Genomic DNA, 72,089 nt, shown 5'->3' with positions numbered 1-72,089 from the left:
TTTTTTACAAACAAGGGCTAAGATTCAAATCTTCAAATAATCAAAAGTATTTTAAAAACTATTTTGTAAAGGAATCAACAAGTGCAAGTTCTTCCACTACTTGCAACTTTTGTGGAAGAGGACACATTAGTATTACATGCCCTTTAAGAAATGGTTCTCCAAAGAATTCAAATGCAAAAGCTAAAAAAATTTAGGTTGAAAAATCCAAGGTCACTAACCCTCAAGGACCTAAAAAGATATGAGTACCTAAATCAACTTGAGTTATGTGTTTTAGGGTTCAAAGAAAGATAAGCGGTTCTTGGATAGTGGATGCTCAAGACACATGACCAGAGATGAATCCAAGTGTGCTTTTCTTACAAAGAAAATGGAGGATATGTTACTTTTGGAGACAATGCAAAAGGAAAGATCATTGGTCAAGGCAACATTGGTAATGACACATCCTCTCTCATTAAAAGTGTTTTATTAGTAGATGGTTTAAAACATAACCTTTTAAGCACTAGTCAACTTTTTTAAAGTGATTTTTGAAGCATCTCATTGCATTATCAAGAATATTCAAAATGATAAAACCATCTCTATGGGCCATAGATGTGACAATGTTTACACTTAAATATTTCAAAATATGACAACCATGATAGATGCTCTTCAAGCATACATGATCAAAGTTGGTTGTGGCATAAGAGGTTGGGACATACTAACATGGACCTCATTTCCGAACTCAATAAAGATAAACTTGTTAGAAGCTTTCCCAAAATAAATTTTCAAAAAGATAAAGTTTGTGAAGCTTGTTAAGTGGAAAAGCATATCAAAAACTTTTTTTAAAACAAAAACTTCATTTCCACATCTAGGCCACTTGAGTTATTGCATATGGATTTATTTGGTCCCTCTAGGACATCAAGTCTTGGAGAAAAGTCTTATGCGTATGTTATTGTGGAGGACTTCTCCAGATACACATGAGTCTTATTTTTAAGTCAAAAGAATAAAGTCTTTTATGAGTTTTCAAAGTTTTACAATAAGGTTCAAAATGAAAAAGGTTTTGCAATTACTTGTATAAGAAGTGATCATGGGAAAGAATTTGAAAATGTTGATTTTGAAGATTATTACAATGAGCATGGAATTGACCACAATTTTTCAGCTCCTAGAACTCCTCAACAAAATAGGGTAGTTGGAAGGAAAAATATAAACCTTCAAGAGATGGCAAGAACCATGCTAAATGAAAACAACTTATCAAAATATTTTTGGGCTAAAGTGGTTAGCACTTCTTGTTATGTTTTAAATAGAGTTTTATTATGGCCCATACTTAAAAAAAAACTCCCTATGAGCTTTGGAAAAACAGGAAACCTAACATTAGTTATTTCAAAGTCTTTGGATGCAAATGTTTTATATTAAACACTAAAGACAATCTTGGAAAATTTGATTCAAAATTGGATATTGGAATTTTCCTTGGTTACTCAACTTCAAGTGAAGCTTTTAGGGTTTTCAACAAAAGAACCATGGTTGCAGAGGAGTCCATCCATATTATTTGTTATGAATCTAACAATTCTCTCCAAGAAAGAGAGTGTTATGATGATTTAGGTTTGGAAACCTACATGGGAAGATTTCAAATTAAAGATAGAAGACAACAAGAAGAAAATTGAGAGGATCCCAAGGAAAAAGGATCACCATTGGAACCACCCCCTCTTCAACAAGTGCAAGGTAAATCAAGCCAAGACCTTCCTAAATAATGAAAGTTTGTCATCAATCACCCACAAGATCAAATTATAGGTAATCCATCTAATGGGATAAGAACTAGATCCTCTCTTAGAAATATTTGTAATAATCTAGCTTTTATCTATCAAATTGAGCCTAAAAATATAAATAATGCTTTAAATGATGAAAATTAGATAATTGCCATGCAAGAAGAGTTAAATCAATTTGAAGGAAGTGAAGTATGGGAATTAGTACCAAAACATTCAAATCAAAGTGTTATTGAGACTAGATGGATTTTTAGAAATAAAATGGATGAAAATGGTATAATTGTTAGAAACAAAGCAAGGTTAGTAAACCAAGGTTTTAATCAAGAAGAATGGATAGATTATGAAGAAACCTTTGCCCCCATAGCTAGGTTGGAAGCTATTAGGATGCTACTTGCCTTTGCATGTTTTAAACACTTTGTTTTAATCAAATGGATGTGAAAAGAACTTTTTTAAATGGTTTTATAAATGAAGAAGTGTATGTTGAACAACCACTCGGCTTTCAAAGTTTCAACTTTCTTAACCATGTTTTTAAACTTAAAAAAAGGCATTTTATGGTTTGAAACAAGCACCTAGAGCATGGTATGAAAGATTGAGCAAATTGCTTTTGGAAAATGGTTTTAAAATGGGAAAAACTGACACAACTCTTTTCATAAAAACCAAAGAAAAATATGTGCTCTTAGATCAAATATATTTTAATGATATCATTTTTTTGTGCTACTAATGTCTCTCTTTGTGAAGAATTTTCTAAGCCATGCATAATGAGTTTGAAAAGAGCATGATTGGAGAGTTCAACTTCTTTCTTGGACTTCAAATCAAGCAACTGAAGGAAGGACCCTTCATCAATCAAGCAAAGTATATAAGAGACCTTCTCAAAAGGTTCAACATGGAGGAAGCTAAAACAATGAAAACTCCAATGAGCTTATCCATCAAGCTTGATAAGGATGAGAAAGGTAAAACCACTGACTCTATTTATTACTACTCAAAAAGAACATATTTTAGATAATAATTCTCATGAGTTTCACATCTTTTGAGTAATAATTAGGCCTAAAACACTCAGTTAACATGTTGTTTCCCTTGCAAGAGTTACTAACAAGTTTTATGAAGTTTTGGAGTCATTTCAAGGTATGATTTTGATAAATTGACGACAAAAGATATGAATCAAATTGAAGGGAACAAATAAAGTTAATGATGATCTAAATGCATAATGAAAGAAGTAATGCAATTGGTTTGGACCAGGATTTGGAGTTGATTTGGAGAGAGTTGAAGTGGAATCAAGAGAAGGAAATGGAAGAAATGACAAAAAGAAAGCTTAAAAATTAAATATTTCCATTTCACATGACTATGTGAAATGGACCAGAAGGTGGATTTGTGTTGCAAGCCAAAGGGAATTTCAAAGCTAATTTCAAATGATCATGCAAAAATTTCACACAGTCATGCAAAATGCTCTAGGAAGGCGTAAATTATTATTGTTGTTTTTTTTATTTCGCACAATCATGCAAAATTGCTGGATCTCATGCAAAATGGCCATTTTATTACTAAACTTAAGATTTCTTAGTGAAGAAGCCTCCGAAAAACCTCTCAGATGATACCAAGTGTCCACTTGACCTTGGCCTATAAATAGAAACTTGATTTTCTCATGAAAATTTTTTTTGGACATTTCTAATTGTAGAATTTTCCAAATTTTTTCTTTCCATTGAATTTCTTATTTTCCTTCATATTCTCAGTAGCCAAACATGCCTTGTGAAACCAAATCTCCAAGCATGAGTGGCTAAATCTCGTTTTTCTCGAAAGAATGAGGATCTAGAGGCAAAATCTATGGTGAATTAGATAAATGAGCTTGAATTACAAAGGTAATTTGATCCAATTGATTGATTAATTAAATTTTGGGGATTTTTCTCTTCAAATTGTCTTGGATGATAACTATAGTGCAAACTAGGTAGATTCATTAAATCTTAAAGCTAGATTTGATGAGATTGAATAGTTGCATTGCGTGAATCATTAGAAAATAATTTAAGATGAATTGAATATATCATTTGAATTGATCTCTTGGATTAAATAACTTAATTTGAAGAGAAATTAGATCTAAACCTAACGCTAAATCAAAAATCAGTTTAGATGAAAATTTAGGTTTTCAATTTAACTTGATGAAAATTAGATCTCAATATCTATTCACCATGGAAATTGTTTTCTAGAAAATCCTAACTCCAAGAATTTCATTTTCTATTAATTTTCTTCTATTTTGTATTTCATTTTTCTTCTCAATTTAAGACCATTGTTAAATTGATTTTTCACCATAAATTTTCAAATCAATTTCACTCGATCACAATCATTTCTTATCCTCTCATTCAAGCTTTAATTATTAAGAACAATCCATCCTAGTAGACAACACCTAAAAACCATTATATTACAGTAGTTTGTACTAAAAACCACTTTTTGATCGGGTACAAGCTACTCTAGAATAGTGAACTAGGTTATAAATTTTGTTTTGATCCAATAAATGACCAAAAAACAAGCGATCAAAAATGGTGTTGTTGTCGGGAATGGTGCCAAGGTGATTGAGGCTAATTTTTTGGTGAGGATTAGCCCTTGTGATCCACATCACAAGATTAGTGAAGTTCTCTTTATCGATTCTTCATTTTTCTTTTTCTTTTTTTTAAATTCCATTTTTATATTTTATTTCTCTTTTTGTTCTTCTTGGTTTGTTTTTTATTTTCTTGGCTTGGTTTGTAGGCTCTTTATTACATGCTACATTGAGAATAAAATTTGAGGGAGAGATTGCAAAGGACTTACATTGCTAATCAACTTTGGTTTGTGATCTAATTGTTGAGGAAATGGAAAATCAATGGGAAGATCAACAAACTCAACAGGGACCAAGCAATGACAATTCTCACATGTCTATATCAATGAGAGAATGTATGCATCCTCAAAGGATAGGTGTGGGATCATGTATAGTTCTTCCTAATGAGCCTATTGTGATAAAAACTAACTTGGTACCACTTCTACCTCATTTTCATGGAATGGAGAATGAGAATCCTTATACTCATATAAAGGATTTTGAAGAGGTATGACATACTTTTCAAGAAGGGATTGCATCCATAGAGCTTATGAGATTGAAGCTTTTTCCATTCACATTGAAGGATAAGGCTAAGTTGTGGTTCAACTCATTGAGGCTCCAAAGCAGAAGGTCATGGTTAGAACTACAAACAACTTTCTTGAAGAAATTTTTTCCCATACATCGCACAAGTGGCTTGAAAAGGCAAATTACCAACTTTGTGTCATTGGACAATGAAAATTTTATGCTTGTTGGGAACGATATATGGAAGTAGTCAATGCTTGTCCTCGTCATGGTTTAGACACATGAATGTCGGTGAGTTACTTCTATGACGGCATGTTGCCAACTATGAAGCAATTGCTAGAAACCATGTGTAGAGGTGACTTTATGAGTAAAAGTCCTTATGAAGCTTTTGAATTTGTGAATTGTGTGGCTAAAATATCAAGGTTATGGGATGAGCCACATGAAAGGAATTTACACAAGTCCAAGTCTCTAAGCAATTCAAAAGGAGGAATGTATATGTTGAATGAAGATGTTGATCTATAAGCTAAAATGATAGTTTTGACAAAAAGGCTAGAAAAGCTTGAAGCTAAGGGATTTCATGAGGTGAATGCAATATATGATAATCCAATTTACATGGAGCAATGTTCTAGTTGTCAATCTATAGAACATGAAATGAGTGATTGTCCTACAATATCAGCTACGGGGGAAAGACTTGTTGAGAATCATCCAAAAATGTCATGGAATTGTGGACAAGAGCAATTTTCTCCAAGACCATACTCACAAAGCCAACAATTCATGGAAGACCCTCCATAACAAGTTTCTTTGGTTGAGTAAGCTATTGTAAACTTGAGTAAAATTTTGGGAGATTTTATTAGTGATCAAAAGAATATCAATACTCAAGTAAATCAAAAGATAGATCATGTGGAGACATTTTTCAATTAGAAATTTGATAGCTTGTAAACCAACCTCACACAAACGATTGATAATATGCAGCTTGCTATTTCTAAACTCATAAGCATGCATACGGTGCAAGAAAAAGGAAAATTCTCTTCACAACCCCAACAAAATCCTAGTGGAGTCCATGAAATTAGATAGACAAGTGAAAATTCTACTAAGGAGGATGAAGTCAAAGCAATCATTACCTTAAGAGCTGGTAAGCAAGTTGATCAACCTATGCCAAAATCAAAAGGGAATACAGGAGGGGAACAAGAGGAAAATGTGAAAAAACAAGAAAAATGAAAAAAGGTGAATGAAGATGATAGATCAAAGCAAGATGAGATTGTTAATGAAGAGGTTAAGAAGACCATCAAGAAATATGTTTGGCATAGTGAATTATCATTTTTGATTGCTTGATTTTTCATCATTTATTGGATCAAAACAAAATTTATAACCTAATTCACTGTTCTAGAGTAGCTTGTACCCAATCAAAAAGTGGTTTTAGTACAAACTATTGTAGTATAGTGGGTTTTAGGTGTCGTTGACTAGGATGGATTATTCTTGGTAATTAAGGCTTGAATGAGAGGAGAAGAAATGATTGTGATAAAGTGAAATTGATTTGAAAATTCATGGTGAAAACTCAATTTAACAATGGTCTCAAATTGAGAAGATAAATGAAATGTAAAATAAAAGAAAATTAATAGAAAATGAAATTCTTGGAGTTAGGATTTTCTAGAAAACAATCCCATGGTGAATAGATGTTGATATCTAATTTTGATCAAGTTAGATTGAAAATCTAAATTTTCATCTAAATCGGTTTTTTATTTAGCTTTAGGTTTAGATCTAATTTCTCTTCAAATTAGGTCATTTAATTCAAGAGATCAATTCAAATCATATAGTCAATTCATCTTAAATTATCTTCCAATGATTCACATAATGTAACTATTCAATCTCATCAAATCTAGTTTTAAGAATTTAATGAATGTACCTAGTTTGCATTGCAGTAATCATCCAAGACAATTTGAAGAGAAAAATCCCCAAAATTTAATAAATCAATCAATTGAATCCAATTACCTGTGTAATTGAAGCTCATTTCTCTAATTCACCATAGATACTTGCCTCTAGATCCTTATTCCTCCAAGAAAAATGAGATTTAGCTACTCATGCTTGGAGATTTACTCTCACAAGGCATGTTTGGCCAGTGAGAAAAAGATAGAAAATGAGAGAAAATTGAGAATTCTATTAAGAGAGAAAATCTGGAAAATTCTACAATTAGAAATGTCCCAAAAAGTTTTTTCATGAGAAAATCAAGTTTCTATTTATAGGCTAAGGTCAAGTGGACACTTGGCATCATCTAAGAGGTCTTCCGGAGGCTTCTTCACTAAGAAATCTGGAGTTTAGTAATAAAATATCCATCTCGCGTGAGATCCAACAATTTCGCATGATCGTACGAAATAAAAAATGCAACAATAGCAATTTACGCCTTCTTGGATCAGTCCTCATAGTCGTGCGAAATGGAAATATTTAATTTTTCAACTCTTTTTTGTCATTTCTTCCATTTTCTTCTCTTGAATCCACCTCAACCACCTCCAAATCTTGGTCCAAGTGTATTGATTCTTCCTCATCATCCACATTATTTGCTTTCCTCAATTCCATTTCTATTTTTTCACTCAATGCTTCAAAAATCACCATGAAATATCTCCAAAACTTCACAAAAACCATCAGTATCTCTTACAAGGGCAACAATGAATTACTTGAGCATATTAGGCATAATTACTACTCAAAAAGTATGGAATTCATGAGAATTATTATTTAAAATGTGTTGTTTTTTAGTAGTAATTATTCCCCCCAACCAACACATTGCTAGTCCCTTAGCAATGGTATAACAAAAAGAAAGAGAAAAAAATACTCAAAAAGAAAGAGAAAAAAAATACTCAAAAAGAAATTCTTAAACTCATTTGAAAAATGTTTTTGAAAATCTCATAGCACAAATGGTCAATAATGAAACACACCTCACCATCCATAGGTGTCATCAAAATCTCAAACTCATTTACTATCTCCAATAGAAAAGATATCATGCAAATCAAAGTATGAAAGACATCCATTTTTAACCCCCAACATGATATTTCCAAACAATTTCTTGAGTGAAATTGAACTAGCCCCTTGATATACTATTCAAAACTAATCTTCCGCCCAACCATGCCCAATTTTTCTTAAGCAACAAAAACACTCTCTCATAGGTCAAGAACGTACCTATCTTTATTCCTTTATATATATATTAAAGGTCTAATTGTAGGAATGCAATGCCAAAGGTATTTCCAAGTATACAGTCCATGTAGCAGGGATTCATCGATGACTCCCAACCATAAGGTATAGGGCACCAAGTTTATAGGACTAATTCAACCACTAACTCCTCTGACTTCACCCCGGACTCCACAATTTAGGATCTAATACCTTAGCACCTACAATTGAGCTCATACTCCACCCATTCACCCATGTAGCAAGCATTGAGGTCGATGTCTCTTAACCATAATGGCTTAGGACACCAGGTTTTAAAGACCTTTGGGTCATATACCCCTCGAACCTCGCTTAGGTTTCAAGGGAGGCATAACTCAACCTTTTTATTCATTTTTTTTGTTTTTTTTTTTTTTTTTTGTTGAAGGTGGACTCATTGGCCTCTTTTTAAGGTGTCTCAACTCAATTTAAAAGTGATTCAAGTTACTACGACATTGGGTCTAAGTCTTAGGGTTAAACTAGTCTTTCATCTTATATCAAGGGTCTAGAGTGCACAGTGTGTGTCAAGACTTAATTAGAAAATATCCTTAGGAAAATGAAAACTTCAAAGTCAAATCAAATTCCATCAACATAACAAGTTTTCTAAGATCAAGCAAATGAGTTGATATTCCAAATCAACTTGTTTCAAGCTAGGTATGCTCACTCATAAACATAAGTGTTATGATCCTCTCAAAAAATTACCAATTAAGTTTAAAAATAATCTCGCTAATACACAAAAAAAAAAAAAATCTAACAATTCTAAATCAATAAGAAACCTCTTTTTCTTTCTTTCCTATCCTCCCCCTAATGAAGCTAAACATTGCCCTCAATGTTAACCGAGAAAATGCAAAGAAATGAAGAGAAAGGTACCTACAAAGCATTATTTTTTAGCTCCTATAACTGAAACAAAACAATATAAAAGTATAATTGTGGTAGGAAATGAGGAATCAAAAAGGGAAAACTATCATCATAACAAAAAAAACACAAAGGAAGTTAAGAAGTATATGTAATGATAAAGGGACAGTCAAGGAGAAAAGTATAAGGCACTCTCTATCCTCAATCATGAGATGGAGAGGAGGGATGATCTCTAAAGGTGTCACAATAGTGGTAGGCACTGTGGACTCCCTCTCTGAAGAATTAGTCTCTTGTGTAGTTGGGATGCATGGATGAGTAGCATCATGAACCCTAGTTGGCTTCTCAGAAGAAAATTTCCATTGTTGGAAAGTCATAGTAAGTTCATCAACTCTTTGGACAAGTTGTTGCTGAGTGAACTAGATGTTTGCTTGATTTTCTTAAATCATGTCCAAACGAGCTACGAGTTGGTTGAAAGCCTCAGCTGAGATATATACATAGCCATCAGAAAATGAAGGACCTATGTTTGGTGTAGAGGAAAGTCTGGCCAAAATATGTGCGGCTACATCAAGATTTGGAAAAGTAGAAGCAACTTTTGGTGTGGGGGCAACTAATGGTCTTGGCGTGTATCTTCTCCATCACTAAAATCTTCAAGAATCAAATTTGGAGAAGACACATAATGATGTTCACTATCAGTAGTCCATAGTGAACATCATTATGTGATTGTAGACTCGGTTTTGGTCACACTTCCTTGCCATATGGAAACAGTGTAGACTTCCCTACAATGATGTTTCTTTTCTTTTCCAGGTTCAGTAGGGAAACCATAGTACTCCAAGATGGTGCCCAAAATCCGTGGGAAGAATAATGGATATTTCTTAGCTTTTTATAATTTCTTCAAATGCACCTTGTCTTCAAAACAAAATAGGGCAACAATGAATAATTTAGCAAGTGTCCACCATTGCTTAATAACAATTCTGAATAATTCCATTAGTATATGTTCTCAGTTTTGCATCGCGTGTTGGCAAAGATAAACATTGGAGCGTAGGACATGATCTAAAAACCAAAATTTGGAATCTATTTCTCTTTTCAACACTGCATGTGTATTGGTGGATTGGTTTTGAGAGATAATTCAAACCATTTCAGTGGCTTTGGTTTGAGTAATAGGTTGAAACCCAACTGGATTTTGAGGTGCAAGACGAATATCCAATGCTCTTACTACCGTTTTAGTATTCAGCATACCTGTCTCCCATCAATTTCGAAATAAATCACTGAAGAATGGTAGACTTCTCTACTCGTCATGGTTTAGTAAAATTCCCGAATTATGCGAGGATAAAAGAATGGTTTAGGTACCATGAATGGCTCCAAAAAATATCGACAACACAGCTCCATGGAGAATTTAATAAGAGGAGATGCATCAAATGTCTTGAAATCGTAGTAGCATTCTTCATGAAATTTTCTACCTGAGCAGTCTTCTTTGTACCAGTGGCTAGTTTTTTCTTCGGGGCTTTCGTGAATTGTAATTGACTTGGTCAGCTCGATGGAGGTGCAGATTTTGTAACCAGAGTAGGAGCAAGGGCTTCATCAATAGTTAACTAAACTACAGCATGTTGAACTGAAGGAGTAGCAGGGTATGTCGAAAAAGATGAAGGATTTTGAACACTGATGCTTCATGTTCTTTTCACCGGTAATTTTTCAGGAACAACCATCTTTGATTTGCCTTTATCAAGTGAAGATCTTATAACATCCCTCTGGTTTGGATATCTAGAAATGGGAAGTTCAAAAAGGGAGAATCCTGGAGGGAATTTGAGACCAACATCATTGCCATTTCCATCATTAATCACCATGAACTCTTCCTCAATTTCCATTGATTTTTGTTTTTCATTTCCCATCTATAACAAGAAATAACCAAAAATTACAACGAACAATTTGATGAATTGAATGATAACTAGAATAGATGATGTCAATTTGTCTGAAATTCGCAAAAAATCGCAGCAACCTCCCAAAGCAATTCAAACTTTTCAATCCAGATTCATCTTACAATTTCAAAGAGAGATGAATGAAATCCAAATACTTGAAATGCCTGAAATGTTGAGAGTGCTCAAGTAAATCTTCGAAAATCAAAAATGAAAATAATGAGAGTTCTCGATGTTTGATCATGCTTAAGGGCAGGGAAGAGATATGAGAAAGTGTGGATGAAAAGGGAAAATGACTGATGGTCTTCTACCTTTTCATTTTCTCATGTCCGACGAAAACGAAGAGTTTTGGCATGAGGGCTTGTTTTCACTTAATGGTGCAAAATGAAACAAAGGCTTATATTTGCTGCATATTTTTTTTTTTTTTTTTTTTTGTTATTTGGCATAAACATATGAAATTTTCACATATGTGTGTGAAGTGGTCTAGATGGCTCATTTTATTGCAATCCTTAAGATGGCTTTCGCATAGTCATGTGAAATGTTCGCATGATGATGCAAAATGGTCCAAAGGCGTAAAATTTCTACAGCTATCCTTATCAGTTTTGCTCAATCATGCAAAAATTTCGCATGATCATGCGAATTGGGACAGATACTCATTTTTCGCATTTTCAAAGTTATGAAAACTCCCCTATTTTTGGCATGAATTCCCATGTTTTTGCATGAACATGCAAAATAGTGATAGACCATTAAAACTCCTTTTTCCTTACTTCATGCATTCCATCCATCCAGAAAGTCCTTCAAAACACAATTGATATGGTTAAAAAGGGATCATTCATAAAGACAAAAAAATCAAACAACATAAAAGCAAAACAAAAAAAATAAAAATAAAAAAAAGAATTGCAAAATCATTGGGCTAGTTAGTCTTTTAGAAGACTAAACCCACCAAACCTTGAATGCTCAACTTATGGAAGGTTCAAGGAGGTATAGCTCCTCCTTATCTTGCATCATAGGTTCCATATATGGTTTAAGCCGATGTCCATTAACCTTGAAGATGCATCCACTCTTTGGATTAGCAATTTCAACAAATCCATTCAAATACGCCTTATGAACCAAATATGGACCATTCCATCGAGATTTGAGCTTTCCCGAAAAGATGTGCAATTTTGAATCATATAAGAGCACATTTTGTCCCTCTTGAAACTCTTTCCTAAGGACAATTTGATCATGCCATCTCTTGAGTTTGTCCTTAGAAATTTTGAATTCATGTAGGCTTCGTTTCTCATTTTCTCTAACTCATTCAAGTTTAGGAACCTCTTCAACCCAGCTTTTTGCATACCAAAATTCAATTTCTTTATAGCCCATCATGCTTTGTACTCCATTTCCACCGGTAGATGACATGCCTTACCAAAAACTAACCCATATGGTGACATTCCAAGATTTGTTTTGAAGGTCGTTTGGTAAGCCCAAAATGCATCATGAAGTCTTAATGCCCAATCCTTGCAATTTGCATTCACCACTTTCATCAGGATATTCTTGATTTCACAGTTAGCTAACTCCACTTGTCTACTTGTTTGTGGATAGTAAAGTGTGGCTACCTTATGTTTCACTCCATATCTAGCAAGAAGGTTGTTGAATATCTTATTGCAAAAATGAGTACCTCCATCACTAATAATGGCCTTTGGCACCCCAAACCCTGTGAAAATATTTTCCTTAAGAAATTTTACAACCACTTTGTGATCATTATGCTTACAAGCTATTGCTTCCACCCATTTTGATACATAGTCAACTCCTACCAAGATATAGGAGTGTCCAAAAGTGAGTGGAAATGATCCCATGAAATCAATCTCCCATACACCAAATAATTCCACTACCAATATGGGGTTAAGTGACATCATGTGTTGCTTTGTCAATTTCCCAAGCCTTTGACACTAATCACAAAACTTGCAAACTTCATGTGCTTCTTTAAATACAATTGGCCAATAAAAACTTGATTGAAGAACCTTCAAATCTATCTTTTGAGTAGAGAAATGGCCTCTATAAGCATAAGCATGGCATTGCATAAGAATTCCTTGTTGTTCTTCTTTCGGTACACACTTCCTAATAATTTGATCAACACAATACTTGTACAAAAATGGTTCCTCCCAATAGTATGCATGCACCTTGGACAATAAAAATGTTCTCTCTTGAGTAGTCCATTCCTTAGGTAGTTTTCCAGTGACTAGATAATTTGCAATATGAGAATACCATGGATTGGTGTCCACTTTCAAAAGAACTTCATCAAGAAATTTTTCATTGATGAGGGGGCTTTCCGGAATGTGTTCCACAAAAATTCAAGATAGATGGTCAGCTACCACATTCTTTACACCTTTCTTATCTCTTATTTCAAGACTAAATTCTTGAAGAAGCAAAATCCAGCAAATTAGCCTTGCTTTTAAGTCCTTCTTTTTTACTAAGTATTTCAAAACTGAATGATCGGTGAAGATCACTATAGAAGCTCCAACAAGATATGCTCTAAACTTGTCTAATGCAAAGACAATAGCAAGCAACTCTTTTTCAATGGTGGTGTAGTTATTTTGTGCCTCATTAAGAGTTTTGCTTTCATAGTAGATAGCATAAGGTTTCCCTTCATCTCTTTTCCCTAGAATTACTCCCATTGCTTGATCACTTGCATCATACATAACTTCAAAAGGAAGGCCCCAATTTGCTCTCCTCATAATAGGTGCAGTAGTCAATAGTCTCTTCAACTCTTCAAAGCAATGTTAACAATTTTCATCCCATTTGAATTTGGCATCCTTAGCAAGTAAGGCACACATTGGTCTTGCTGTTTAGAAAAATCCTTGATGAAGCGTCTATAAAAACCTACATGACCAATAAATTGTCTAACTCCTTTAACATTTGTTGGTGGTAGTAGATTCAAAATTAGCTCAATCTTTGCTTTATCCACTTCAATGCCTTTCCTTGAGACAACATGACCTAAGACAATGCCTTTTTCTACCATAAAATGGCATTTCTCCAAATTTAGCACTAAATTTTTCTCAATGCACCTTTGAAGTATTGTTTCCAAATTTGAGAGACAATCTCCAAAATACTCACCATAAATGGTAAGGTCATCCATAAAAACATCCATGATTTTCTCTACCATGTCACTAAAGATACTTAGCATGCATCTTTGAAAAGTGTCGGGATTATTGCATAAACCAAATGGCATTCTCCTATTTGCATAAGTACTAAAAGGGTAAGTAAATGTTGTCTTCTCTTGATCTTCCAAGGCAATCTCAATATTAAAATAACCAGAGTAGTCATCAAGAAAATAATAATAAGGATGTTCTGACACCCTCTCCAATACTTGGTCCATGAATGGAAGAGAAAAATAATCATTCCTTATGACAGCATTCAGCTTTCAATAGTTAATGCACACCCTCCATCCCGTAGTCAATCTTTTGGGAATAGATTCTCCCTTTTCATTTTGTATCACGGTCACTCCCGACTTTTTAGGCACAACTTGAGTAGGACTCCCCCAAGTGCTATCCGAAATAGAGTAGATAATTCCAACTTGTAGTAGCTTAAGTACCTCATTTCGAATAACTTCTTACATGTGAGGATTCAATCGCCTTTGAGGTTGACGAATTGGCTTAGCATTTTCCTCCAAATAAATGTAGTGAGTGCATACCAAAGGACTTATCCCCTTAAGATCATAAATGGACCATCCAATAGCTTCTTTGCATTTCCTTAGAACTTCCAACAAGCTAGTTTCTTGTTGGTATGATAATTTTGAAGAGATTACCACCAGATACTTATCTTCCTCAAGATATGCATATTTCAAATCATTTGGAAATGGCTTGAGATTGAGCTTAAGTGATTCTTCCTTTTTTGCTTCTTCATCATTGGTTAGAGGTAAAGGCTTCTCTTTTGCCTTCCATTTCATAGAATGATTAATAAAGGCAATTTCATTAGCTTCCTCAACTTTTTCTTCTAGTTCATTTTCTTCAAATTCTTCATAAGCCTTCTCCAACTCTTCTTTCGTTATTCCTTCCACATGTTCTTCTATAAGAGTATCAATCAAGAAAACCCCTTCTTGTTCATCCTCATCTTAATTTGGATGTCTCTTGCATAGATGCAAAATATTCAGCTCAAAAGTCATATTCCCAAAAGTGAGTTGCATCACCCCATTTTGACAATTTATTAAGGCATTTGTTGTGGCTAAGAAAGTTCTACCAAGAATAATTGGAACTTGATTTGATCCACTTGTTGTTGGCTCTGTATCAAGGACAATAAAATCAACCGGATTCTAAAACTTATCCACATGAACCAATACGTCTTCAATCATTCTTCTTAGAATTTTAATTGACCTATCAGCCAAAGATAACGTGATAGAAGTAGGCTTGAGTTCCCCTAGCCCCAATTTCTTGTACACCGAATAAGGAAGAAGATTTACTCTTGCACCCAAGTCAAGAAGAGCTTTCTTTATATATGTATCTCCAATATTCACTGAAATGGTAGGACACCCTAGATCTTTATATTTGATTGGAGTCTTACATTGTATGATTACTACTCAAAAACAACACATTTTAAATAATAATTCTCATGAATTCCATAATTTTTTAATAGTAATTATGCCTAGTATGCCTAAGTAATACATTGTTGCCCTTGCAAGATATACTAATGGTTTTTGTGAAGTTTTGGAGATATTTCAAGGTGATTTTTGAAGCATTGAGTGACAAAAGAGAAATGGAATTGAGGAGGGCAAATAATATGGATGATGAGGAAGAATCAATGCACTTGGACCAAGATTTGGAACTGATTTGAAGGTGGTTGAGGTGGATTCAAAATAAAGAAATGGAAGAAATGACAAAAAGAAGTTGAAAAATTAAATATTTTCATTTCGAATGATCATGCGAAAATTTTTCTTAACTATGCGAAATGGACTAGAAGGTATTTGTGCTGCAAACAAAAGGGGAATCTCAAAGCTGATTTTGCATAATCATGCAAAAATTTCGCACAGTCATGTGAAATGCTCCAGGAATGCGTAAATTGCTACTATTGCATTTTTTATTTCGCACAATCATGCAAAATTGTTGGATCTCATGTGAAATGGTCATTTTATTACTAAATTCCATATTTCTTAGTGAATAAGCCTTCGGAAGACCTCTTAGATGATGCCAAGTGTCCACTTAACCTTAGCCTATAAATAGAAACTTGATTTTCTCATTAAAAAAACTTTTTAGACATTTCTAATTGTAGAATTTTTCATATTTTTTCTCTCTATAGAATTCTCTACTTTCCTTCATTTTCTCTCATTTTCTTGCTAGCCAAACATGCCTTATGAAACCAAATCTCCAAGCATGAGTGGCTAAATCTCATTTTTCTCAAAGGAATAAGGATCTAGAGGCAAGATATATGTTGAATTAGAGAAATGAGCTTGAATTGCAAAGGTAATTTGATCCAATTGATTGATTAATTAAATTTTGGGGATTTTTCTCTTCATATTGTCTTGGATGGTTACTACTATGCAAACTAGGTATATTCATTAAATTCTTAAAGCCAAATTTGATGAGATTGAATAGTTGCATTGTGTGAATCATTGTAAGAAATTTAAGATGAATTGAATATATGATTTGAATTGATCGATTGGATTAAATGACCTAATTTGAAAAGAAATTAGATTTAGACCTAACGCTAAATCAAAAATCGGTTTAGATGAAAATTTAGGTTTTCAATCTAACTTGATGAAAATTAGATCTCAACATCTATTCACCATGGAAATTGTTTTCTAGAAAATCCTAATTCTGAGAATTTCATTTTCTATTAATTTTCTTCTATTTTACATTTCATTTTTCTTCTCAATTTGAGACCATTGTTAAATTGATTTTCCACCATAAATTTTCAAATCAATTTCACTTGATCACAATCATTTCTTATCCTCTCATTCAAGCCTTAATTACCGAGAACAATCCATCTTGTGGACGGCACCTAAAAACCACTATACTACAATAGTTTGTACTAAAACCACTTTTTGATAGGGTAAAAGCTACTCTAGAATAGTGAATTAGGTTACAAATTTTGTTTTGATCCAATAAACGATGAAAAAAGCAAGCAATCATCTACTATGTATAGAGGCATGATAGGTTCTTTGTTATACTTGACCGCTAGTACACCTAACATTATGTATAATGTATGATTGTATGCTAGATTTCAATCTTGTCCTAAAGAATCTTACTTAAGTGTCATAAAAAGATTCCTCAAATATTTGAAAGGGACAATGGACATAGGCTTATGGGATCCTAAAAGTGATAAGTTTGAATTAATTGGTTTTTCCAATGTTGATTTTGTCGATTGTAAGGTTGAAAGAAAAAACACTAGTGGCACTTTTCATTTCCTAGGACACTCGCTTGTTTCATGGCATAGTAAGAAGCAAAATTTCATAGCTTTGTCAACGACGGATGCCAAATACATAGCAATCGATTTATGTTGTGCACAAATCCTTTGGATGAAACAAACACTTAGTGATTTTGATTTATCTTTTGAGCATGTGCCTATTAAATGTGATAATACTAGTGTCATAAGTATATCAAAAAATCTTGTGCAACACTCTAAGACTAAGCATATGGAGATTAGACATCACTTTCTTAGAAATCATGCAAAAATTGGTGACATAACACTTGAATTTGTAAGCACTAAAGATCAACTTGTTGATATCTTTACAAAATCTCTAAGTGAAGAACAATTCGTTGATGTTAGAAGATAATTAGAGGTGATTTCATTATGATCTAATGTTTGCTTAATGAATTCTTGATTAATATACCTTCTGATTGTATAAATTTCATATCATATGCATCATATAGACATCTACTTAGAAAATGGTCAATTCTTGATGAAAAATCAAATTCCCTTAGCTTTGAGCATCAAAAATTTGGGAATTCAGCTGAAAAAGGCAGGAGATGATCAAAAAATTGGAAAGTCAAAAATTGTTGATCGCGTTGACTAAGCGATTGACCGTCTGAGGACTAGTCGACTGGTTCGTCAAGGCTGGGAATTTTAAGAGGCTCCCGTGCTCCTTTTTTTACACTGTTTTCCTCCATTCTTCAAGGGGTTTCACTGGTTTTGGCTTCTAGAGACTGATTTTAGTGCATTTCGAACCGATTGACCTAATTTTAGGAGAGATTTGAGGGCTTTGAAGGGTAAGGTTTTTGTTTTGGGTCATCTTATCTTTCTTCAGTGCATCACAGCCAACTCCAGCACAGATCCCTCTCCATTTCCAATCATCAAGGTTTCAAGTGTGAGCCTCATTGCTTTTTTCCTATTTTTCTTATACTTCCATGGCTCCTAAAAGAAAGTCAATTGCAGCTAGGGCATAGGGTAAGCGCCCAGTTGAGCCATCTTAGCTCGAGGCAAGCTGGAAGGCGCAGTTTGACATCACCTTGTTTAGTACTATGAAGGACTACCAGCAGTATAAGCAGCATTTTTCTCAAAGACGAGTAGTCCCCAGGAGAAACATCAATTTTCCCCAGTTTCAGTACTTTAGATTTGAGGGATTGTTCAGGAGGATGGCCTAGTTGTCAGTTGTTACTATTTTTTAGCCAGTTTTTCTAATATTAGTACTAGCATTCTACTCGAGAACGACTAATGGCATGGGTGGCTTGATCACATCTACTATTAAAGGAATTGAGATTCGTCTAGACTCGAAGGGCATTTGTCGTATCTTTGATATTGCTCTGATTGGACTCAAAGTATACGAGTCTAAGATGTGGCCCAATGTGTTAGGTTTTAAGCCTAGAAAGGCTATTCAAAGGATTTGTGGACTTCCAGATGCCCACAAGATGGGCAAACCCTCAGCATACAACTTAACAGTCATCAATAGAGTGCTACATCATATGTTGTGTTTTATTTTTCTACATGAGGTGGACACCAAAATGAGGTCTCCTATTACGAGGCATTCCTTATAGATTCCATTATGACTAGGAAATGGATCCATTTAGGATATTTGATGATGATGCACATGATTGCATGTTGCAAGAGCACGACTTGTGTACTCCCCTATGGCCGCTTCCTTACTAGAGTATTCAAGGATGCTAGTGTTGACCTGAGTAAAGAGACGGATTTTGAGGCCCCTAATACATATGATACACATGATGATCAATCCATTGGGAGGATGAAATTTGAGAAGGCCCCAGATGGTTCTTGGGTGAGAAAAACAAAAAAAGCACTAACACAGGCCTAGGGACAGGGAAAGTCACATCTTGGAGTTGAGGAGGAGGCAAAGATTCAAGATATGGAGAGTGGAGTAGGCCCTCAAAGAGGCCATTAGTAGAAAGAACTCGAGCTTGACATTCCCCCACTCTAGATAGAGACTCTCTCACTGACCGAGGGTGTTCAGTTTAAGACTACCTTCTCTAAGCTGTCATATAATAAGCCTTCCTTCTCTGAACTTGAATTCATCGAGCCTACCCATACTAAGATACCACCTCCTTAGGCACCTCCCGTTCCTAACTATGCTCCATGGATAGACTTATCCACTTAGATCAACTTTCCTAGTACTCACATGGAGGAGTTTGCTATGTTTAGTGATACACATGTTTACTCCATGGAGGATCGTATGGATCAATATCGAGTTGGCTTCACTTCGCAGTTTGAGTATCTCTAGCATAAGATTGATCATATTAAGGATCGCTTGGAGTGTCATCATGAGGAGATGATGGCCTATCTGCGTTCTGTGTTTCCACCTCCACCTCCTCAGTCTTGATTCGTTGGAGACCCCCCTTGTTCCTTTTTTATGTTGCCAAAAGGGGAGATATTTTAGGATCTAGGAGGCTAGATATAGGAGGCTCATACATGCATATCATTTTTTGGATCATACATATTGGACATGTGACGTATTGATTGATACATTTGACTTATGATATATGATATGCCTATATATTTGATTACTTACATTGTTTTCTTGTTGCAAATTCTCTCTAATATGTCTTTATCATCTTGGTTTTAAATTCTTAAACATTGATTGTTGATCCATGATTGGTTTGAGGGGAAGATTCTTTCTATCCTAGATAACCAAGGTTTGTCATCATCAAAAAGAGGGAGATTGTTAGTCCAAGGGGTCTCCTAATCGTGTTTTGATGATAACAAACCATGGTTCAGTTACTAATTGGTTTGAGTTATAAAGAATTTTAAGTGTTAATTTGGAAATTCATCAAAGAACCCAATGGATGCACGATCAAAAAAATTGGAAGACCTTTAATCATAGGAAACATATGTAAGATGAAAGCATGGGTACACTTAGGATTTTCATATTTTTTTCATGCATCTTTAAAAACTTGCTTTATGCATTAAAGTAACATTTCCATCTAAATATGAGTTCTATCAAATGAACCTTAGGCAAAACGTTTCAAAATTGGCATATTAATTTACCTAAAAACCTTGCCTAAGTGTTAGAAGCAAAAATACCATAAAAATATAGGTTTTTTTGCCAAAAATGGTGAACCAGTTGAGGCACTGGCCAATCGGCTCAACCAGTTAGGGTACTGGTTGACTAGTTACTCCTTCCAGGTCGAGAAATGCAAAAACCTTTCTCTTTCTTCCAGTAGCCTTTCATTCCTAGTCAAGTAATATGCCTTCCTGATCGAGGTCTAGTCAAGGTCTAGTCTAGGGTAATAGTCACCTACCACGCACTAAATGCTCCAACGGCTAGTGAACCAGTTGTCCCCTAGCTCGATCGGTCGAGGCTACTTTTTGTCTCCCAAGGTTATAAACCTATAAATTGAGAGCTCCACTTCATTTATGAAGAAGAGAGCATTTGCATTTATTTGTTTACCTACTTGTTCTTGCCTTAAAAGCTCTCATTCTTTTCTTGGTGCATTAAATCTCCATTTGCATATTCTTTAGTGCACCTTGTGATTCATCCTAACCTTGAGTTGTATTTGAGTCATTGTTGAGTTAGGTTGAGAGATTCAAACTTATTATTTGAGTGTTAAAACCTTCAAGTGAGTAAAGACTTGAAGAGATTGTGTAAGAACCCATTGGAGTTGGAATCCAAATGTAAAAATGATTAGAAGCTTGGTTGAAGCTTCAAGTATAGTGGACCCTCACTTGGTTAGGAGCTTTAGGAGAGTGGATGTAAGCAAGGAAGTACCATTCCCACTATAAAATTTGAGTTTGCTTTCTTTAACCTTATCTCTTTGTATTTGTGCTTCTTATGCTTAAATTTATTGTGTCTGAAAAAGAATTTTTTAAACTCCAATTCAATAGCCCCCCCCCCCCCCCCCCCCCCCCCCCCTCACTCCCTCTTGGATGTTTTCTCTATTAAGATTAACCTTTATTTTCTCAAATACCATAGTGTATACAACCTATTGAATAAGGTATAAACAAGAATGAAAATCAAGCATCAATGGCAATATCAATAACAAAATCTATCTCCTTCAACACAAGGGTGGCTATTTGGTCAATAGCCTCCAACATATAGGTGTAGTGGTTGGATCAAGGATCTCTAAGATAGATATAACCACCTATTTAGAAATCTCCAATATATGTGTAATGTCCTCACCACCATCCCACGCCACAAAGGAGTCATCACTGATGAGGATGTCCATGTTGATGTCAGTAAGGTGAATGAAAATCTCACCATCAACCTATCTTGTAGAATTAGGAATGTCGACAATGGGAGTGAAAACCTCAGCTACAACATCACCTGATGTTTATAAAATAGGAATGGTTTCACGAACTACTGTCATGCTATAGTGTTAAAGCCAAAACCAAGCACCTTTGTGTCACCATCAACCTCCAAGCTAGCATCAATTGGTATAACAAAATCTCTCCTCTATCTAGGTGGAACAACCAAAACAATGAGTTGTAGTACTATTAAAAGTGAGGTTATCCATCCAAGTCTCCATCTAGCCCATGCAAGCACCAATATAGGAGTAAATAGAAACAAATAGCTCTTGAAGTGTGTCTAGATGGGCCATGATCAATAAGGTACTCAAGGTAGCATCGGTAGCCTAAGGCTATGAAGGTCCAAGGATATCAAAGACTAGTCCTATTAGTGTGGAAATAAGAATAGTAGGCTTTATGGCACAAAAATCAAGCAAGTGGAAGAAAAGAAATAGGAAGCACTAACAAGCTCATGTCAAAAGCAGGAATAAGTAGAGTTGGAATAACATGTGGAGCTTTTTTCTGCCTAGCGTCGTATAACCTGAATGAATCACTCAAACCCACTAACCAATAACATAAGTGTGAGAAGTCATGCGATGATTAGAGTCAAGTAACCAGTGCCCACAACATAGCAAGTAGTGTGAAAGCAACCTAAGCAAAGGAATGGGATAGTGTCAAGTTAAAGTCAATTGTTTCTTCTTCATCTTTTAGAAAAAATAAATGATAGTATCCATGATGAGTTGAGCTAGACTCCCACTTATCTATGTACATGTGATATATAACCACTAAAAGACTACGTCAGAGCACTCTATATAGTGTTCAAATGGAAAAATGTTGATCTTAATGACTTGATCCACAAACTAGAAGATTTATGGCATCTTAAGGTGGGTAATGGTCAAACAACAATGGGTACCCTGAGGCACTAGTACATGTGCAATCTTATGAAAAGTTGGTCATGATTGAGGTGCAAATTGGGCTCAGGAGGAGCAAATGATGGTAAACTAAAGGTTGCAGCAATAGTCTTAGTGGAAATAATATCAGCTCAACTTTTGATAGAAAAGTGCAACTCTTTATACCTCCCCCTCCAATTCTTGGGAGTAGAGAACAACTCTTGTACACTAGTAGCATAAAAATATGGGAAGGATCTATCAATGTAAGAAAATGGTATCGGTCAAGGAGACGTATGGATTGTGTTGTGGGCTCAAGTACTAAACGCCGCTATATCATAAGAGAGCTCATAACTGAACTCCTAATGAGACATGTCCACCCTAAGATCATCACTAGAAACTCCTAGATAGAGAACATGTCCTCTTATTATATTATAAGGGAACAGCCTCCTTTCATAATATGAAAGATTGCCAAAATATTATCCAAATTATAAATTTCCTTGTAAGATTGCTCTTCATTTAGAGGCATGGCAATTAACAAAGTTTTAAGTGCGTGAGATATGCATTGAATTATTCTACATCAAAATCATCTCCAAAGTTTGATTTGGCCCGAGATAAGCATTAAAAACAATAGACACAAAATCAAGAATCCAGTCTTGTGCAATCATTTACCTTAAACTGTTATATGTTTGATAAATAAAATGTTGTCCTCAAACATTTCAGAGGTAGGGCAAGTTGTTATTTTATTATTGGGATAAATTTCATAAGAAAATTTGAAAATGTAATGTAATTTTTTTACATAAAAAAAATCTTATATTTTTTTTATAAAGATTATTATTATTATTTGTTTTAAAAAATTGAAAAATATATTCAAATGAAAGATTTAATTATAATTTGTTAAATCTTTATAAATTTGAATTATGAAAAGGAAAAAATAAATAAATAATTCAAATTTTCTTATTTAATTTATATGAAAAGTATTTTTCTCGTTTGATTTATCCCAACATTATTTAAGTGGCAAGGATTCATGAGCTTTTCACCTTGAGGCAAACCTCATAGAATACACCTCACACATTGTGGAGGATGTTGCCTTTTCAAAAATGAAAGCTAAATAAAATTTCATTTTCAGATTAGTAAAGTACCATATATAAGAACTAAGTAATTAGGTTTCCATCTTATTGAATTTAGAGATTCCTGAATTGCTTACACAAAAGACCAAGAAACCACCAAGTAGATTTTTTAAAATTAATTAATTACTTTCTATTATGTATAAACAAAGGAAGGAAAATCTTTTGCAAGGCTTTGAAAATATGGAAAGCAGGTTATTGTAGAAGGGATCTACTAAGTGGTCAAGAAGGTTTTGTACAAGACCTTTACCTGTTACAGCAACTTGTATATAAAACACCAGCCAAGCAACCATAGCCAAGCTCTCGTTTTTAATTTCTTTCTCCTTCAGCTCTTTAAAGGCTGCAAGATCTTCAAAGAGACTCAAGGGATTCATGTCTCATTTTCTCAAAAGCCTAATAGGACCAAATCTATGCCTGGAGTTCAATGAAAGTAAGCACCTAGATCTATATCGCGGTAGTAGGCGAAGGTGACGACAGGGTGTCCCATATCTACGCCTTCGCCTCCTTTCCATCCATGTCGACACATTGAGTTTGGAATTCGACTCCGAAGCCACTATGGGAGTGGACATCGAACTCGTTGGGAAAAACAGGTGAGGAAAATGTTTTCAAATGATCATACGTTTGTCAAAAATCCGTTTATCCACTCATTGAAAAAATAATGCCTACACTTCTCCTTGAACCTGTCGTGGAGAGCAATTTTTTATTTAATTAAAATTTCTCAAAACATCAAAATTATTCTTATTATATTTAATAAAATACTTTTTAAATATAAAATTTTTTCACTACAAGAAAAAATTAATTATTCTAAAAGTCATTTTAAAAATTGTCAAATTTCTAATTTTGTTATAAATATGTACAAATAATTATGAATGACCTCATGGTTATCCATAAAAACTTTTGTTATTTCTTGTAAAGAATTAAATATTGTATTTAATTTTGATTTTTTTCAACTCCTATAAATAAGAGACTTGAATTAATGAAAAACACACCTTAGAGTTTTTCATAACTCTTCTTCTCTACTTTTCTTCTTTCTTTATTAATGTTCTAAGACATTATCATATTCATTCTAATATGTTATCAACACAAAGAGCCTCTCCAACAGAAAACTCTTATAAAAGAAGTTTGCAAAAGATTGAAACATCGAGAATAGTGTTCATGAATGATTGAAACACTAAGCAAAGTGTTTGTGAGAGATTGAAACACTTAAAAGAATATCTCTTCTGTCTTATGTAAAAGGTATGTAATAAAATTACATCTTTATTTTCTATTTCATTTATCTTATTTAAATGTAGAAAAACATGTGTAATATTAAGTAAAAAAATATTTCTATCCAAAAATTATGAAAAAAAATATTATAACTAAAAGTTATGAAAAATATGTAAAATATGTAAAATTCTTATAATCAAAAGTTATATGAAAAATTAAAAATTACTAAATATAGCTAGAAGCTATCCAATGAAAATTTCATAATCTAAAGTTATGTATGAATTTACACATTTTTGTTATGATAAAAATGTAAAATAAAATATATAACCATAAAAATTTTCATAATCAAATGCTATGTAAGTCATATTTTCTATGCTTAAGCTAGAAGGTTGAAAATGTTGATATTTTAATTTTGTAAAGCTAAAAGTTATATAGAAAATTTCTCAAAGACAAAAGCTATGAAAACAATTTTTATTGATAGTTATTTCATAACAAAACCTATGTAGACAATTTCCAAAATTTTATTGTTTAACTAGAAGTAATACAAACCAAAATTATTAATCAACAATTCTATAACCAAAAGCTACATAAACGATTTCTAACTATGATATAATACAAAATTAAATTGTCAATTAACAATTTTGTAAAATGTTATAACCAAAAGCTATACAAAGAATATTTCATAGTGATGTTATATAAAATTTTCATTTTATCATAATAAAATTATTCATAGTAAGCTACGAAAAATTTATTCTTTTATTTTTATTATTTATTTAATGTTACCTAATTATTATGTTAGTTTCTTGAGCTTATAATAATTATTTTACTTTATGATAATATAAAAATGTTGTTTATCATGATGAAGGAAAACATATATTTCTATATATTTTATAAGTAGAAGTTATATAATAATTATTTAATTTGGTGGTCTAAAGCTACATGAAAAATAATTTGTATATTACTATAACCTAAAGCTATATAAACTAATTAATTTACATATTCTAATTGTACAAAGCTATGTACAAAAATTCTTACATATTCTTATAGTTTGAAAAAAAAAAAAAAAAAAAAAAAAAAAATATATATATATATATATATATATATATATATATATATATATATATATATCTAAAATACTTTTCATAACCTGAAGCTTGAAAGCAAATGTATATTTCCTATAAATGGAAGATATAAAGATGATTATTTTTATATTATAGCTAAAATCTATATAAAAGTTAATATTATATCATTTTGTATATCCTGGAGCTATGTAGAACAATTAATTCATAATCTCTCATGGCTAAAAGCCATATAGAAAATGTTTAACTTAATATATATATATACACACAACCAAAAATTGTTTAAGTATTATGACATAATTAAAATTATTGTTTCACTTATAACCTATAGCTACAAGAATTTTATATATTTTCATAGCTTGAAATTATGAAATATGAATTTTTCTCGTTTTTAAGAATTGAATTATTGAAATCCTTTATTTTCTATGATTTAGATTTGGATATATCAATAGTATTTTTTATTTCATTTTTTGCTAGGTTAAAAGGTTGAAATAGTTAGAATTATAAATTTCACATTTTATTTCTAAAATAGTGTTCATGTCTCATGAAAAGGCATAATTGTAAGTGTTTCACATTTATAAATTTATTTAAATATTTTTAATTTTCTATTTAACATGTTACTGTATGTAATTTCTATGTAATCAAAATATAATGACCCTTTAATTATTTGGAATAATATAAAAGAAAGATATAATCAGTAGAAGACTATCCTCCTCAAAGCTCACTATAACTAAATGTAATTGAGCATAGAAAGTTTTTCATGAATAATCATCAATCTTATATAACAGGATCAAAATCATTCCCCAAAGTGAATGTTACTAATTAGGAATGCAATTATAAACTAGGATATCATTTGAATCCAATATACAATAACTTCTTAATTTATGAGGGTCATTGTTTTCCTATGAAAAAGTTCACACCTTACCATCAAAAGTGGTAAAATCATAAAGAAAGTCAAGTTTGCGAATAAATCTACCATAGATGATAAGAAATTGATTTTTAAAAGTGTGACATGTAATGACACTTGATGTGTACTAGTCATACAATCAAATATTTTGTTAACTTTTACCAAAATGAAAAGAAAAAGATTGGTAGATGGAAATTTTGGTTAGCATATCTAACTTGGATTATTATAACTTTCTTTGAAAATCTTAATGGTAAAATTGACTAATTGATTGGCAATGGATATGTTTATTATTAAATTCTCACATAGGATATTTACTTTCTTAGGTTGATATTTGCTAATGCATGTTTATGTTTTATTTATACATAATATCCCTACTTAATAAATATATTCCAAGATGTTTATCTCATTATACAACATTAGCAATAATTGATCTTATTGCCATATATATCAAGTAATGAAAACCTAATCAAAAGCTCGAAGAGATCATACTAAGTCACTAGTGGCACACGAACTCGTATGATGACACTTGGCAATTTATAAAATCCAAAAGAATCTAAGATAACCAACTTAGTCCCCAAGTTGAACAATGATGCATGAACTCCTTGCAATTAAAGAACAATGCATTAACTCCTCCCAATTAAGGAACAAGAAGTTTCTTCATTTAGTGACTAGTATATTTGATGAAGGGTATTATTACATATTATGCAAATTTCTAATTTTAATGAAACAATTTTTCTACCATTAGGAGAAGACAAACTAATTCTAAAAGAATGGTACGGAATTTTGAATATGAATTAATGTCTGTGAAGAATAATTAACTAATACTACTGTAAATAAACATAAAACTCACTAAAGTATGATAGATTGATGTCCAAGTAAGACAATCAGCCACCATTGGGGCAAATGAATTAAAGATGGTCTAAAGCATGATAGATTAGTATGTTCAAAGTCATGAGGTATGACAAATCATTCAAAAAGTCGTAATCCTCTAAAAGAGACTGACATAAAGAAAAACACATTGAAATATTAGTTACTCCTGAAAAGACTACAATTAGTCTTATTAAAGAGGGTATAATCATAAGAAAGGCAATAAAATGACTAATCAATCCAAAATTATAAATAAATAGCCCTTGAAAAAGCATATATAAATTGCCCTAAAAAAACAAACAAGTTATATAACATTCCTCAAAAAAGAAAAGGTTCTTAAAAAGGCAATAACCCCTAAAGAGGCATAGGTACCTATAAATAGCAAGATCTCTGTTAATCATATAAAATGGGATCAAAATAATGTCTTCTTTCTAAAGTAACTTTATACCATTAAAAATGATGAAGATCCTAATTGAAAAAAGAAAAAAGAAAGTACAAAACCATTAGTCAAAATGGAAAAAAGTAATTCAAACAAATCTAAACTTGTTAACAAAATGAGAAATATTAAAACATGAAGTCCAATACCTAAAGACATAAAAATAAGAGAACCTAAAGTCTAAATCCTGTTGGAAAAAATGAATATTTGTATTAAGGTGCTATGAAAAATAAGATCATGAGACATTAAATATTACTTATAGCATGAAGTTTCTAAAAGAAACCATGCATTAGCTCTCATTATAACTCATTTATGTAGTAGTCCCAGAAAGACTTCATACACATCGTCTAAATGTAGCTACAACTTATTTACATGGATCCATGTATAATGATATATACATGAAAATTTCTAAAGGTTTTTGAATATCTAAAGGAAATTAATTAAAATCTCAAATGTGTAAAATGCTCAAAGAATTTAAAATGGTTGAAGAAAAGTATTTAAAACCTCACAACATATACTCAATCAAGCTACAACAATCCTTATATGGATTGAAACAATTCAGATGTATGTGGTACAATCGCCTTAATGAAAACCTTCCAAAAGAAAGGTATGTGAAGAACCTTATGCGTCCATGTATTTTCATTAAGAAATCAAAAACTAGGCTTAGAATAATTGCAGTATATGTAGATGATTTGAATCTTATAGGAACTCCTGAAAAGTACACAAAAACATCTAATTATTTAAAGAAAGAATTTAAAAGGAAAGATCTGGGAAAGATTAAAATATTGTCTAGGCATACAGATAAAGCATCATTCAAGTGGCATGTTAGTTCATTAGTTAACATATATAGAGAATGTATCAAAGCACTCTTATATTGGCAAATTGCATCCACTCAATTCTCCCATGATTATTTTTTTCACTTGAAGTGAACAAAGACGTGCTTTGTCTTAAAGATTTTAATGAAAAATTACTTGGTTTAAAAGTACCATATCTCAGTACAATTGGTGTATTGATATATGCAAATTGTACTAGACCAAACATAATATTCTCTATCAATTTACTAACAAGGTACAATTCCGCCTAAACTAGAAGACATCGGAATGAGATTAAACATATATTGTGACACTTCCATGGAACAAGTGACATGAGCTTATATTATGTATTTACTTGTAGGAATGTTGCAATATCATGAAAATCAGTTAAGCAAACAATAGTAGTCATTTCCTCAAATCATTCAAAAATACTGGCAATTCATGAAGCTAATGGTGAATGTGTATAGTTAAAATCTATGATAAAGTATATTCAAAAGTCTTGTGAATTATCCTTTATCAAAGGCTCTAACAGTATTATGTAAGACAATGTTGTATCTATTGCACAAATAAAAAAAAAAAGAATATATTAAAGGCGATTGAACCAAGCATATTTTACCAAAGTTCTTCGACACACACAAGCCTTAGAAAAGTGGTGAAATCGATGATAAAAAAATAAGATTAAGTGATAATTGAGCAGGCTTATTCACAAAAGTTTGTTCTACTGCAACATTCAAAAAGTTTATATATCAAATTAGAATGCACCAACTCAAAGGTCTTAACATTGAACCATTAAAGACAACATAATCATGTTATCATGAGGGAAGCATATTGTACTCTTTTTTCCTTTGTCTAGGTTTTTAACGAGGTAGTTCTAACAACAATGTCTACCTAATTTTTCTTCAATAGTAATGGTCATTCAAGAGAAAGTGTTATAAATATGTACGAATAGTTGTGAATGACTTAATGACCTCACAATTATCCATAAAGACTTTTGTTATTCTTGGTAAAAAATTAAATATTATTTTTAATTCTAATTTTTCCAACTCTTGTAAATAAGAGAGCCAAATCAATGAAAAACAAACCTCATAGTTTTTCATAACTCTTCCTCTCTACTTTTTTTTCTTTTTTATTTCTGTTATAATAAATTTTCTTTTTTTTAAAAAAAAAAGAACTTTTAAATGACTTTTAATCACTCCACAGTCCCACCTGTAAATAAATTAAAATATATAATAAAAAATTAAAAGCAGGATTTAATTGTGTATATATATTCATCATCCAAAAATAAGGGTTAAAATTCATACGCGGAGCGGCGGAGGCAAAGTGAAAGAGCAAAGGGAAGAGGGGGGAAGTAGGAATGCAGTGAAGGCGGGGTTTGGAGAAAGCAGTTGATAGATGGGGTAGGGTATTTAAACCTTTTCACGAACACTTCGTCTTCTATGTTGATGGCAAGGTAATTAGGAGAGTGAATCCAGGGTGATTTCACCTTATTTTGAGTAGAAGCAGCTGTAATGGAAGAAGAAGAACGGCATTCAGATTTATTCTTGGAATTCGCTTTCAGGAATGATGGGTTGAAGAAGAAGAAAGGGAATGATTCTCAGAGCGGTGGTGCTGTGTTTTTGTCGTCCATCCATCCTGTAAAGAAAGCAAACGCACGGTCCAATCTCCCTATGATTGATTTGCAGAGTCAGAATTCCAGGGGAATTTCGCCTTATTTCCAGAAAAAGAAAACCCTAGAATGCAATTCCAATAGGATTATCTCTCCCTATTTTCAGAAGGCACTCAAGGAAGAAGAGGACAGGGATTCAGAGGCGCCGTTGGAGAGCGAATCAAGGGGGATTTCCCTTTATTTTCAGAAGAAGAGAAGGATGGTATCCGATTCCATTGCCTACTCCGGTTCAGATTCCAATTCCCAGCGGTTAATCTCTCCGTATTTCCAGAAGGCAGTGAAGCAAGAAGAAAGGTATTCAGAGGAGCACTGCAATTTCCCTAATGAGACTGATAACAAGAAGAAGAAGAAGAAGAAAAGGAAGAGGAAAGGGAATGATACATTTGAAAGCTTAAAAGAAGAAAGGAAAATAAACATTCAAAATGTTAAAATGGATGATCAAAAGATGGGGGTTGAGCTACCCGTTTTCAATTCCAATTCTAGTTCCCAAAGGAAAGTCTCTCCCTTTTGTCAAAAGGCAGTAAAGGAAGAAGAGGAGATGAATTTAGAGGCCCAGGTGGACAGCAAACCAACTGTGGTTTCCCCTTATTTTGAGAAGAAGAAAAGGGCGGTATCAGATTCCGTTGCCAACTCCAGTTCAGATTCCAACTCCCAACGGTTAGTCTCTCCCTATTTCCAAAAGGCAGTGAAGCAACAAGAAAGAAATCCAGAGGAGCACTGCAATTTTTCTAATAAGATTGAGAGGAGGAAGACAAAGAAAAGGAAGAGAAAGGGAAATGATACCGTTGAAAGCTTTAAAGAACAAAAAAAGAAAATAAACGTTCAAAATGTCAGGGTGGAGGATCAGAAGATGGAAGTACAGCAACCCATTTCCAGCTCCAATTTCAATTCCCAAAAGAAAGTCTCTCCCTATTGTCAAAGGGCAGTAAAGGAAGAGGAGGAGGGGAATTCAGAGGAAGAGACAAAGAAAGGGCATGAGAATGAAGAAAGCTTCAAAGAAGAAGGAAAGAGGAAAACAAATGCTCAGAATGTTACTATGGAAGATGAGAAAATGAAATTGCCAAAAAAGAAGAGTCGGGCACGACCGATTAGAGTAGTATCCCCATACTTCCCCATAAATGAAGAAGATGCTAAGAAACCGGTTCGAGCTATGTCTTTTAATAAGCTAAATGTGGCTTACAGAAGAAAAAGTCCTGATAATAATTGGAAGCCTCCACCCTCCCATTTCCATCTCCTTCAAGAAGATCATTACCATGATCCTTGGAGGGTCATGGTCATATGCATGCTCCTTAACTGCACTTCTGGTCTCCAGGTAATTTTTTGGGCTTCTTGTTTTTCTTTTATTTTTACTATAAGTATTTGTTTCTAATATTCCAGAGAATATGTTATGTTGATGAATTTGAAGACAACTTATCTCTTGGTCCAGACAACATTTAGATTTAGGTGCACTAAAATTTTTTTATTGTTTGCTGTTGGAAATGAGAATTGTTTTTAACTTCCAATAATAGAGAGAAAATGATGATACAGAAAAAGCTTGTTCAGTAACCCATTTTCAATAACTGTGTTTGAAAACATTTCTTGAAAATGAGTCATATTTAGAAAACATTAAGATGTTGTTTTTCCTGTTCTCAAGATTGCAAGCACGTTTACAATTCAAAACAGTTCAACAACAAACATATTCTTTCTTTACACTTCTCAAAATGCAAATGTTTCCAAAAACAGCCCTTTCCATTTCCCCTGCCAAACAGTCCCTATGTTCTGGCTTAGGGTAAAATGGGTTAAGTGGCTTCTCAAAACTTGTTCACAATGTTAGACTGAAATCAGAGGACATTTTTGTTTGCTCTTGGTACAATGTTGTTGAGTATTCCAACTATGATAAATTATGAATTCTTTCACTTCTCGCTTAATGCATAGTAATATCAGGTTTATTCTTAATGAGTAGTAACATCAGGTTTATTTCTATGTTGATTGTGTCTACTTGGATATTTTAAGGTCAGTGGCTTATAATTGTAGAAGGTCACCTCCAATAAACTAGTGCAATCTACGAATTTCCATTTCAAAATGTGTTACATAAGCAGGTGACCTGATTTTGGGATTGAACATGAAATGAAGTCCTCATAGTCAAGGGCTGAAAACTGGATTCATGCATTGACAGTTGTAACTTCTGATTGTTTTTCTAATGACCTTGGCTTTTAGCTTAGCTGTTTAGAGATATAATTGATCCTAGATTGGTACCGAAATCATTCCTTTTTCAGTCACCTACTGGGAACTTTAACCTCTTGAGAGTGTTTGTTAGCCATTTTATATGAATTTATAAAATGAACTTTCTAATGCTGACTTACAAATTTGACTGAATTCATTAATTGTGACCCAAAATTTCATACACATGCAATTGTAGTCACGAGCTGTGATGGAAAAATTTTGGGGTTAATAAGCACTGGAAAATTGGGTCAGTTTGGGGGTTTCATATAGGAGGATTGTTCAGTATAGATTAGGGCTATAAGTAAGAGTGACAATAGTTGGTTTAGGTTTCTGGGCTATGGCAGTAGCTAGTTGAGAGTTTAAGAGTTTAAATAAGTAAATATGTAAGAAGAATTGAGAAGAAGAAAGAGATAATTGTAGTTCTACACTAGTAATGTTCCTTCTCTCTCAGTAAGTCTCAACAATGTATTGTATTAGATATAGGGCATAAAAATTTCCATGTTCTTGCTTTAGGGTAAATCTGATCTTTAGGCGACAGCAATCAGATTCTATGGCTATAAGAAAGTACATATACATGCTATTGGTCAGGTGATCTGCCTGTCCAATTAGGGTTGGTTTGGGACATGTATGACTTGTATGATCTTGAAGTGGGCTGTGGAACCTAGATCTCATGTGGTGGGATTCATCATGATTGAGCTACCTGTTGGCATCCTACTGTTACCTGTAAATTGAGCTGAGTCTGAAAATTCTTTGTGCCGAGCTGAATTGGGATTTGGCCTAATCTTAGCTTTGTCAGTGTTTGAAGCCAGAAGCTCAAGTTGGGACTGCAATTGATCTGTGTTTTGCTCAATCTAAAGCCCACAAGGACAGAATTGCATTCTTTTGTTCTGATGTGTAGGTAGTTGAGCTTTCACTTCAGGATCAATGGCTTGACTAAAACTACAAGCAAGATTATTCCTTCTTCATTTATTAAACTTTAGTGTGTCTAGGACAGATTGATTTATTATCTAGTCTATTTCCAACTCTAATAGAGTGGTTTTCTCTAGAAAATTAAAATTTTCCCAAATGAGCTAGCCCGAGCTGCATTAGAAATTTAACCAAACTGAAGATTGAGAACAGGATGCTGCAAATCTTTATTGGAAAAATGTCAAAGAAAGGATATAGTTTACTTATAAAACATTAGTTGGCCATATGTTAGGTAGATATAAGGATCCTAGAGGAGGAGAATCTCTATAACGACTATTAATAGGATGGTGGCTTGATGTGGCATCTCAAGAACTGTTTGCAATGTTAGATTGAAATAGAAATCATTTTTATTTATTGCAGGTATTCATGCTGTGAAATATTCTTACTGGGTAAATATTAGAGGTCATTGGCATATAATATTAGTTTTCCTTGATAAGATAGCTTATTATTAGTTTTTCTTGATAGGCTAGCTTACAATCATTGGTTGTTAGCTAGGTAGACTGTAAAAAGTTTTGCTGTCCTGAACAAAGTAGCTTACAAACTATCAAAAAAAATTTTTTTTTTTTAATCAGAAACAGGTTCTATGAGATGTAGAATTAAGTTTGTGGATGCCCTTAGTTTTCTGCTAAAGAGAGATAAGAATGGTGGTTACTTGTTGGGTTTTAGGGCGGGGGACAAAGGAGGTGAGGGGGAGGAGGTATCTCATTTGTTGTTTGCAAATGATACCCTTGTTTTTTGTGAGGCTTCTCAAGACTAAATGGTTCATTTAATCTGATTTCCCATGTGGTTTGAAGTCTTCTTAGGTGTGAAAATTAACATTGAAAAGAGTGAGTTGATTAAAGTTGGGAGGGTGGACAATAAAGGAGTTGGCCTTTGAAATGGGACATAGGGTAGATGAGGTGCCAACTTCGTATCTGAGGCTTCTTCTGGGTGCTCCTTTCAAGTTAGCGGTGGTTTGGGTTGGAGTGGCAGAGCAGTATTACAAGAGGTTGTCGTCTTGGAAAAAAAAAATATTTCAAAAAGGGGGAGGTTTATTTTGATTTGGAGTACATTAGCAAGTTTGCCTATCTATTTCAAGACTTTGTTTTCTATCCTGATAAAAGTTAAAATGAGGCTTGAGAAGATTCAAAGAAATTTTCTTTGGGAAGGCAAGGCTTTGGAGGAAAAACTTCATCTGGTGAAATGGCCATTCTTCTGCATGAAGAAAAGAAAAGGGGGCTTGGGTGTAAGGAGTATCTCGTTGCTTAATAAAGTGCTTTTGTGTAAGCGGAGTTGGCAATTGGCATTTTTTTTTTCTTTTTGATAGATAAGAAGCAATTGTATTGAAAAAAGTCAAAAAAGGGCACACCAAGGTACACACGATGTATACAATGGCTGCCAAAAAAGACCAAGAAAAAGGTTTGGAAAACAAAAAATACTTCATCCCTCAAACCAAACCCAACCAATCAATGAAATCAAACAAGGACATTGATATATCACTTATAAACAACTTGGACCAAGAAAACAAACTACACAGAAATAGGACTTTCAATCTATGATTAGAGAGCTCCTCATTCTTAGATGATCTTTTATTTCTATCCTTCCAAATTATCCAAAGAAAAGCATAAAGGAGCAGCTCCCTAAACATTGTTCCGCTTCCTCCCCATAAAAGAGTCAGGCCAACCTAAAAGAGTGTCTTTGATAGGGGAGTGAAAGGGGAGCTTTCTAGAGACATGTTATAGTGGAAAATATGGGTGGAAAAGGAGTGTTAGCGGTCTTGTGATGTGAGAGGTGTGTATGGTGTTGGGTTATGAAAGCTATTAGGAAGGATGGAGATATTAAAGTAGAATTTCTTTTTTCTTTTTCTTTTTTTCAAAGGAAATGGGAGGATGGTGAAGTTTTGGAATGATAAGTGGTGTGGAGAGGAGCCTTTGTATTTTTTTTTTTTTTTCCATCTCTATGTGGTTTAGCCTCATCAAAAGAAGCTTTGGTGGTGGATTGATGGGATCAATCAAGGGAGAGGGGTCATTGGCATCTCTATTTGTCTAGAAATCTTAATGTGTGGGAGCTTGATAATGTAGAAAAACTTTTTGCTAGACTACAAGGAAAGATAGTGAACGGAAAGGAGGAGGATATGGTAGTGTGGATAGATTCAAGGAATGAAATCTTCTTAGTGAAGTCTCTTTATGCTGCCTTGGAGTGGGAGTTGAACTTCTTTTCCAGTGGGAGTCATTTGGACTCTGTGTTTCATCTAAAGCAAGATTCTTTGCATGGGAAGCTTATTAGGGAAAGGTTTTGATTCTAGATCAACTTTAAAAAAGAGGGTGATGCTGGTTAATAGATTCTTACCATGTAAAGTGGAAGAGGAGTCAATTGATTGCATTTTCCTTCATTGTCCCAAGGCAATGGTTCTCCAGTAGTTGACATTTTCTTTGTTTGGTGATCCTTGGGTTTTGTTGGCCACAGTGAGAGAAACTTTGTTAGGGTGGCATGGGTCCTTTATCAAAAAAAAAAAGCACAAATAGTTGTTCCTTTATGCATCCTTTTTCGGACTATTTGGGAAAAGAGAAATCAAAAGTAGTTTGAGAATGAGTAGTCTATCCAAATTCTGAAAAACATTTTTCCTTGGTAATCTCCTTTGGGTAAAGTTCTACATAGGTGATAACATAATGTCTAATTGAATTTGTTGATTGGTTAGGTTCTTGGTAAGGGAGAGGGAGTTGTTTTTTTGAAATTCCAGCATGGTGGTTCCTTGGCTCTTTTTTGTTGTTTTCTTTGCTTCTCTTGATATGCTTCATGTCTTCCTTGATGCATTATTTCTTTGGTTTATATTAGTACATCATTACCTATCAAAAAAAAATTTAAGTCTCCTCATAGTTCAATAACCTTAATGGTTGATTTGGTGCATCAACCGATTCTGTGTTTTGGTTGGTTTTACAATGAGCTTGACTTTTGGCTGGGATTATTGGCTGGGTACACAGTTAATCCAGGAATGGTACCTGAGATGATCCTTTCTTAGTCAGCTTTCTCACGAAGGAAATTACCTGTTAGTGAGTGGAAAGTTCTTTGAACTCATGAACATTTTATGTGAATTGGTAGACTGAATTTTCTCTGCTACTAGTCACAAATTTTGTTGAAAAATCATGAATTGTGAGCAATAATTTTATATGCATAACTCCATGGTTATTGTTGTATTTTTTAAACTTGATTTATCAACATATATATGATAGCCAATATTTATCATGGGCATTAGGTTAATGGTGTTGCAAGGCAGACCCTGGAAAATTGTTATGGTGCACAAGCCTTATGGACTAAGTCGTTGCCTAAGGGCAATGAGGATTATCAAGTCTCAGAAACTTATTTGTCAATACATGTCAATGGTCGGGATTCCTAACTAGGCTGATTGATAGGTTTGTTTTCTTTTTTTCAAGGGAATTTTTAGAATGTTGTTCTAGGAATCGGGCTGAGTTCTGAAAGCAATTTTAAGGACTTCCTAGTCTGTGACTTCAGCTAAAAACAAATTAGGAGTCTTTCTGGGTTTTCCAGGCCTCCTTTTTTAGTACATATCCTCTTTCCTTCAAATAACCAAGCAAACTATTAAAAGAATTAATGGAGGAAAAAAAATGCAAGTTTCAGCTGTATTTGTTTCGACATACTCTGGGCTCTTTCCTATGGGTTTCTATTAAACATCTCATTTAATTAGATTTGAATCTCTGGTTGAGCTAAGTTTCAATTTCATTAGCTGCTAATTGCATGAAGATTATTCAGATAGAAATCATCTTTATCTTGTGGGTGTAATATTAATGGAGATATCTCATTACAGGCAAGTAGAGTAATTTCCGATCTCTTCACTCTCTGTCCTGATGCAAAGACTGCTACAGATGTTCCCACCAAGATGATAGAAAAGGTTATAGAGACTCTAGGTTTACAAAAGAAGAGGGCAGCAATGATACAACGTCTCTCTCGGGAATATTTGGACGATAGCTGGACACACGTGACCCAATTGCATGGTATTGGCAAGTATGTTGGCCTATTTTTCCTTTTTACTTTAACACCCCTAGAAAACAATTACAAGACTTCGTTTTTATGTGCCGAATTTTATCGACCCTACGATCATGTCATTGTCTGATGGAAAGTTGCTTACTTTTCTCGTCTTTGATTGGCCAGATACGCAGCAGATGCATATGCAATATTCTGTTCAGGAGATTGGGGCCTGGTGGTACCCAACGATCACATGCTGGTGAAATACTGGAAATACCTTTATCAAGTTATTACTCCCTCTGGATCTCAGAAACAATGAGAAAAAAAAGTAGGATAGAAAATCATTTTGTAAGGAAAAGAAAACAGGAAGGAAAATGGCTTATTTTTGTTTAAGAGGGCTTTTCGTGCCAGGTTCGAGATCCATACACAACATTTCAGTGACTTTCTCCTTTTGTAGGGCTTCATTTGATTATTAATCATTTCACGGGTTGTAAATTTACTTAAACTGAATGTAGTAAGCTGCATCCTTAGGCAAAAATTTTACATGTAAATATCATAAGGCTATATTGCCTTATTTTTTGCTTATTTAACTGTAAATATTAGCATGTGCCTTTTTTCCCAGGTCATTTGCAATTGCAGCATACTGGAATGAAATTACAGTGAATAGCTATTCTTGTTATCACTATATAAAAATTTTAATAAATAAAGTATGGTTTAGACAAACCAAAAAACTTAAGTATGTCCAAACGAGGGTTAAATGATTAATACACCCAACAGCCACATTTGTAATGTTAAATCTATAGCATGCATAACCGTCCAAAAGAGCAAAAGGGGCAAAGGAAATAAAGAAACAAAATGAATTAAAAGGAAAGAAAGGGTTGTAAGCCCTTCCAAATTAAATAGTCATATGGTAGTGAAGGACTTCAAGTGTCTGAAAAATAGGAGAATAAATTAAACCAGGGTAGGAGAATCATGATTCTGGAAAATGTTTGGCTATATAGACACTGTACAAGAACGCATGCTATCTTAGCTAAGGACGATTAAGAAAAATGCGGGAGATGGATGAAATTAAGGCCGCAGAGTATGTAAACTCAAGGGAATGCAGCTAAAGAAGAATGTTGCCACAAAGCAGGAGACCACCTGAATTTATTCTCTGCCGTTGTCTCCATCTTTCAAATAGAAGATCTTCGTTGCATTTAAGACTCTCATACTCATCCATGTCAAATCCTGATCTCCTAAAGGATTGGCCCTGTGAACTTCCAGGTCCTCCAAATTTGCTCCCCAGATCGTGTCCTGTGTTAATGGAAGGGCTGTCCACAATTCCAGGGCTCCAACTACCGCGGCTACTGATGGAACAGTTAATTTGATCTTGTGCATTCATGCCCTCCTATAATGTGTTTAAAATGGAAGATAAATGTTAAACAATGGATTTAATTGACAAAAATGGAGTTGAAAACACTCCAGATTAACTAGAATAATGTCTTGACATACAAGCAATATAACAACACTCTGAAAAGTTATCATACAATGGAACATTTAAGTCTATATATAAGTGCTGAAAAGCAGTTCTGTTATGTTAAATGGTCTACTCCTGCTAATTCCAGAGTGATCAGAGGAGATTGCTAAATACTTGGTGGCAGTAGCACAGATTTGTATAGCCTATTCACAGGAGTATACATTTATTTTGGGAAATATATCGACCCAGTCTTAGTGGAAGGGAAACCTTGTTATGGTTCTCAGGTGAGAATATATGTTAGTATGTAACTAAGGAGCATAACCAGTAGCATAGTCAGAATTGAATCATGCATTTCCAAAACACAGTAATCTAACAATGTAGCCAGAAAAGATTTATGTTCCTTCTAAACAACTCATCTCAATTATCACCTCAAATTCTTCCTTTTACAAATTTCAACATGTTATGGATATGGTAAGTATATTACAGCTATGTTTGATTCCAAGAAAATTTAAGGGAAAAAAAAAATATAAGGAAAAGTGAAGGGAAAAAAAAAAAAAAGTCAATAAATTATTTTTATTCCCACTTCAAACTCATTTTATTTATTCTAACTCCTCGATATTAAGATTAGATAATTTGAAAATACATAAATTTTTAATTAATTGTATTTATATTTGATTTTATTTACTATTTTCCATAGAAAAACCAAATGTGAGAAAAACATTTTTCTTAATATTTTTTTTCTTTTCGTAGTACTGTCCAATATAATGATTCTCTTATAAACTGAAACGAGATCCATAACACACCGCCCAAATAATACACATCAGAATCAATATCATCAAATCAGGAAATCCAGTATATATCATTTCACGCAAGAGGTGCCAAATATCTCAATTTAAAACTACAACAAAACCTTAAAGTATAATTGTAAGGAAAAAGAAATAAAAAAAATCACAAAGGATACTTTGCAGGACCATAAATTAAGCAATCACGGAAGATCCCTCTTCACCATTTACTAGTGAGATGGAGAAAACTTGAAACTAACAAATTAATCATGGCCTGATAATTATGTAGTTGATACTGTCCTAGAAAAAGCACTATAACACATTATGCAAAAGTAATGTTCTCCAATCATTATATTTTTAATCTATATAAAAAAAATAAAAAAAAAACAATTGTAGCTAATATTATTGTTTACTACCATATTTGCCATGCCAAAAAAAAAAAAAAAACAAAAAATTAACAATTATAACACAGAGTAAAACACGGTATGTGGGTAATTAAGAAACCAACAATGCATGATTCACATTTGTTCAAAGTAGGCTTAAATCTAGCTAGTTCCCTTTGGTAATATCATAGTTATATATAAGAACTTACTTTTTCAATGAGAAGTTAAAAGCAGAGGAGCAATTACCTGAGCTGAATCCCACACAAGAGTTTTTGGAGTCACTGGCAGCTTTGTCTTCTTGTTGCATGATAGGGGAGAACTATCATTATGAGTCTCCCATTGCAACCAAGGGAGAACCAACCCATCCATTTCAGAAGGAAGAGAATAAGATGGTACCTGGCTTCGAAAAATTTCTGGTTCCCTGCTATGCTTCTCAGGTTCCCTTGGTTTTGTTATTCCACTTAAAGTTGAACTTCCATCACTCCTTTCTCCATCAAATGACGAAATATCTGTATCTTCAACATTTGATATGAAGTCCTCAAAATATTTCTCTGCCTCCTCAGTCAGTCGCTTAGACATCCTATTTCTGTCATTACTTCTCTGAAAATTATGAACGCATTAAAGGTAATGTCAATGGAAGTGTTTGTCACCACTTCCCCCAGCTAAGAACACCACACCACCATAAAATATATATAATCAATAAATTTGCTAGGACATGGCAATAGGAATGCAGTTCATGCACTCTGGTAGAATGCAACATAGAAAATACCTTTCTGGCTCGCGATGGTTTTTCTACAGAAGCTGTGTCCTTAGAATCAGGAAGCAATTCTTTTACAATCTTAGAGAGCTCTCTCCCACGTTGCTCCTCCAATAGAATTTCAGCTAATAGATCTTGTTTACGCTTCTCTGACTGAAAAAAATTAACAAAATTGTCAATCTATCACCAATGTTTTGTTCTTGGAAAAAATGAAATGATCCCAATTAAGAAAAAAGTCATTGCATGGAAACTTTAGCAAACTTATTATTATTTTTAGGCCGGTTCCAATCTTGAAATTTAAGCTCAGGCGCAAGGGCCGGTAATTCTCTGATCGTCACTAAACAGTCATATCAAGTCACACTAAATATTCAAATGCATCTCCCTGTTAAGGCACCGTTAGTAATAAATGCCCTGATATTTACTAAACCAGAAGTAACATGCTTCTCCCTGTTAAGGGCACCATTAGCAATAAATGCTGTGAGGTTTAGGCCTCTGTAGAACATATTTCCCACTGCCAAACATGAGAGTTTCAGTAACATATGTTCCTTCCCAGCTAATCAAAAAGATAACTAAAAAAACTGATAGTGCTTGTATTACTGAATCCGAGTAGTAAAGTACATCTAAAGTTTTTAGGGCGAGGGTTAATCATGCAAAACATTCTTCCCTTTTCCTCCTCGTTTCTTCCAATGTTTTCCTTTCTTTTTCTTATTTTTGCTCATTCTCTTACCTTCTGCCAAACAACTAAATCCCCATTTTCATTTAAGGGGGAAAAAAAAAGAACACTAGTATGTTAAAACTTATTTTTTAAAAAAAAAAACTAAGGCCTTATTTTGTAACTGTTTTTTAAAACAATTCTAAAAAATAGTTTTTAAGAACAATTTTAAATTCTCCAATGTTTTGTAGAATAAAAGTTTGTTTGGGAACCTAAATATTTTTAACCTGTTTTTAATATTTTTAAATATGTTTCAAAAATAATTTTTAGGTCTAGAGTTTTATTTTTAATCATTATACATGTTTGTATAATTATTTTTTAAAACAACTTTCAAAAAACAAGTGAAAACAACTAAAATAGTTTTCTGGTTGCCAAATATGTTTTCAGTTTTTTTGTTCTGAAAAACAAAAAACTGTTCTTGAAAACAATCGTCAAACAAGCCCTAAGGCTCTGTTTGGCAAATGTTTTTTAAAATAGTTTATGTTTTTCAAAACCAAAAAAAAAATTAGAAAAACATGTTTGGTAGTCAGAAAACAATTGTCAAACAGAACCTTAGTTTTTATTACTAAAAATAGAAAACAAAGTATTTTCAAAAAATATTTTTTAGTTGATTTCACTAATTTTTTAAGGGTTGTTTTAAAAATAATTATACTAATATGAAGAATGATTAAAAAAAATTATAAATAAAATTTATTTTTAAAACATATTTAAAAACATAGAGAATATGTTAAGAACATTTTAGGTCCTCAAACAAACTTTTGTAGTACAAAACATCAAAGAACGGTTTTCAAATTTTTTTAATACTGTTTTTGAAACAGTTCCCAAACAAAGCCTAATTTTCTTTTAAAAAGTGATCAAAGGATGCATGCAAACAAACACCCTTCAACAGCAACCATTGCAGCTCATCAGATGAAACAATTTACAAGTACAAAGTGGAATATTTGACTCATGCAATCAAACATGTCTTAACATCCACCAAAAGAAATGCTAAATTATTGCAACCTTCCCATCATCCAAGCATACCTGTTCCAATTTTGTAGCATAATTTCTTCTGACAGTGGAAACATCAAGAACGTCGGAATTATTGGATTGCAGATGATCACCACTTGTGTTTGTGTTTGTGTTTCCCATGGCCTGAACAATTTGTAAGAGACCACAGAAATTTTTGGCAAGCAAAGGATAAACCAGATTTCGAACATGTAGAGCAAAAATCAACAACATTATATAGCACGTGTACAGAATGCTAAGTTATAACAGACCTGTTCGAGTTCCATTTTGATCTCTTCCACAGCATGTCTAAGCTCTTTACGCATTGCCTCATACAGCCCGCCATTCACATCATCCCCGGTTGGGTGCTCGGCCTGGTATCAAAAGACAACAAAAAAAGCAATAAATGTAAAAGATAAAACTTAGATACCAATCAATGCATAATTAAGTGTTACTTTTATCAAGTAAAGCAACCTTCTTCTGTGCATAAACAGCTCGTATTGTCTTCACAATCCCATTTTTACTGGAACAACCATCCCTTGCTTCATCATCAGTTACAGCAGAAGACTGGCTCTGAAAGGTCCAAAATATATTATTTTAAATTCAGATAAATTATAGAACCCCAAGCCTGATAAAGAAAAGCTTTAAACAACATATAAAAGAAGATATCAAATAAGTAAAGGTATCATATGAGTCACGACTAAGCCATTCAACCCGGTCTGCCTGTCAGCTTCCCCTTATTAAAAATCCCAGTCCAATATATCCTCATCTAGATAAAATTATTGACAAAAGTAAGATCAATTCTTCTCAGGCTCTCAGCCATATAAGATGGAAGAATCTTACAGAGTAACCATCATTTGACTTTAATAGATCCTTCTGGCTCAAAGACCTTCCCAGAAATCTACGATGATTTGAAATTGTAGGCTTCTGTGATGAAGGCATTTGTCCATTTCCATCACTGAAACTCTTCAGATTAGCACGATTCCTATAATTTTGAGAAAGATCTACATCGCTCTGCCATTTAAGAAAATAAATAAATAAAACAAGTGAAAAAAGCATGTAAAACAAACAAGAAACTATAGTATATGCATTCATTTTCTGCTTCAAGAATATAATTTGTATTAAATCTCACCCTATAATATTGCACAAAAATTATTGAATGCCCATAATAGCAGTAGCAAATCATGTCCTGATATTTCCTATTTAATAATGCCTGTAGAAATCAGGAATCCAATGGTTCCAACAAGGTTGGGAGAAGATCCATACCAAGCAAAAAAACTAGCAAAGAACTCATTATTAAAAAGGGCCCAAGCTGGAGGTGAACACATGCAATAGACCACACTGTCCTACCAACCAATGGAGCCTCAACTGGTGAAGGCAAAACAAAGAAAAAAAAAAAAAAAAAAAAAAGAGGAAAATTACAAGGTTCCAATTGTCTAGATTCCAACAAAGGCTAAGATCGAATACCTTCCAACTGATAGGTATGTATGAAAAAAGTTCATAAAACCAAGACAGTCAAAGCAAGGATGGAATAGAAGACAGACATTATGCAGTGAACCCCCAATAATTGGGCTAATGTATGCCAAAAGTGTATGTAAGCGTATTTGTGCATTGGTAATTCCAAGTCAAAATTCCCGTTGTGCTAAGGCTCATACTCTTCAAATCCTCCCTTAGTCACTTGCTTTTTCCAAATTGTTCATATTTGAAGATGGCTAGAGTTGATAAGTGCATTTGAGGTGATGGATGATGGCAAACATTGATCAACCGTGTTTTAAATTTTTATCCTTTTATTGGAAAATGAAATTGAAGCTTAAGAGTGTAAAACATTTTGATCAATCAAACTAAAGGGTAATAGTTTATGTTGAACCCAAATTTTTTCAGTCTTGTCCGATCAATTAAACTTCGATCACAACTATGAATTGTCATGATTTTCCAAACAAATCTCAATCGTTGGATGGGTTTCAAAACCCTAATACTCAAACCCTCTTTCTAGAAGTGTAGAGGATGGATGTAAGAGTGAAAAACCCAATTTTGAGCTTCAAGTTTTTCTTACGAGTGTTCGCCTTGTGAGAAAATCAATTGAGTTTGAGTTGAAAATCATTTTTGAGTGAGAAATTTTTGTTCCAAATGGGTTGATTCACTATGCTTTTCATCATCTCTCATATTGCTCTAATATTCAACATATTGGGGTAAAACACAAGTTTCTTCTTGTGTGGATTCAAGAAGAGGTCGAGCTCCAAGCTTTGAGTGGATTCCAAGTATTTTCCGAAAGAAGAAAGGCAGAAGCTAAAGCTTGAAGGCTCTAGGCAAGTGGTTCAGGAGTGGATAGAAGGGCCCAGGCTTGGTAAAACCTTGTACTCAACTATTTTTTCTTCATAGTGGATTATTTGATTACTTGAGGCTCATGGTTTTTTATCTCTTCTGAGGTTTACCACATTTAAAAATATTGGTGTTATTGTCTCTCTATTTTATCTTGTCTTTTGATTAGCATTTCATTAGCTTATGTTATTTTCATTGAATTATATTGAATGTTTAATTGGAGCATGAGCTGATAATTGCTATTGGAGCTTTGAAAGAACAAGATATATATCAGTTTTTGTTGATTGATGTCAAGGAGCATGTGAAAATGAGTGTTTGTGTTGATGCAATGTCTTATATATTTCATGTTTGGGGAGTGTTGTTTCATTTGCATTGAATAACTTGTTTGGGAAAATGTTGGTGCATTCATTATTGCTTGTGATTTACTTGTTTGTTCGTAAGGTTGAAAAATAGGGGAATTGTGAGCATTTGTGAGATACCATCTCTAATTGTTTTAAAAACACCTACTCACCCCGGTGTTATCCATAGGTGAGATTCATCTTCAGTGTATAAAACCAAGACAACCAAAACTAGGATGGAATGGAATGGAAGACAAACATTACACAATGAACCCCAGATAAATGGAATAAAGTAAATTGCATGTAAAACAATAGATGCTCAGGCAAGAAATTTTAGTATATTTGTAAAAAAAAAAATGTCAATGAACTCATCTCAATTTCAATAACAAAACATGTATTGTTCTTCAATTTTCTCTAGTATGTATAAACTATATATATATATACACACATAAAGATATACCTCGTTAGGTAAAATGATCCAAACCACATTCCAATAACCACTCAAACTACAAGTCTTACCAACTAATAATCCCTCAGTTAAACACTGACAACCCACACACCAAGCACACTCATATCAAGGAGTGTAAAAAGATCACTAAGGTATATATAAGCTATGAAACAAGCACAATCTCTGGCATGTATGGTTTCTAAGTTCAACAACACACCCTTATTTCCATGCTTTTGACCCATATGCAAGTGAAACATCTCACTTAAATAACTTAACTCTACTCACTTCACAAATACTACAGTTGCCAGGGCATATGCAAGCCCATGTAACACCTGTTAGTATTGATTAAAACAAAAATGGAAGTATCCAAGTTCAGCATTACTCTCTTTTTCAATACTAACCAAAAAATGATGCATGAGGATACTAGTTTTCACAAACATTTCACTTTAAAATAAATAATCTTAAAGCTCGAAAAACAATATTTCACAATGCCTAGAAATAAATTGTTTTTAAGAAACAGTTCTCGTAAACTAGTTATCAAATTTATTTAGTGTCATTCTTATTTTTTTATGTTTCTCTTATGTATCAACATATTTATGTGTAATACCTCTGCATTCGTACGTGACTGATGGTAGACCTATTGCTTACACTCAAAGATTGGGAAACTAAGAAGGACCCTTATGTTAATGGCGACTCATGTTCTACGCAGGTAGGAAGACGGTACTAGTTAAAGCCTGAAACACGGGTTCTCTTCATGTTTCATTACCTCTGAAGTAGCATAAATAGATTTATATCATACATCCGACTAAGCATGCAAAGATGCTAAAATCCTCATCAAAGAAAAACAATTTCCTAATATTCGTAGAAAATGATGGAGATTTAACTAAATTCAATAAATGATTGCAGATTTTCACCTCATAATCGCTAATCTGCTGCCGCACCACCGAAACCGACCTTCTCCTCCTCGAATTGTTGTCAGAAACAGCCCTTCCAACACCAAAATTCTCAGAAGTACATCCATTTCCATCAGCGCCTCTCCTCGACACCGACCTCCCCCGCCTCTGAGACGACCCTGCCGTCACGGAATGGCCAACATCAGAAGATTCAGAACTCCGACCTCTCTCGGCAGACCCGAAGAAATCCACCGCCAGATCATCTAGGCTGATCTCCGGGAACCCCGATCCTCTCACAGTATTAACAAATCTCCCCTTGGGCACCGGAACCTCCTCGAAATCCTCCTCCTCCGCCGCCGGAACCTTCCGAGAGAACCGGCTGAGACTCCTCGACCGGCGATGAGCTGATGAGCTGGAAGTCCCGGCTCTTGACGGCGTCCCGATCGACGACCTCTTAGTCGTCGATTTGAAAGCCGACGTCGCCATATTAACTGAGAAATGAATCCAGAAAAGAGGGTTTCCACACTCTAATTCTCCATTCAAGGGAGAGTAATTTGTAGGAAGAAAGAGAGAGAATGAGACTGAGCTGACGGAGAAGCCACGAAAATGAAACCTTGGAGTAAAAGAGAACAGAGAAAAGAGAAACAGGGGGGGCTGTTTAATTTGGCGGAGAGATCGAAATTTGGGGAATTTTTGAATGGAGAATGTAAGAAGTGGACGGAGTTGCCCTTAGCATTAACACGAAAATTGTATCTATAACCATATAATAGGAAGAAGGAGGTGGGGGGCGAATCGGTCAAATATCTTAATTGTTGGAATTGAATATCTAAAATGATATCTCACCTTATTTCACGCCTCCAACGTTTGGGTGGGAAGGGTTTATGGTCTTACTTTTTAAGTTTGAATTTCGTTACCAAAATCCCATCTCATTTATTATAAATTAATTAATTAATTAATTAATTAATATGATTCATTTTCTGATCCAACAAATCTTCCAAAGATTTCCAAAGTGAAAGGCCCCCTACCATCCCTAGCATTTTGCTGATTCGCTCATACTTTTATACAAAGGAGTGGTCAAATGGGACAATTATTCCAAGAATTTCCAAGGATTGAAACTTTCAAACTTTCAAATAATTTGTTTTCCACTGCTATAATCACTTTCTGACATGGCCCGACTCCATCCAAGATGCCCGCAAACCAACGACTTTTTTTTAACTTCATTTTTTCTAATATTTCATCTTTTTCATATTTATTTATTTTAATTATTTATGGACATTTTAAATATAAAATATGTAATAAATAATAAATAATTAATGAGAAATTTAATATAAAAATAAATATATAATGAACAAATTTAGATATTTAGTCAAGATATTGGATTTTATATATTTATACTAAATAAAATATTTAGTTATTTTATAAATCACTAAATAAAACTATTTTGACATGTTATTTTATTGTTTATATTTTTTAAAATTTTTAAATTTTCATATGAAAATCATAGTTAATAATTCTAGTTTTAACTTTTTGCTTATGGTTTTAATTTGATTGTAGTTGTAACTCTTTATTTAATTAAAATTTTAAAATATTTGTTTATATAAAATAAAAATTATATAAATAAAAAATAAGATATACATTTTATAAAAAAAAAATTATATTTAATCATTTACATTAATTTTTTCCTAAAGACTCTTAGTTGTGTACCTTAGAAGTTGTGCACTACACAAATTATGCACCTCTACTTATTCAAATTGGGCATTTCCAATTTATTTCAATTGTTCACTTGGCTCATTCAAATTGCGCAATTAGACGTACAATATTTAAACTTTATATGGTCATGTATTTCACTTTTTTTTCTTTATTACGATCAACATAAAGCAAGTAACAAGACATACTAATTGTCACACCCCAAGGCCCACTCTAAGGGTATGATGATCATTTTATGTCATGAGCTTGAAGGTTTAAAGTGAAAACAATACAAACATTCATTTTGTAATTTGATGGTTACTAATTACCAAAGTTCTATTCAAATTAATAAAATAAATAAATTTTATAATCCTTTATTCTCAACTTCAAAACTAACATATCAATCAAAGTGTAATTGTCCAAATAACTCTAAACTCGAATAATTCAAATGGAAATTAAATTTTGACATCTAAATAATGTCCAAAATAAAGTTTAAACCAAAATCCTAATAAAAGCAATTTCCCAACCTATCCATCACTTTTCGCCTGAACTAAGAATACTTGAAAAATTGTCAACGAAAGGGAATGAGATCAAAGTTCAATAAGGAATATTAATATAATTTCATAGATCAAACATTTTCATATTTAAGTCAAAACAATTTCATGTCAAATAGCAAATGCATTCAAAATACTTTTATTTTGGTTATAGAATAATAAATGGTGTCCAATTAGGTGAGACTTTACAAATGAGTTGTTAGCCTCGAGTTTGTTCATTTTAAGGTGAATGAAACCAAAGGTCAACAACCTATTGACTACGGTCGAAAATGTTAACAATTATAACCCGTTGACTAGGGCTAAATAAAGTAGAGTCAAACACTTTATTTCATTAATTTAAACTTACAAAACAAAAACAACATATCTCCATAATTTTCATTTTTTATAAACAAAGAAAATATAAATAAAATTTTCCATAATTCAAAATAACATATAAAAAGAATTTTATTTTTATTTTCAACTTCCTAACCAATAATAATTTAATTAATGAGTTTTCATCTTCAACATGCTCTTGCCTTATTATTATTCTAAATTTCTAATTTACATAAGATTCTTGTGTTAAAAATCTTTCATATTTACTTATTTGTTTAATGTAAACTTCTCCAAAACTTATTCCTTTTAGTTAAACGAATATCTTTTTCCTATTATTAGTATTATCCCTAATATTACATTCAACTTCACAATAATAATTTAAATCTATGAGTTTCCAAATTTTTATAAAATTCATATTTCTTCTTAATCTTACCTTAACCATTTTTTCTTTTATATACTTAAATTAAATTAAAAATTTTACTCAAGATAATAATTATTATTATTATTATTTCCAAGTCCTAATGTTACCTAATAATTAAGCTCATACTCTATTGCTACCTAACAAGTACCCCTAACAATTACCAAAATTTTTTATTAAATATAATATTTTTAAAAAATTAAAAGAATGCACATTGAAAAATATTGATAAAAATATGGCACATTTTTCCATATGGGTGCCATGTAATCACTATCAGTAGAAAACCCTTATTTCCCTTTTCAAAACTCTCATTCTCTTCTTCCTTTCTTCCCTTTTCTGAAAACCCTATTTTTCGCTCTACACTTTCAAATTCTAACTTCATTTCACGAAGAGATGTTGGAGAAGCACAAGACTTTTGCTTTTGGTCTTCATTTGCTATGAAATATGCAGATGCATTGGCTTCTATCAAGGTGTGCGAAGGTGTTCCCTTAATCGTTTGCAAAATGAATTTGCAATCCTTAAGGAGGGCCTTGAATTGATTAGAATGAAGTATTTCATGTCTTAAAAGGAATCCTAGGTCTCGAGGTGTTGTACTATCAAAAGTTTTTAACCCTCTTGTTCTACTTTTTCTCCATAGAAAGGAGGCCGAAGTCACATTCATCTTCACCATCAATCATCCTTAAAGTTTGCACCATTTTCGATCGTCAATAAGGTAAGCTTGAAATTTTTCTTTTTGATTTTTTCCTAGTCTTTTTTTAGCTATGTTTGTATTTATCTTCAAAAATTTTCAGATTTAAGGTTTCTTATTGTGTAGGTAGAGGGTCCTCAATGTGTGCAAATAAGGGTGGGGTGACACAAACAATCTCATCCCTTGTTTGGCAAAGACTAGTGAAGGTTAATTATTTGTTTCCAAAATGTTGCTTTCCAACTTTATTTCATTTTCTAATATTATTTTTAAATCAAATTAAGGTAAAACATGTGCTAAAACAATGCTAATTAAAAAATAAATAAATATTTTGCATTACAAGTTTCATATTTTTGCAAGTATGGTTTTTAAAATTTTTATTATCGAGTGTTTGTTAAAAAAAATCCCTAACTTTTGTAGCACGAGCTCTGAAGATTTTTAATTTTCAACCCAAAACTTATACATCTTGGGGGAAAAAAAAAACAAAGGGAAAATGGAATTTGAAAACTTTCTTGTTTTAGACACATTTGAAATTTTGAATGGGTATTTGTCAAATTTAAGAATGTTAAGAACATGAACAAGGAAACCCACTTGTTCTTTTTCCCCTTTTCTACCCTTTAGCATCCTTCTCAATGGAGACATGTCTTCCCAACTTTAATTTACAGTAAACAATGAGAGCATTTTGCATTTAGAATGTAAAAATGCAAAGTGGGTTTTATGCTAATGAATTCTAATGTTTATGTAGTTGTGAGGGATTTTTATTAATACATGATCAAAACTAGAAAGAGCAAAGTTGTAGATTAAGGTTACATTTGATTGTTTTCAAGAAGGTGTAGTTACACACTTTCTTGAAATTGGGCAAGTTTATAGGAAATAACTTTATTTATACTATTTAAAAATACGATAAATGGGTTTAAATTTGTAAATTGTAACTCAAACCTTGACGTTATAAGTGGGCTATTTTTAGGATAAATTTGATATTAAAGAATTCAGTTTTGTTATCTTTATTTTTTCACTCTTTGAATAAAAAAAATATGACAAAGGGAAAATTTCAAGTTGAACAAGTATGTGTCTTAATAATTATTTGGTGAAATGTAGAATGCATGTGAAGATGATTTTTCAAGTTGAGGAAGTGTGTGTAGAAGGATTAGAATTTTTCTTTTGTGTCTTATTTAGAATTTCCTTTTATTCATTCAAGATTAATAGTCTCTCTTGTATTTTTTCTAAGCTTTAGGATCAATAATGAGGGATAGTTCAAACATAGTGTTTTGTTACATTAATGGAAAAAGGATCAATGCACCTAGTGAGATTTGCTACAATTTTCCTTCAGTAAAGGCTATGTTAGTTAGACGCGACTCAACATTCAATGAATTAGTTGTACATTTATGTGAGGTGTTGTGCAAAGGTTCTACTCAAGTAAAGTTGAAGTTGGTTTATCATTATCCAATTAATCTTTGAGATGGTAATTTCAACTTTGTAGCAATACCCATAAATGACGATGATGACGTGAGTTTAATGTTTAATGTTTAATGTAACAACAAAGTTCCCTCCACCTCATACTGTTGAGTTGTATGTAGAGATCATATCAGTACAAATGGAGAATGTTGGCTTCACCATTGACTTGTCAATTGATGTACCACTCTCTCATAAAAGATTAATGGATGTTAATGATGCACTTGAAATGAGTGAAGATGATGATGAACCTCTAATGAAGATAGATTTCAATGCGGTGCATGATATGGTCACGAGTGAAAGGTATGTTTATGAGGCACTTGAAAACCATGATGTTTAAGATAATGATGTTGAGAGAATGAAGCATCTAGGAAATGAGTCTACACACCTTGATCATGAATATGTCATCCCTTCCTTGATGTTGAGTTAGTTGAATTGGGATGTGATAAATGTTATGCCTCAAGAGAACTTAGGGCACGTAGTGGAATGTGGAATGATCATGATGTATTGTATAAGAGCTTATGGTTTGGACTTATAATATGATGTTAAAAGATTTGCATATGCAACAATAAGAATTTGGTTGTACTTGAATCAAAGTTGCATTTATGGTTAGTAAGATGCAAGAGGTGGGATGAAGTTTGTAAGTGGAAACTTCGTGCATGTCAACATAAAAACTCACCATTTGTTTGAGATAACACAATACAAAAGTTTTCATACTTGTGTATATCCTAAACTCTTATAAGCCTACTCTCAATTGGGATCCACCTTGATTTTTAGGAGATACAAAATGTTGTAAGGAAGGATTCATTTACATCAGTGCCAACATTGCATTAGATAATAAAAGATAAATATGGATATGAAGTTCACTATAGAAGAGTTTGGGAAGCAAAGAGAAAAGCAATTATGACAGTGTTTGGTGATTATAATGCATCTTACTACCTTCTACCCAAGTGGATGAATGTTCTTCAAGCAACTAATCTTGGTACAAAAGTTGTTTGGAAAATAAATCCCTTGGGAAACTTTAATGGCAATGTAAGATTTAAAATATTGTTTTGGGCATTTGGAGTCACTATAGAAGGATTCAAGCATTGTAGGTCAATCATTCAAATTGATGGTACATTCCTATATGGAAAGTACATAGGGAAGCTATTGATTGCAACTTCAATTGATCCCACTGGACATTTCTTCCCTCTTGTATTTGCAGTTGTTATGGAGAAAATAATAGATAATTAGTTTTAGTTTTAGTTTCTTTCTACAATGAGGTTTCATGTTACTCAAAGGGATGGGATATGCTTAATATTTTATTGTCATGTAAGAATCAAGGCATCAGTACAAAATGTCAAAGTTGGATGAACTCCACCCCATGCTTATCATAGATATTGTTTAAGACATGTGGCAATCAATTTCAATAAAAAAATATAGAAACGAAGTCTTAAAAGACTTAGTGTACAAGGTTGGATCCCAACATCAACCTTGCAAGTTTTAGTTGTGCATAGAGGAACTATAGAAGTTGAATGAGAAGTGTGTGCATTTCTTTGATAAAGTAGATAAAGAGAAATGAACACAAGCATATGATGGGGGATCTTGGTATGGATGTATGATGACAGATATTGCAAGGAGCATTAATGGGGTGTTTAGGGGAGCTCGTATATTGCCTATTATTGCATTGGTACAATTAATTTTTTACAATTTTGTTGCTTACTTTGAAAGGTGTGGAATATAAACACAATCTAAACTAAAAAAAAAAATAAAATGAAATGTACACTTCTTATGCAAAGAATAAAATCATCAATTAGGAGGCTAAGGCAAGTAGGCATAGTGTTACTATATTTCATCGAACAAAAGAGGCCTTTGAGGTAACCATTACTGTTCATGCATTCCATATGGATGGGGGCAATAATAAGCAATTCATGAAGCTTAAGGAAGATACTTGTACTTGTCACAATTGCCCCCATGTCTTAGTTGTTTGTGCTTATGTAAGGTTAGACAATTAACAATTTGTGGATGCCTATTATAGGATGGAAAAATATGTAGCTTGTTATGTTCTATAATCTAGTCTAATACCACATGAAGACTATTGGCCTCAACAAGATTTCCCAATTTTGCATCTTGATCCAATAATGTTATGAGAATAAGGATGACTTACATCATCACACATATGAAAATGAGATGGATTAGAGAGAACCTAGTGTAAAGGTCTAGTGTGGTGCATGCAAGTAAGAGGGTCATAATTGACGTAAGTGTCCTAACAAAGATCAAAGACAATCCTCTAACATCCCTAATGAATGACTTTTGAAATATGTAATGATGTATGAACTTTTGGTGATGCATGAACTTTTCATGATGTATTGACTATTGTCGATGTATGAACTTTTGGTGATGTATGAACTTTTCAATAAGTTGTAATTATATGCTATGGCATAATACATACATACATACATACATACATACATACATATATATATATATATATATATATATATATATATATATCTATGTATGTATGTATTATGCCATAGCATATATATTACAACTTATTGGAGAATATTTATTTGCAAACAAGTCTGGTTTCTTTGTGAAACTCATGTTTCTTCATATTTATTAGATTTTAAGGTTGTTGGTGGGTTTATTTAGGGTAGTGCTTGCTTAGCTTGACTTTATAGGGAGATTTGTTGAGCATCTCATGTTCAGGCAGGTGACGTAGATGACCTATTAATATTATTGCAACTACGGGCATGAGAGAGATTTCCACATATTGTCTCTCAAAGATTGGAGGTATTTCTACATGATATCATTGGTGATGATAGCCTTCCATTCCCACCACCTCCATTGGGTACATGGTATATATAACAATTGATATTTTCTTATAAAAAATTCATTAGGAACTTCACTTACATTTTATCTCAGCTAACATGTTATTACTTTATGTTAGGTGGAGAGATGTTTTCTCTATCACAGAGGTATCCACGCATGTCCTTGGCTAGTATAGATTTACCTTTGATAAACATAGGCCAAGTCACAGTATATGGTAACCTTACACATCTGATATCATATCTACATTACCAAACTACTATACTATTAGTGATGACATTTGGTGTACTATTTTACCACTTATTTGTTTCCATATTGTTGAGTGACATAGGTCAGATCGAGTTCTACGCTAATTTGGTATGGCCTAGCATATACCAGAGTCATGTTATACTAGCATTAAACCACATAGCATTGACTTATGAGGTCAACATGATCTTGATTCGAGGGTTAAGCATCAAGAGTATATAGAGAGATGGAGCCACCATCATGATCATGTAGTTAGTAGTGAGTTAGTATTTGAAGATATTTCATATTACGGCCCTTGTATTAGTGGTATTGTTCGATCACACATCGATTTATCACTAAGCAAGGATCCTTCCATAATATTATGGTAATTTCAAGAATATTACTTTTTCATTCATTTTCTTTTGGTTTGCCTTTAATTGTAACTAACATCTTCTACTTTGGACATGTAGGCCAACAAATTGGAATGAATAAATGAGTTGTTAGGGTCAAATACTCCACCAACAACAAAGAAAGATATACATTCATTGTCTTATAAGTACCTTGCAAGTAGTGGATGAGATGAGTCGGTCACATATTAATCCCTCTATTACAATCTCACATTTATCTTCACAACGAGGTAAGAGAGGAAGAAGGAAAGGGAGGTGTAGAAGACATGTTATGGAGCAGCATCAACATTCTCAAACTCATATAGCACCTATTATCGAGGAACATATAGAGGATCTACCATCCACATCATTACAGACACCTATTCAGCCTTATAGTACCCCAACAACATATCAACAATAATCGACATTGGTCATGATAGCATCCTCATCTATTCTAGCTCCTGTAACACCTCACAGAGGCTAAGGTCAAGCACGATGTCGAGGACGAGGGAGTGCACGTATAGAGCATGATGGATTAGTTTCTCATGTTATTGATTTTCCTCTTGATGAGGTCATAGCAGACCTTATAGATGGTTGATTACTACTCAAAAAGTGCTATTTTATAGCTTGTAATTAACTCTTTTAAACACTTTTGAGTAGTAGTTATTACTTTTTAACTCAATTGGCATGTTAAGGACCCTTGCAATCGTTTCTAATCAAATTGTGTTAAGTTTTGGTGTTTTTGATAGCTTTTTGATCACCAAAGCAATCTAAGATGAGGGAAAGATTTATATAATCCATGGAAAAGAAAATGGAAGCTCATTTACATGAAGAATTCAAGCGTTGGAGCTTCGTAGTTCTTTGCCAAAGCCAATCAAGAATGCAAGGAGGAAAAAGAGAGAAATCTAACATGAAGAATTCAAGAGGATATCAACTATTGGACACATTTTGAGTACTTTCTGGAGTCCATTTCATGCATACTATATGTCATTTTGAATATCAGGAAGTCAAGAGTCCAACGCTTCAAACGGTGTGTGAATTGGAGTTGAAGCGAAGAAGTTATGGCCGTTTGAAGACAACCGCATCAAGTTGTGCGAAAATTTCGCAACTGCGAAATGAGCTGCTAAATTTCACAGCCCAAAGCTCATTTCGCAGTTGTGAAACCCACCTTTGGCACACGAGTGCCATTTCGCAACCCATGCCTCCATCTTCGCAACTGCGAACCACGTTGCGAAATCACCTCCAAGCTGCAAATGAAGTTGCAAATCATCTCCAAGTTGTGGAATCATCTCCAAGTTGTGAAATCACCTCCAAGTTGCAAAACCAAAGTTCAAACTTGCAAAATGGATAATTCAACATGTGAATCACCTTGCGAAATCCACTTGTGCAATCTCATATATTTGCAACCGACTCAGTTAGATTTTTTCTCAAGATATTTTGTGTAAATTTCTATTTTCTCCTTGTAATCAGTCAAAGATATTATTGGGATATTTCTTAGAAAATGTCTTCTCTATATATATCTTTGAACCAATGTAATGAAAGAACGAATCCATCATGTAATCGACGATAGTAAGAAATATATTTTACAGAGCACTTGCTTTGTTTTTCCTTCATATTTTTGTTTTCTCATTATTTTTATTTCTAGCAAATCAAACTTCGAGGATGTTTCTTCAGAGGATGAGTGGCTAGGCTCTTTGTCTCTTGGAGTGAAGAAAGCCGGGTAAGTTTCCGAATGCAAAAATTGGAAGTTTTGTTGTTTCAGCTTTTAATGAAGAGAAAGTGTGACCCGTTAATGGTTTTTATCTTTTTAGTTAACTTAAAACGCCTTTAAATCACCTGGGCCAACACTTGATAAGGCAAGTGATTTTGTCCATTGAGATGCACTAGTTTATCTCTTGCGAGCCTTTGGGAGGTGATTTGAAGGTAGGATTTTCTAGAATTGCCAACACTTGGTAAGCTTTTGGACTCTAAGGGGACATCCATTAGTTATCTCTTGTGAGCTTTTGACGGGTAATCCAAGGTTAAGGATCACCTTGAATGGCCAATACTAGGTGAGAGGTATGAACCATTGCAAGATGCATTAGTGAGAGGGATTTAGTGTTTGAACCCATTAATGGGAAGCATCTGTACCACACTGGTTCGGGAAATAACTATATGTTAAATCCCCAATGCGAGGAAAAGAAACAAGTGACCGGAACTCCCTTTTTGTATAAGGAATCTGAGCCTAGTGATATGACACTCCAAGAAACGCTTTTCTTTATTAGTAAAATCAGTTACTATTTTTAGTTAGCTTAAAACCAAACCTTTTTCACTCAAACATCTTTATATTTTCTTTTAAAGCTAACCTTGAAATGAAAAAGCACCAATTCAGCTTTGAATTAATATCAATTGTGAAGTGAAAACCCATCCCAGTGAACGATCCTAGAGCCACTATGCTATGCTAGCAGAGGCTATCCTAGTACATGGTGTAATAGGTTATAAATTTTGTATATTACTCCCGTCTGAGGACCACAATCAAGGAACACCAGCTGGACACGAATCAAATGGCACCATTGTCAGGGACCATTGAGAGGACATGAATCAACTGATACACCAATTGGGAACGAATCAATGATGTAGAGGATACTAATGTCACTTCTGATGTTCAAAGTGCTTCTGATGCTCTAACTGTTTTTGGTGTTTTAGGTTCTTTTGATGTTCAGGTTCCTTGTGATGTTTCTCTTGATGTCTACATTACCTTTAATGTTCATGCTTTTAATGTGAATTACCAAAGATGTCCAAGACATAAAGAGGAGAGCCCCTCCATGTGGTACTTGATCCCTCCATGTGACATTTTTACTTTTAATTGAGAGAACCAAACTCTAACTTTCTTTATGTAGTGTTATTTGACATAAGCAACTTCAGGACAATGTGAATGTATGCTTGTTTTGTTATTATATATCTACATGTGTTATTTTTTTCTTCTTGGAATGACAAACTCTTTTATATTTAAGGACACTTGAGATTGTCATTTAACAATTGATGGTTGTATTATAATCAAGATATGGTGCATAGTAGATATTGTTAGGTGTAGTTATATAACAATCTTCTGTTAACTTTTTTTTTTTTTTTTTTTAAATTTATAGTTCAAGGTTTTGTCAAGTTTTTTGTTGTTTAACTATTGACAGTAAGTTGACTATTTCTTTGGTTAATTGATGGTTTTTTCATAGTCTATTACCTTATCGAGATGGTAGTTGCTAATTACATCTCCCCCACTAGTCGTCTAAAGAGTACTTTCCCTTAGGAAACATCCTTTGCTTCTAGCGGTTAGTACCCTCATTTTCCTTTTTAGGTAGGTTGTAAGTGTTTATTTAGATGAAATAATTGTGCAAGATCCTGATACAAGACAATTTTTTTGTCCAACCTCTTTAAATGCTGAAAATTGAATACTATATCCCATAGTAGAGCATCCATGGTATAAGTTAGAATAATGAAACAAAATTTACTTTATTCGATAGAAGAATGCATGCCATGCACACTATTCATTCTAGTAATCTTTATTGCAAGTTCTATTATGAAGTTTGTTAGGTAAAATTGTTTTCTTATGTGATTCATTATTATAAGTTTTCTGTAATGCTTTACTAGAAATGTTTGTCTTATGTTCTTGTTGATAGCAATAGTTAGAGCCTATCTAAGGCTTCTTATGGCTTATGATTTGTTGAGATACATTTCTTGTTTGATGTTATGACTAATATACATTTCTTATTCATTCTATAATATATTTTTGATAAAAAGAAAGAAGAAATTAACTATAACAAGAAACACATCAAGAAGAAAACTAATTAAAAATAACTCTAGCAATTGTTATTTGCTATTACAAGCTAAGTTTTATGACAATTACTAAAACATGTTACGTACTTTAGTGTTACAAAGCTCTAGGATATTAGGGGCGTACTACCTTGGTGTTGTTTATACTTGAGAGGGTAATAACAAAAATTAAAAATCTGGTTTTGGTATTTTTTTTTGGGGTTAGACAACAGTTTATACTTGCTGTGAGTATATCTTTCATGGCTCTTTTATTTTAATATCCCTTTTTTTTTTTTGCCACTAAAATCCCACTCCTTGTTGTTGAAGAACATTTTTATTTTACAAAAATAAATACCTGTTTGTTTTGCGTTTACAGTTATACATTCAATAGATTTATCACTCTTCTTAACAGTAACAAAGAAAAATAAACATAGACATGGAAGTTGATATAACTTACGTATTTATTTCTTGTTTAGTATATTGATTTTTCTTATTAGGGCATCTTCATGTCCTCTTATCAATAAAATTCTAATGTTTTTTTATAGCTCTCATAAAATGTATCTGCAATTGAAGGTTAAAGTAGGAGTTGAGATGATATTGATTAATGCAATTGCTAATAGCATGGGCATCCCTTTGTGGATATTATTTGGTGGAATGTCAAATTCCATAACTATTGATATAACAATTCAGTTCCTGCCTTGATGATTATATCTCACTGAAAACTATATCTTTAAGTTCTTAGTTGTTTTTTTTTCTTACGTTTCATTAACTTACATGGTGAAATGAGGGGCTCGACATTGACCAATACTAATTTATAGATACTAAATATAAAGAATTAACCTGAACTAATGAGACTACAAAAACTTTACACATGAAAATTAATCTTAGCCATCTCCATATGTGTAGATTCCAATCATTTCCCCTGTTGATGCTGCTGAATTGGCTACAAAGTATTGCAAACAAGGATTCAAGACCGAAGCTTAAAATGGGAAAGAATCTAAATGCAGACATAGAAGTTCTTCAAGCCATTCGTGTGGCACACCTTGATTGCTTATTTATCTTAGATGCTAATGAAGGATGCACTCCAAAGGTAGCCATTGAAGTTCTTGAAAAGTTACATGGTAAAGGATGTTTTAAAGAACAGTACCAAAAGGGAAAAAAATGTTTTCCAAACATAATGCACCTATTAGCCACTTTAGACAATTAACTTATCAAAAACTAAAGAACTATTTTCTTGTGCATGATATAAAATGAAAGGTTCTCTCCCCCAACGTATGGCCATTTCTCATTTCATTCTAATTATTTTGGCTTCATGACTAGTGAAAAATCATTAATATATTATTTTGTTATAGAAATGGGAGTGGCTTATGTTCTATTTGAACAACCTATTCATAGGGATGATTGGGAAGGTCTTGGTCATGTTGGTAATGTTTCTAGAGATAAATATGGGGTATTTGTTGCCGCTGATGAGAGTTGTCGGAATTTAGTTGATGTTAAGAAAATAATGGAAGGAAACCTTGCAAATGTCATTAATATTAAAGTAGCGAAAGTTAGGTCCTTGGGGCCCTTGAAATTATTGATGTAGCAAGAGTAGCGAGCCTTAATCTAATCATAGGTGGTATGATTGAAACTAGATTAGCGATGACCTTTGTTTGCCATCTTGTTGTTGGCCTTAGGTGTTTCAAGTAACCTCCATAATTTTTTTCTTTTGTTCATTTGCATACATTATAATCATTTTCTATTATAAGTAACCACAATTTGAAGTATTGACTCTTCATATTGTTTGAAGTATTGACTCTATTCATGAAAAGAGTAATTTTAAGTGTTTTGCATGTGGCAAACTATCCAACATTTTAATAGGACATAGAACAATATACCTCTTTCCTTACCTTTTTTCTTATGTTAACATTAATGAAAGAAAACTTCTTTTTTTTGTAACAATCTTAGTTGTACCCATATGATAATCCTCATTAGTTTTGATCTGAAGCACTAATCTAATGTTTAAAAATTCCAAACATTATAGCTTAACAAAATAACAAAATTAAAGACTATAACTACAAGTGAAATTTGATTCATTTGAGCATTATTTATCTTCTAGGCAATCAGATGATTGAAATTTGATTCCTTTGCAGATCATATGAGGACCACATTCTTCCTAGCTTACATTGAACTCGTCTGTTGAAAATATGAGTTTTAATTTTACACTGAACTCGTCTTTTCTACATATGATTTTTGGATTTAACACTAAACTCCTTTATTGAAAAGACAAGTTCTAATTTTACATTGAACTCATCTTTTCAATAGACTAGGTCTATGTGGAATCCCATGCACAATAAACTATCGTAGTTTTAGAAATAGTTTAGGGAGGATGACTTTTTAATAAATATTTTTAAAAAATGTTGTACTTCTGTAGAAACACTAACAATTACTCCCATGAGCTTTTACAACAACTTCACCAGCTCCACCAGTGCTACCTATTTCTCTCCTGCATTACCCAACCATTTTTTCCCTCCATAAAAAAATCAACATCTAAGCATTCTTCTCTTTCTCTCTCTCTATTTTTATTTATTTATTTATTTATTTTGTCATATCCTATTGCAAGCAACCTTGTAAATTTTTTTTTTCCACTAAGAAGGCACATACAACCATAAAACCTCACTTTTTTTTTTATTTGTTTTCAACTCTCAAATATCTCAACCTCCCATGGTTTTAAAAGGCTCAAGGCACACCAAGGAGCAAAATAGTCTTGGAGCTTGCAGCGCAAGACGTGGGCTTTAGTGAAGTGAGGCACACCCTAATTTATATATATATATATATATATATATATATTTTTATATAATATAATCAAATTTAACAATAATTTATTTGTCCTAAACACATAAATCATCAAATATCATCCAAAACTTCAATTTAATCAACAAAAAACATAAAAATAAAGAACTCCAAGCATAAAAACAAATCCAAATCCATATTGCTAATAGCCTAATACATATCCAAATCCAAAGTTTCCAAGCCAAAACTTGAAATTTGTCCACAATTCAAAAACATCATTAAAAAACACTTAAATAACAAATTTGTCCATAACAAGCAATCATCACTCCTCCTCCAAATCAACAAAATCATCATCATCATCATTTCCATCATCACATTTGTAGCCTTCCCCATATTCTTCATTTGCTAAATCAACCATGTCTCCATCTTCATCTTCATCTATTAGTGAATGAGAAGTCAAAGTTCTAGAACTTGAAGCTATCCCCCTCGTTGGTGATATTATGCTTGAGCTCACTCTAGCTCTATCTCTAGTATAAAACCTAGCCTCCTCGGCTCTAGTAGCTCTAGCAACATCACTCCATGTCAAATTATCATCATCAAATACAAAATCATCTTGTGCACCTCCATGAGAATCCTCATCTTCCATTATTCCTATCAACCATTCATTGTTATCATCTATATCTTTTAAGGAAATTGGGTCAATGGTGTTACGTTCATTGTATCTTCTCTTCAAGGCTCAATTATACTTAATGTATACCAAATCATTCAAGTGTTGATGATCTAACCTATTTCTCCTCTTGCTATGAATCTGCCAAAATTCATAAGCTCATAAATATATTTTAAAGTTTTAACTTTTAAGTTACATTCAAGACTCTATTAGACTATTACTTTGATTATTTTGGTCATTTACATTTTCAAAGATGCTCCAATTCTGTTCACAACCTAATGCACTGCATGTTAAGTTGAGGACTTTCATTGCAAACCTTTGCAAATTTGGAGCTAAAGCTTCATATGCAGCCCACCATTCAACTATAGTATAGATATTAACAATTTAGTGCAACAATTCACCTATTTTAGCAAAAATACAATCTAGTAATTTAAATAAACAAAACTAAATAACTAATCTGTTGCTCTAGTCTTCCCTGTCCTAACAACTAACTCATTCTCGCATAATCCTTGGGAATTTGTGTACAAGCTCACTTCAACCATAATTTTTTCTTGCTTAACGAGGTCTCTTATTAGCATTAAGATGCATTTATACAAATCACTCATAATATCTGCATCATGCTATATTTCTGGTTTATCATAGAAGAATTCCGGGTTCAAAAAGTACCCTACTGCATGCAAAGGCCAATGAAGCCGAATCTCCCACATCTTATCAATGATTTTGAAGATTTCTTTGTACTTCTCTTCATTTCCATTAAAAATTCTCACAATTGTATCCTTAGCTCTATTCATGGCCTCATAGATGTATCCCATAGGAGTTTTTTTTTCACCATCGACCAAACGAAGCACACTAACTAGGGGACCCAAAACCTTTAAACAAAACAAAATAGTGTTCCAAAATGAAGGCATTAGAACTATGTTGGCTATAGTTTTCCCCTTCTACTCTTTTGCCTATTTACTCTCTGACCAATCTGAACTTATAAACATTTTCCTCAAGTTGTTTTTTTGTTCATGCAATCATGATAATGTGATGAAATCAGTTGCAAATCAAGTCTTAGCAGGCCTAAGCAATTCTCTTTGTCTAGTAAACCGCCTCATCATGTTGAGTAGCCCTGAGCGATTATAAATATACCCATTTAGTGATATAGCCCTCTCCAATGTCCTCTAGATGTTTGGTAACTTTCCAATATCTTCCAACATCAAGTCAAGACAATGTGTAGCACATGCTGTCCAATACAAATGCAAGCGTTTTAATTCTAACAACCTCCTTATGTGACATTGTAGATAATAAATAATTCAAATTTTAAAAGTAAATAAAAATTCAAGAATTAGTATTTATTACCTGCCATCACATAACTTGAGTGATTATCTATTATAACTTGAATTACATTCTCCTCACCAACTTACTCTACCCATTTGTTAAGTAACTCAAACATCTTTTCTCCCGTCTTAATCATTGAAGAAGCATCAATAGATTCCATGAACATGGTTCCCTTTGAACAATTAACCAAAAAGTTCATCAAAGTTCTCTCTTTCCTATCGGTCCATCCATCCGACATAATTGAGCATCCATTTTTTTTTCCATTCCACCTTATGATCTTTCATCAAATCTTTTATGAGAGCCAATTCTTTCTTAAGGTTAGTAACTCTTACCTCATGAAGAGTTGGTCCCTTCATACCCACATCATATTGGCCAATAGCCTCAATCATTGGTTGGAAACTCGGATATGTGACTGCATTAAATGGAATAACAACCTCATACATCCATCGTGTGATAAGCATACAAGTTCTTTCTCTTGCTTCGTTTTTGTAGGTATCATTGATGGTAGTTTGATTCATCTTCCTACTCCTTCGATTTTGAACAACCATCTCTACATTAGGAGTGAAAAAATGATCCATAGGACCTTTTCGTCTTGGTTTTTTTTTAAGAAAACATCCTACCACCACTTCCTCTTCGGTTACTACCTCCACTAGAAATGTTGGTGACATTCATTCTACTATTAATCTCCACACCAAAATCTTCATCTTCCAAACCAAACAAATCTTCATTAACATCTTCGCTCCCTATATTCATTTGCTCTTTTTGACTTTTCTTGGAACTCATATACTCTTCCATTTCTTCTTTAACATGTTCCGAACATTTTCTACACTTTTTAGCATTTCTATATCCACCAACAAGATGTTGTTTGTGTGTATATATATCTCATTTGGTTACTTTATCACAAAAAAATGCATATGATGATGTTCAAATCTTTTTCATTAACTAAACAAGCATACTTCCATCTGGGATCTCTTCTTCCACTTGCACTAGAGTCCACTTGAGTTTCACTCTCATTATCCATCTTGCAAATAAATTATCTATACTATAATAAAATAATTATAATTAAATTAAGAAAAAAATTGAAAAAAAAATATGCATATCACATTAACAAAAAATATGCACATGAGTGTTTTTTGTTTGGTTATTTTTATTTAGTAAAATTTTCATGTTAAAATACAATATTTATATATTTTTTTTAAATGCCAATGAGAGTTATGAGATAAGAATGGAAAAAAAATGCAAAAAAGTGAAAAAAGAAAAAGAAAAATACCAAGGTCTTGGAAAGGTACGTGACTATTTTTCCTTAATTTTCTCATATTTTTCCTCTTCTTCTTCGTCTTCTTCACTTCTCCACTACACGGCTGAGGCTAGGGCAAGATTTGGGAGTGGTTTCATGTTGAAAACAACTAGAAAAGGGGGCTAGAGGGGAAAACATGGCCAAAACCGTGTCATTTTGGCCTTTTTTTTTTTTTTAAGGAACATGCTCCAAAACGATGTCGTTTTGGCTTGTTCCTTTTAAAAGAAAAAGGGCCAAAACGATGTTGTTTTGGACCGTGTTATTTTAAAAGAATAGGGGCCAAACGACATTGTTTTGGTCCCAAAAAAAAAAAAATTAGCGCTTTTTACCCTCTGCAACCCGACGCCGAAGAAGAAGAAGGTAGGGGATCGAGGCGTACCCGGGGACCGCATCGCACCTAAGCGGCGCCTTCATGAAGGGGCATCACCTGCCTTCAGGCGAGGTGCCGGAGGGTGGCGTCGCACCTCCCGGAGCCTTTCACAACTATGCATACAACTCTCACTCAATAGGGAAATTGTACAATATGCCAATATGGGAACTTATGCCATATGAGGTTAATTACTAGTCAAAGCTCATATCAGTATGTTAAGGTGAATAAGAATGGAAATTGTAGAAAGGATTTAAGAGTAGATCATGCTGGAACTAACCCGAAGAAGAATTAAGGAAAAATCAGAAAGAATGGGATATATTCTTGAAGTAAAGTTAATGATTTTTCAACAGAATTAATTTTTTTTTTTTTTTTGGCCTTAGTCACTAATGAATCCTAATGTTTGAAATTTGCCTGAAAATTGACAAACTTGATCAATGTTGAAATGGATAATATGGTTGTGTTCTGTCATTGCATGGATAGAGAACACAGTATTAAAAATTGAATAGAAAAGACCTGTTTTATTAATTTTTACCCAATAAAAGAACAGTAAGAATGATAAGATATACTGACATTTTTCTAGGTTATGTCAACATGTCAAGTGATCATCTTGGACTCCAGAAGCTTCAAAGAGTGGAGCAAAGCCTGTAGATTCATTGGTAACGACTGTTTTTCATTATGGAATGATGCAAAGCCAATGACGAGTTAAATATTTTATTTGTTGAATAAGCAAAGTATTTTTATCATGTTAGACCTTAATAATTCATCTGCAGGTGGCTGTCGTGACTCACATGGTCAATACCAGTAGATCCATGAGATGTTTCCTTAAAGGGACTAGCAGCAGTCCACTTGTGCAATTTTCTAGCTTATCTGAGGATACAAATGACCTTGGTGATGGTGGCTGGACTCCAGCCTTTCTCTTTAATTTGTCCAATCTCTTCTTTCGGTAAATTGCTGTCTGCAAAGATTTTATACTGCATTTTTTTTTTTTTTTTGGGATGTGAGTCATCAATTGTAACAAGTTAAAAGCTTAAATTAAGGAAGTAAAAAAGTGGCCTCAAAAAGCCATTTATTTATTTATTTTTTGATTGACCAAAGGTTCATTGATTTAATGAGAACGGTGATAGTGATGAGAGAGTGACGAGACTAGGTGGTGTTAGTTTTTTTACTTAATTCTAAATAGAACTTTAACGCTTAATAGTATTAAATATTAAATTGTTTATATTTTTAGTATTTTATTTCTATTAAGTATTAAAAAGTAAAGAAAAACCAATATGTTATTTTTTCTATTTAGAAAAAGCTACATATTTTGGTTTTTTTTTTATTTAGTGAAAAGTTTATAATAAGTTATGAAAAAATAGAAAAACAAACAACCTAAATTCTAAAAACAAAGCGCTTTAAACAAAAAGCTAAAAAAACAAACACAACTTAAGTTGAAGTAAATGTCTCTATTGTAATACAGAGATCCCCAATTTACTAGGTCTATTAACTTCACGTAATATCAGAAAATAAATGTTTATTCACATTAAAAAATTTTAAGCTATATATTTAATCAAAAGTAGGTTGGTCATTTGTATTTTTAGCACATGTCTCTAACATATTGTATCTTAGCAAGTATTCTTTTATTAAAAAATGTAAGTGAATTACCCAAATGTTATTGTACTTTGAAAAAGCATACACATCATTGTTAAGCTAATATGTCATTAATATGCATACTCTTTTTTGCCTATTTAAAGTGGTGATTTTATTGAGTTCCAAGCAGTTTTGAATAGTTACTGTGAACTTCGAGAAGTTTGGGAGAGTTTAAATGAGCTTTTGAGTATCTTTAAAATTAAATTAGAGAGAGGGAGGGAGGGAGGGAGGGTGTAAAAAATTAGAAGTTACATTTAGACTTCATTTCTATTGCCTCAAGAATGGAAAATTGCATTTGTTCTATGAAAACAGGTTGGAACTTCAAACCATGATGTATCTTCCCAAACTCATGTAGAATGATACTTAACCATGCCTATTATCCTCTTGAGTTTTCATTTGGCTCTCTTTTTTTCAATTTTCCAACACATTTAATCATGACATTTGTGATCTTTGAACAATCTCAGAGAAATTAGCGGAGGAACTTGTTCAGATGTTCATACTTGAACTAAATTTGAAGGTGAATTTTGGTTTTGTTTTGCTAGTACTCCATATTTCTATTTTATTTGGACATGTAATAGATCACTTGTCTTTGCTTGTAACTCTATTCTTATTGGTATTGTATGCTCTAAGCAGCGGTTGCTTGTAGTGGGGTTACTCTCCATCAGTTGTGAAGAAGCTCCACAAGACGATCGATATTGTTGGACAGATGAGCTGTATCCTGGGGAATTTGATGATTTGGGTATATGCAGCTCGCATTCAAAAGAAATTGGTGGGTTTTGAATCCCATTCGCCTGTTATACGTTCTAATCAGCAGCCAGATCATCAGATCTTACAGGTATAAAACATTCCACCATTGTATAATGGATATAATTAATTGTTTGAAAGTATGATTGACTTTAGTATGCATTTGCTTTTGAGTTAGATGTGTATATACGTAGATTTTATACATGTGATTCAATTATGCCATTTAGATTAGCCCTATGAGAATTGATACATGTCCTGGTAATCTTGCTCCAAAGATTACTTGTCCAGGACTACTTTACTACCACTATACTAACATGTTTGAGTTGAAGACACAAAATTTGAAGCTAAGGTAAGAATGTGGTTTTGGATTTGATAATGTAAAAAGAAAGTTCTTTCTACTTTCCAATTTTATTAAACATTCTATTGTGTTCAAACTAGGTTTTTGTGCTTATAAAAATTCAATTCCTGAAGTGTGAAAACTTAAGTGAGAGACTTGAAGTTAGGTACCAATATCTGTTTTCAAAAATTGTTAAAAAGCTGGAACTCTTTAATGCTCATGTATCCTTAATGTTGAGCACAGACCATTGCTTACTGTCATTATAATTTGAAATTCTCACCAATATTTTGATTGGTTGACCATTTTGATGAAAATTTGCTGTAATTGGGGAGGAAATGCACGTTGGCCTTTCATGAACCTGCTTATATAGCAAAAAGGAGAGAAGTGCTACTACAATGAATCCATCAAAGATTCCGCAGACCACAACAGGCTAAAATTTGGGTAGTCCTATAATTTATCTAGAGCAAAGTGTAACAATGGTGTTTGTTTTTTTGACCGAATAGAAAAAGTTAAAATATTTGGTTTTTACTATCCAACTAAAAATAACATATTAATATCATAAAGCCAAAAGCCAAAAAGCATGTTGACTTTTTTTTTCCCCTGAAATGTCATGTGCATCACTCTTATGTACCATACATCCTATTATTATTATTTTATTGAATTAATTTGGATAATTTTTTATTTTTTTATTTTTAAGAAAACACATTACTTAAATAATGTTTTTTTTTTAAAAAAAAGTATCATAATTTATTTAAAATAACTTTAACATAAAAGTTTTTATATTATTAATGAAAATTTTGGATGAAAAAGATAGATGATTTTTTTTTTTTTTTTTACATTTCTAAAAATGAAAATATATAAAACAACCTAAAAACTCTGATTCAAATAATATTTCTCTTTTAAAAAATCATAATTTAATTAAAAATAATAATATTTCATATCATGTATTTACATATTTGTTTTTGTTAACTTTATTTTTTTAATTTGAATTTGTCATCTCATTAATATCCACCGACCCACTTATATCCTTACATCATTTAATTGACTTTTCTTTTCTATTTTTCATTTTAATCCATTTATTTTGATTAATTTATTCAGTAAAAAAAATAGATTTAGATAATGTTTCTCTATTTTTTATATGATAATAATGTGAGTTTTCATATTAATTTATTCAATAAATAAATAATTTAGATCATGTTTCTTTTTTATGTCAATAAAAATAAAAGTTAAATTATATTCACAAAATTTCTTAATAAAAAATGGGAAATATATTGCAAAAAAATAAAACAAATAGAGTTAAAATTTAATTTTCCAACTTAATTCTTATTAACTTATTCAATAAAAAAACCCTTTAATAAAAATTGTTGCCTTCTTAATTTATCTTATCCTTTTTTTAGTTGACATTATCTAAATATTTAAATATTTTCAATTCATACCATCTAAATGAGAATCTTCTCGTTATATTATATAAAAAGTATGAATTACTTTATATCTTTGAAAAATCATTTAAAATTTTTTGAGAATGTGAGATAATAAATTTTTTTATATCTCTTTTTTTTTTTTTAAAAAAAAATAGTTTTTAAAATCATTAATTTTAGTGTAAATCTTTAAAAAAATTCTTGCACCTTATATAAAAGTTACGACTACTTTTTTATTTTAAAAACAGAAAACATGAAATATATAGGATGCCGAAGAATTCAATTCTCAAACAAAATATAGAAAGGAAATAGTTTGCATACAATGTGTAATGTAAGCTTCAAGTAGAAATAACCTTAAAAGAAACAATTTCAAGGTTTTTCGTAAAACATTAACGTAACTACATATAATGAAGTCTTAGAATACAATCATGCTAACAAAACTCTATGGTTTGGATGTCGGATGTACTCTGTTACAAAGATGAACATGTCACACAAATCTAAAAGCAAATTACATGCATCAAAATGATGAGTCAAAATCAAGAATGAAAGAACAAATAACCGTCCAAGAGGTACTGCCTATATGCCGATATTTGCTGCATAGAGATGCTATGATCCATGTCGATCATCACATTCTCAGACAACCCCATCTGCGGCATGGAATTTGTGGGATGGGTGTTAAACATCATCGTATTCTTGGATACCGACATCTCTTGCATGGTAGGAACAGTCCCCATCTTCTGATATGAAGTTGAAGGATCAGTGTTATTCTTGACCATCCCATGAGCTGGATCATAATGAATTGGGTCCTGAAATTGAGTACTGTGGTGCAGGAGCTCACTGCTGGATGCCTTTCCACTTCCAAAATCTGGATATCCGTTATTCTCCATATTCATCATCATCATCATCGGGTTCAAATCAGATTCAACCACTCCACTACTTGTATCGGGAAAATCCAAATCATATAAGAACATTTCAATGCCTTGAAAGGCTTGCTCAGCTGTAGGCAAACCCGGGATATGAGAGTTCACAGGAGTCTTACTCATCAAGTCCGCTTCTCCCTTCTTCAAATCAATCAGACTCATCACATGTTCAAGTTTCCTGTCCAATTGATCATTTATTTCCATCAGATTTTCATAGGAAAGCCCATCCAGTTCCAATCCAGTCTCAGAAGTCTGCCCTTTGGTTTCGCCATTTTTTTCCTGCAGATTTTGCAGTTCAACTTCGGCCTTCCTCTTTCTGCTTTCAAGAATGTCAGATAAATCCACCGTCCTCTTTCCATGGTCTTCCTTCATGTACTTGTTCACTATACGTTGAACTTCATAGTGATTTTCAGGCCAAACATCAGGCTGAGAAGAATAGGAGCCATTGCCATTCTGATCACAATACATGATCTTACACGCTTCAACATCACATAGAGTTGACAACTCCTGGAGCTTTTTCTTCAAGCCCTTTTGCCTATTTCGGAAAGTTCTGCACCGAAGTTTCTCATTAGCGATCAACTCCATTTTTAACTTGCCACGACCCATTCTGAAGAAGAAGAAGAAGAAGAAAGATTGATCAAAATTCAATCACTGGGTATGTGGAGCAACAGAAGAAAAAGGGGTGAGATCGATCAAGAACAGCGCTTCTCCTCTAATGTCAATGGGTCACCTGTGCTATTTATAGAAAACCTAAGCTATGGAAACCAGATTTAGAAACCAAATATAAAATACCCATAAAAATAAAAATAAAAATAAAAAGTGAATGATCAGTTACTAATTATGATCACGAATTTAAGATTCGAATATTTTTTTGACGTTGCTAAAAACGCTTGCTAAAAATGTTGGGAAAAGTATAGCATTGGAGTGATTGAGATCAAAACGGACGCAGCTTTCATCTTCTCCGACACCGCTCAGATGGGAAGGATCTTGGTATTCCCAAAAGGCTTCCTCTTCTATTATTCATCTGTGCCTGCCATGTGACGTGCCTGTGGCTTTGGTGAAGGATAAACAGAGAAAGTCCCAACCTCATGGAATTTCTACAAACGGCGTTGTTGGGAGCCTCTTTGAAACGCGTCGTTTCGGTTTCACCGTTTAGCGCCCGTAGGTCAATTGATCAAGTTCTGTGTGAGGCTTCATCCTAGGTGGAACGGACCATGGAAACCCTAGACGCAACTTCTTCTTGTTCTTCTTCGTGTGTCTACTTTTGGATAGTTTGAGTTTGAAAGTATCTAATGAGCTTCATGTGACATCCCAAAACCCAGAGGCCAATGGCACCATGGTCACTTCACAAATAAAATTCTAGAGACCCGTCCATTCCCATAATTGATAACAATTGATGACTGCCCTTCAATACAAATCCTCCATGCCTTTGCTGCATGTTGTTCTTAACTGAATCCAAAATTCTCATAAGGTGAATTCAAAGCCCTGGATTATGCAAATTTGGACCTCTACGTTCTTTGTTTGCAAATTCAAGATTATTTTTAGTTTTACTATGAAAAGAAAGTCAAGTATGAGTAAAATTATTAAGGATTTTATATATTTTTAAATTATTTAATCTTTATATAAAAAAGTTAAATAAATTAAAAAAAATTAAGTATTATATAATAATAATTTATTGATTTTAAATATATTTTTTATTTTCCTTC

At 33.1% G+C, this 72,089-nt stretch overlaps 3 protein-coding genes and 1 pseudogene across 5 annotated transcripts; 2 read left to right on the top strand and 2 right to left on the bottom strand.

Annotated features, from left to right (window-relative positions):
- Nucleotides 1-30,032: 30,032 nt before the first annotated feature.
- Nucleotides 30,033-38,145, top strand: LOC117904675 (methyl-CpG-binding domain protein 4-like protein). 2 transcript variants are annotated; one of them, XM_034817405.1, is made up of 3 exons: nucleotides 30,033-31,703; nucleotides 37,362-37,548; nucleotides 37,706-38,145. In XM_034817405.1, exons 1-3 carry the CDS (start codon nucleotides 30,234-30,236, stop codon nucleotides 37,780-37,782), a joined length of 1,734 nt encoding a protein of 577 aa, XP_034673296.1. In that variant the 5' UTR covers nucleotides 30,033-30,233; the 3' UTR covers nucleotides 37,783-38,145. The 2 variants fall into 2 exon arrangements, with proteins under 2 accessions (XP_034673296.1, XP_034673295.1); XM_034817404.1 differs by having other exon boundaries at nucleotides 37,362-37,558.
- Nucleotides 38,146-38,362: 217 nt separating this feature from the next.
- On the bottom strand, nucleotides 38,363-47,273 carry LOC117904677. 2 transcript variants are annotated; one of them, XM_034817406.1, is made up of 8 exons: nucleotides 46,616-47,273; nucleotides 43,440-43,610; nucleotides 43,071-43,169; nucleotides 42,869-42,970; nucleotides 42,633-42,743; nucleotides 40,910-41,050; nucleotides 40,387-40,740; nucleotides 38,363-38,906 (listed from the first exon to the last, which is right to left on the bottom strand). In XM_034817406.1, exons 1-8 carry the CDS (start codon nucleotides 47,078-47,080, stop codon nucleotides 38,625-38,627), a joined length of 1,725 nt encoding a protein of 574 aa, XP_034673297.1. In that variant the 5' UTR covers nucleotides 47,081-47,273; the 3' UTR covers nucleotides 38,363-38,624. The 2 variants fall into 2 exon arrangements, with proteins under 2 accessions (XP_034673297.1, XP_034673298.1); XM_034817407.1 differs by lacking the exon at nucleotides 43,440-43,610.
- Nucleotides 47,274-51,843: 4,570 nt separating this feature from the next.
- Nucleotides 51,844-60,598, top strand: LOC117904035 (annotated as a pseudogene).
- Nucleotides 60,599-69,850: 9,252 nt separating this feature from the next.
- On the bottom strand, nucleotides 69,851-71,963 carry LOC117904979 (agamous-like MADS-box protein AGL80). Its single transcript, XM_034817822.1, has one exon. The coding sequence runs from the start codon at nucleotides 70,987-70,989 to the stop codon at nucleotides 70,000-70,002; it is 990 nt and encodes a 329-aa protein (XP_034673713.1). The 5' UTR covers nucleotides 70,990-71,963; the 3' UTR covers nucleotides 69,851-69,999.
- Between the last annotated feature and the right edge of the window lie 126 nt (nucleotides 71,964-72,089).

Source organism: Vitis riparia, chromosome 17 (genome assembly GCF_004353265.1).
Source record: "Vitis riparia cultivar Riparia Gloire de Montpellier isolate 1030 chromosome 17, EGFV_Vit.rip_1.0, whole genome shotgun sequence".
NCBI classification, from domain to species: domain Eukaryota; kingdom Viridiplantae; phylum Streptophyta; class Magnoliopsida; order Vitales; family Vitaceae; genus Vitis; species Vitis riparia.
The sequence above is the reverse complement of the archived record's forward strand: the minus strand, read 5'-3'. Positions and strand labels throughout refer to the sequence as shown.

What these genes read in the sequence shown, in the direction of transcription:
- LOC117904675 (XM_034817404.1), top strand. Translation starts at nt 30,234, where the DNA reads ATGGAAGAAGAAGAACGGCATTCAGATTTATTCTTGGAATTCGCTTTC. An exon ending in ACTGCACTTCTGGTCTCCAG is followed by an intron (nt 31,704 to 37,361) that starts GTAATTTTTTGG and finishes ATCTCATTACAG; the next exon opens with GCAAGTAGAGTAATTTCCGA. An exon ending in CAATTGCATGGTATTGGCAA is followed by an intron (nt 37,559 to 37,705) that starts GTATGTTGGCCT and finishes TTGATTGGCCAG; the next exon opens with ATACGCAGCAGATGCATATG.
- LOC117904677 (XM_034817406.1), bottom strand. Translation starts at nt 47,080, where the DNA reads ATGGCGACGTCGGCTTTCAAATCGACGACTAAGAGGTCGTCGATCGGG. An exon ending in TCAAAATGGAACTCGAACAG is followed by an intron (nt 42,744 to 42,868) that starts GTCTGTTATAAC and finishes CAAATTGTTCAG; the next exon opens with GCCATGGGAAACACAAACAC. An exon ending in ATGCTACAAAATTGGAACAG is followed by an intron (nt 41,051 to 42,632) that starts GTATGCTTGGAT and finishes AATTTTTTTCAG; the next exon opens with TCAGAGAAGCGTAAACAAGA.
- LOC117904979 (XM_034817822.1), bottom strand. Translation starts at nt 70,989, where the DNA reads ATGGGTCGTGGCAAGTTAAAAATGGAGTTGATCGCTAATGAGAAACTT.